Raw genomic sequence first — 72,089 nt, 5'->3', positions numbered from 1 at the left:
ACATGCAGGGCAAAGCCCATATTCCCTGTGTGGAAGGCAGCAATCCCACAGGCTGGAAACCTGTGGCCTCCCTCCCCAAGGAGGGGCAGTGACCGTACAGGCTTGGGACCTTTCTGTCTAATTTAAGTAAGGTGGGGAGCACCCAATTTTCATTGTTCATGCCCCCTCCCAATTCTTTAATCCGGCACTGACACAAATCACAAAACTATTTTTTGAGACTTCATTGCTAGGCATGCGTGTGTGTGACTTTCTGTTATGATTGTTTATAAGTGTAACCCAGAAAGAGGGGGGGAATACTTTCCATCACTGTTGAGTTTAGTATAGGCACCTAGTGAGTCAGAAGGCTACGTCCAAGCCTTCTTAGGCCCTGAACTCTAGAGTTTAGGTTCCTAAATTGCTTCATGAATTACACAGTAAATCCTTTGGTGCTCTATCCTTCACAGTGCTGGATCATGACTTGAACTGAGGGTCTTGGCATGACTCAGCCTGCCAGTTCTTAAAATTCTGCTACCATTTCTTTTCCCTATGAACCAGAGTAGCAGTGCCTCCTTATTTATTCCATGCATGATAAAGCCTTTGATTATAATAAGAAAGGGCAGAATCAGCTTTCACATTCAGTGCAGACTCATATGTTGTTCTCACTAATTCCCAATCTGCCCTATCATGCTGATTACAAGAGGTTTTTACGTGGTTGCTTGTGATAGCTAAACTTAAGACTCTAAACCAGCTGGCTGCTGCTTAAAATTTGAGCCTTCCTGCTGACTATGAAACTATAAGATCAAGTCACTGGAAATACCTTTGGTCTGGCGAGACTTTAGGAAGAAGTGAAGCTGGGCTTTCCCAGTGGCTTTGTTGAAATGAGTGCTGCAGTAGGTCAGTCAGTGCAATCACGTTCTGTGTTCAGCACTAGAACTGAAGTAGGCTGATGGTCTCCCTCAACAGAAACAATCACAAACTGCACTTCATCTCTGGCATTCTTCTGGCTTTGCCGATTAGAAATCTCTATTGGCCATGTCAGTTCCACCCATTTCTAGCTTCAAAAGACCACAGCAGATTCCTGTTGCATGTAGGGCACCATGGTCAAACTGTAGCCTTGAAAGCACTCTTGGTACCAAAAGCTGTTCATGCTTCTTATCTTCTCCAATCTCATTAAAATCCTCATGTACAATAACATGAGACTGGGAGACATGAGCAATCTTGAAAACTCTGGCTTTAAAATTAATATTTGGAGGCACATGGAGCACAAATAGTTAAAAAAGAAGACACGTTTCTTCCATCTTCCTTAGTTACCAGACTTGATAAATAAATCTGACAGGGAAGCTCTCATGAATTAGAACAACTCTACCACGTTTACAAGCAGACTCGTGAGCTAACTCAGCCCACCCAGTCACATTTTAATTGCATCAATGACAAACGCGTTTCCTGCATAGATTTCACTTGGACTGGAATCCTATTTAAGTACCTTCTTTTCCTCTGAAGGGAAAAATAACAACAAGTGACAAATGTTGAGCCATATTCTTGGCGTGTATCAGCAGAATTTTAGAGCACATCTGGGGGTGTGTTTGAGGAGTAGGCTTGCTTTCCTGGAGATGCTTTTGTGAAGTAATCTCTGGTCAGTGGTTCCTTCCTGTAGCTACAATTCTGAAATATCAGTGCAGATGCAACCCATATATCCTTAAGATAGGGATTTATTTAAAATTCCTCCCCTTCTGATAGCAATGATGAGGAAACCCAGATGAACAGTATTTGTGGTAAGGGCCTACTTCACAGCCCCTTAAAGTCAATAGGACTCTTTGTCATTAACTTAAGTTACTGTAAACTATGCCAAACCAGCTTCCAGTAGCAGGAGACACCACTGGCTCATGTGTGTCTCTCTGACATTTTCTGTGACCAAAGTTGATTGGGCCCCATATGCTCTTCTTCTCAGATCGCTGTCTGTGTGGTCTTGCTGTAGATATTGTGGTGAGAAGAGCTGCTAAAAGAGGTTAGTAATAGCACAACATAAGCAGACTTCCCCAGACTGCTTCTGTGAGAAACACCACCATTACCCATGCATTCCAGGATCTCCTTCATACTGTGAGAGAATCTGTGTCACAGTCTATAGTCCATTGGCGTGAAATACAGCTCTGATCGGAGGGACCATACAAAGCCCTGTTTGCTAGCTAAACCCTTATTAAGGGACTTATCTGGGACCTAGTAAGGCCTAACGGGTACATATTCTGCTGGCCCTTTGCACTGGGGGTGGGGAGGCACATTACTGTGGACCCTGTGCATTGACTTTCTATTATTCTTTCAAGTTGTACAAAAGACATTGCTCCAACTAGCAGCAGCCCATTCTGTGCCATAGGCAAGCTGACCAATTAAAATCAACCCTTTCAAATAATGTCACCCCTAAAACAAATAATAGACTGCAAAGTCCAGGGAAAGTAATTGACCCTCCCTGCCCACCTAATGCTTCAACAGTAAATAAAGCTCTTCCCTTACCCTGACTTTCCCTGCTCGACATTTGTGGGCAATGTGATTGTGCTCTATGACCAGCAGGGTAACAGAGCCAGACTCAAGCAACCCAAGTGGGAATCGGGCACCAAAGATAAGGGCTTTTATGAAGAGTCTCTTTCCAGCAGCTCCTACCATTATCAGTGAGGTCACTTCTGCACCAGCATCTCAACTGATCTCAGCAGCATAGCATGGCAGGTGGAGAGAGGCAGATAACTGGGTCCCAAACCACTAAGAGGTCTAAAGGTTAAGGACACCCCCTAGAATTCAGTCTGCAAATTCGCCAGGAGCCAGTGCAGATTGCTAAAATGGTGCTTCACTTAGCAAAGGTGCTGCCTTTTTCTGCAGCATCCTCAGGTTCCGAGTGTCACAAGATGCACGTCCTGGCTGTGCACATTGCAGCATCCAATCATGCAGTGAGATGAAGTGTGAATTTAATATACTGTCTGTTGAGGGATAGGTGTGCTCAGCCTGCTTATATAGATTCCTGAAGCTTTTTCAGCTGATTCAATGCATTTTCACTAGGGTGGTTGTCAAAGGAATGGTGAGCATATCTCAGCCTGCCTGGCAGAAGAGAACTCCACAAGGAGCCATGGAGGGAGGGTGTGCGTATAAGGGCAGGGCCAACAGGTGCCTGCACAGGCCTAGACCTCATTCCCTTTGGCTACGTCTAGACTGGCATGATTCTCCGGAAATGCTTTTAACTGAAAAGTTTTCCGTTAAAAGCATTTTCGGAAAAGAGCATCAATATTGGCACGGACGCTTTTCCGCAAAAGCACGGAAAAGCGTCCATGCCAATCTAGACAGGCTTTTCTGCAAAAAAGCCCCGATCGCCATTTTCGCAATCGGGGCTTTTTTGCGGAAAACAAATCTGAGCTGTCTACACTGGTCCTTTTGCGCAAAAGTTTTGTGCAAAAGGACTTTGCCCAAACGGGAGCAGCATAGTATTTCCGCAAGAAGCACTGAGGGTATGTCTAGACTGGCATGATTTTAAAGCCCCGCTAGTTCGGACTCCGTGCCCGCGGCTACACGAGGAGTACCGTTAGTTCGGATTAGAGAGCCTAATCTGAACTACCTACTCCATGCCATGTGTAGCCGTGGGCACGGAGTCCAAACTAGCGGGGCTTTAAAAATGGCGGTGCCCGGCAAGATGCAAATGAAGCCCGGGAAATTCAAATCCCAGGCTTCATTTGCAACTTCGGTTGCCTACATTAACCACCCTAGTTCGAAGTAGGGTGGTAGTGTAGACATACCCTGATTTCTTACAGTAGGAAGTCAGTGCTTTTGCGGAAATTCAAGCGGCCAGTGTAGATAGCTGGCACGTTTTTCCGGAAAAGCAGCTTGATTTTCTGGAAAAACTGGCCAGTCTAGACACAGCCTTTATGTTCTACCTCAGCAGAAGCTGTTGAAGACCCTGCAGCAGAGCCCAAGGTATTGCATAGTCCACTAGCAGAACAAGGTGCTTTCAACCTTCTCTCCACCTCTGGCTTTGCAATACACCCAAATGCAGCTATGCTGGCAGGAAGGGTGGGTGCTAATCTGCTAGAGGATGTGTACCTTGGATGTCTTCCCCTCAGGATCCTTCATCAGCAGAGCATCTTTCAAAGCCCTGGAATAGAACATCAAGCTGCTTGCATACCCCATGATGAGCCCTTGAAAAAGAGGGGGGTGAATTAAAAATTCCTGTCTTCCCAGAGACTGCAGCACTGGCTGGAATATGGAGGTACATCTGACACTTTCTTGTGCCAACAGGGGTGAATGTCTCAAAGCATTAGAATGAACATAGGAGAGAAGCAGTTGCAAATATTGCTCCCCACCCCCACTAGCCAGATTCATGATAGAGATGCAGCCATGTTAGTCTGGTGTAGCTGAAACAAAAGACAGGACCGTGCAGCACTTTAAAGACTAACAAGATGGTTTATTAGGTGATGAGCTTTCGTGGGCCAGACCCACTTCCTCAGATCAAATCAATTCCACATATTGATCTGAGGAAGTCGGTCTGGCCCCGAAAGCTCATCACCTAATAAACCATCTTGTTAGTCTTTAAAGTGCTGCACAGTCCTGTCTTTTGTTTTAGCCAGATTCAGTATCTCTGTGTAAGTGCCCTCGTTCTTGCTTCTCTTCTGGAAATAAGGAATCTGTCCCCCTGCTCCTTCAGTTTCACACATTTTAATCAGGTTTTGTTTACTTGTTCAAGATGGAGGCCTGCAAATATCACAGATTCAAATGAAATTCAACATAATTCAAAGCATATAAGAATCCAAGAAAACAGTAAAGATAATTATCTGTATCTGAATTTATACAAAGATGATGAGGGCAAGATAATTATATGGACAAGAAAGAAGCCAGTGGTACAAACAGCATCCTTTCTGTTGATACAGTCATATTTTTAAGTCTATGTCTACACTACAATGATCTATTGGGAAAAGGTACACAAACTGCGCTCCACAATTTGCGTACCTTTTTCCAATAGTTTTTTTTGGAAGAGGCTTTTCTGAAATTTGTCCCATCTACACTGGGCCAAATTTTGGAAAGGCCTCCTCTTTCAGAAGAGCACTTCTTCCTCATGGGAGGAGGAAGACGGGGCTTCCGAAATTGTGTGTCGGAAAAAAAGTGAAAGAGCAGCCATGTAGATGCACTGGCTCATCTTGCGCAAGAATGGAGTCTCATTAATTATGCAAATGAAGTGTGGCGATATTCCATACTTAGCCTCATTTGCATATGTTTTTCCTCAAGAAAGGGGCAGTGTAGACATAGCCCTGGTTACTGTCTGTGTTTCCACTTAGATTTTGCCCTGTATAGTTCCCTGAAAGCAATTCCCATACACTATAAGCCCAGATTGTCTATCTGGTCAGCTCCCTAAAGAGCCTTGTTTCTGAAAATAATATTGTTTGAAGAACAGTTATCTTTGAATGGAAAGACCAGGTTCTCAGTGATTCCTGAAGGATCATCAATATACACTTTCTTACAATGAAGCCATACATCTCTAGGCTGGGTTTTCTGTCAAGTTTTGTGTCACTGAGAAGTTAGCTTCTGACAGATAGCACCAAAGGCCTGGCGCACATTATGTCACATAAAATGTGTGCCTGAGAGGAATGTCACAAAATGCTGCAATTTTTTTCACAATTTAGATTTGTAGGTGCCATTCTGCTGTCTTATGTCAAAACATGGGAACATAGCCCAGCATTGCTTTTTCATGAAAAATGTCTACTGACTTCAATACGAGTGCTATGTATGGAGCAATGACAGAAGATAAGGCTTGATCCTATAAGGTTCTGAGCACTCTGGCCATTCCAGTAAGACAAGGCTTCACTTTCAGTTCATGAGAAAGTCCCATTGGGGATTTGAGTGCTTTGCTGGGTTGGGCCCCAGTGTTCTTCATCTTACAGAGCTGTGCTCATGCCATGGTATTATGAGACATACAGGTTACGCTTCTCTGATATTTGGACTAGTTAATAAGTGAGTAGGATGGAAGAAATTAAAAAAAAAAATTAGACATTTGCAAGGTTCAGCTTCCCTGTATTTGTAACAATAAAGCATTGACTCAGATGAATACACATGAATCCCATTGATAAAACATTGGAGAGGATGCAGAAGAGTACAAACCTGATTTGGGGGCTGGAGAAAATGTCTTCTACAGCAGAAGACTTAAAGAGTGCCACATGTGTACCTTATCTAAAAGAAGACTGAGAGGTGACCTGATTAAAACGTGTACCTTCGAAGGGAGAAACTACTGGGTATTAAAGGCTCTTCAGTCTAACAGAGAGGGACATAACAAGCATCAATGGCACTGGAATCTGAAGTAAGACTAATTCTAATTAGAAAATAAGACATACAGGTAAAATAACCATTGGAACAAAATATCAAAAGATGTTGTAGATTCTCCATCTCTTGATGGCTTCACATCAAGACTGGCTGTCTTTCTAGATGGCATGCTCTGGTTAATCACAAGCTATTAGGCTTACCCTGGGGGTAACCGGATAAAACGTAATGGTCTGTGACATTAGGAGGTCAATCTAGATCAGGGGTTCCCAACCTTTTTCGGGTTTCCTTTCATATTGAATAGGGGGTACAGGAAAGTTTACTAAAAGTCAAGGAAATAAACTCTAGACTCTAGAATCCACAACTTTTTTCACTAACACTACTACTTTTGGAATATTTCAATTAGGACAATCTAGTTATTTACCAAATATTCCCCATACCCCCTTGACAAGCTTCTTGTACCCTCTGGGGGTATGTGTACCCAGGTTGGGAACCCCTGATCTAGATGATCTAATGGTTCCTGCTGGCCTTAAACTATATGCAGCTAGTCAACTAAATGGCAGCTGTGTATATATAACTGAGGGTAGATTTTTGACCTAGCCTCCATGTTAGCTTTTATAAAGCTGAGAAGAATTGGTATGTAAATGTTCAGGAAGACAGGTGGATCAAGTGATGAATGAGAAGCTAGTCAGTAAGAAGAAATGTAACAAATTATGCCTTTCTTTTTGCACAGGTTCTATTGGAAGCCCTAATGCTTGTGGAAACTGGGACCATAAGGCAGAAATTTACAGTGAAGATGTTCACATGGAATTGAGAACTATAAATGTATGTTTGGAGACTGTCAGACTTCTGTGATAAAACTGCTTTTTTAATTAATAATCTTACTGAAAATAGAGCCATCATCTGCCACCATGTGTGTATTAGCAGATAAATCCAAAGTGAAAGATATCCTCTGTGGGACTGCTTGATGGCTTATATTAAATTTAATGGCAATGGAAAGAATACTGCAATGGTAAGTTGCTGGAGGAAAAGATACTGGGGGATGGAAAGAAAGAGATGCTGCTGATATGATAGACCCATTTATATAGAAATTGGCTCAGTACCTGCCATGCTACACAAAGGGAGCAAGGGAAGATTTATCTCTTCTCACGAGCAGCAAAAGTGCACTAGGTGAATTTAGCTAATATGGAACCCTGCTGGCAGCATCCCTTTTGGTCTGCAGCTTGGGCTGAGTCCAGATCCCCCAGCCAACTGGCACTTACAAAGCCACCAATGGCACACACTAGCCAGCAGTCAGAGACTATGCACAATACCCCTGCTCAAAGTGATCTTCTTGTGTCACAGGCAGCTCTTTGGGTGGGATGCTACCTTGGCTAGCAGAAGTCCTTTGACAGTGGCATCACCTCACTGTATCATTTACACATCATTGTACTGAGTAGGGTGGATTTGGTTCTATGTGTAAATTATTTAATATGGCCTGAAAGACAAATATTAGAAACATGCAGATCTCTGTAATCCACTTATAAATTTCAAAGAGCAAAAACTTCAAGTTCAATTAGGTTCTTGTAAGCTCAGGAGAGAAACTATGATTAACTATGGATATTGTTTAAATATCTGCAGAGGGAAGAGGGAATGCACTTTTTATTTATTTTGAGGATAATTTTCTCTCTTTAAGAATACACAAACACAACAGCGAGTATCCTCAAAGTTCACAGGCAAACCTGCAGTGAGCATCAAGGTACATACATACATACAAAACCCAGAACAAAGTAAAACAGAACCACATTTATAGTATCTGGAGACCAAAGGTATGCTAGAATATGAACTGAGCTTAACAGAACCGCCACATCCCACAACTTTCCAGCAGAATATCAAATGTTACCGTAGTCTGTCTGTGAAACATGACATTAGTATTGTTAGCAGTACACAGAGTTTGATCTTTCCCTGAATACCCAGTAGAGCTGCCAAAAGCCACCTTCTGCAGATTTAGCTTTTTCATAGTTATCATACACCTTAAAACTAAAAGGAAAGAGATGAATAAAACCCATCACATGTTGACCCAGAACCATAAAAATAACATCAAATCATATATAGAACATACAGTCCACAAAACAATAAGATACCTCTGGAAGGAATCCCAGTTTCTTCACTAGTTTTCTCTTTATTGCTAAGGCTTTATGCCATTTTTGATATTAAACATTCAATGTGATATTGGGGAAGGGGTCAGTTTCGCATTACTTGTATGATTAAGGTAATATATCATAGAGAATGACAGATCAAGCTCTTGTCTAATAAGTGACTAGCCCCAGTAACTGTTTGGCTGTGCCACAGGATATACCCACAGTAAATGTGGGATTACTGGTGTGGCAGTACTGAATGCTTTATTCAGATGAATTCTTATTTGCTTCCTAGAGAAGCCTGTTTGGGAGCAAGGCATCTTTCAAATAATATACAAGCAGCTGCTTAGCTCGAATAATCTGTCAATGTGGGTGAAACCATAGCCCATTTTCAAGGGCAGTATGAATGCCAGGGCAATGAAGCACAGAGCTGGGAGCCAAGTCCTCCCAAGTCTAAATCCTGATTCTATCGATGACTTGCTGTGAGAATTTGGACACAGAACTTCTGACTCACATCTCACAGGGCTGTTGTGAGGATTAATTATTTAATATTTGTATATAGCTTTGGTGCAACATGCATCCCTTCACATATACGTAAGCGCAAAGTAAGATTAGTAGATGGCTCTCTAATCACAATTTCACTAAATGTGTGTTCCTGGCTAGCATGGGGGCAAAGAACTTTTTTTCCCTCCCACAGGAAATTTTGAAAAAAAAAATTATAAAAAATTAATTTTGAGTCTGTCAAAATGCCGGGTGCCAGGTCTGACTCTGGCGCTATTGCCCAGTGGGGAGAATCTGTGTGGCCGACAGAAGGGAAATCTGGGCCCTCCCTACTCCACCAGGTTCCAACCCAGGTCTCTGAAGCTAGCAGGTTGGCTAGGTGGTCTAGGGGGTCAATACCACCAAGTCTGCTTCCTGGGTCACTTCCTACCACAGCCTCTGCCCCTCCAAGTCACAGCTGGGGCAGAGCTGTTAGTCTCTCAGAAGGAGCTAGCAGCGTAGGACTCCTCCCTTGCTCTGTCCATGCTGACTGAGCTGGGCCTTCCTTTTCAGCTCACCCTCTATTGTGCGCATGCCCAGCAAGTGTGGCTGGGTGGAGACTTCTGGGCTGCGAGATGCTCATTAGCCGTTGGTTCCCTGGTGGTGAGCTTACATACCCCTAGGCCAAGTCAAACTGAAAATGATTTGTTTTTCTAATTTTCAGTGAATCAAAAAGTTTTCTTTTGGGGTTGGAAAGAAGCATTTTGTTTGACTTGAAACAAAATATTTTCATTTTGACCATTTCTAATGTCTTTCCTTTCAATGTCAAAAATTCCTTTCCTTTATTTAAATGTCATGTTGAATAGAAACATTGAAATCTTTCACTTTCTCCAATTTTTTTTTTTTTTTTTTTGATGAACAATTGATGGTGTTTCAGTGTCATAGAATCTGGGTCACTGAATCTCCTTTTTTTGCTTAATATTATGGTTAAAATGTTGCACGCAGGACTCATTTAGGCCAGAGGTGTTGCCCAGTGGTGAGAGTTTATGTGGCCAGTAACAGAGGAACCTGGGCCCTCCCTGCTCCACAGGCTCCAACCCAAGACCCCGTGGCTAGCAGGTTGGCTATGTAGTCTAGGGGCGCCAATGCTACCAAGTCTGCTTCCTGGGTCTCTTCCTATCACAGCCTGTGACCCTCCTCCTCCAAGCCTTCCTGGCCTCATTTAGGTGTGTAAATATGGACTTGGGCACCCATGTTTGAAAATCTGGGTCTTGATTTGTAAACAATACAAAGACTATGATATAACAGAGCAAAGCAGAGGAATTCAACCTGTCCAGATTTAAAGCTTGATTAAATTTCAAAGGTGCCTATGGATGGGTCTTCACTGAAAAAAAATACCCTCCGGTGTTAGCTGACTCCATACCGCAAGGGGAAAGGGTTCCAGAGCTTGGACTGCCACCCAAGGCTGAACAACAGCACCACAATTAATCAGCCCTGAAGCCTGAGCATGACACAGAGCAGCTGGTGTTTAATTGCAATGTGGACACACCCTCACAGGTTTGCAGTGGCTCCTGCACATCTAAAGTGAGTGCAGGCCATGTTCCAGTGGATCTACAGGCTGATTCAGATGAACCCTGGCCAAGTTTCAAGCAAACCTCTTGCTCCCTCGTCCCATATATTCTAGGGAGGGATGGGAAACTTTTGCAAACTCCAACCTGTGGTTTCAGTTTTAGGCCTTGTCTGTACTATGGATATACACCGATTCCAGCCATCAGCGTCTAGGACTAACCCTTCGTATAGACAGGCTGGCACTACTACTTGCTGGGATCTGCATTTTTGTAGTCTACTTCTGCCTGAAACCAGGATAATCTCCATCAGTGCAAATATCAGATTTGTTTGCCTACCCTAGGGTTTGGTGCCAGTGCATCTGTACTGATGCCTGTCACCAGTGGGTATAATCCAGCCAAATCCCCTTTGTAGACCCAGCCTGAATTCCTTGTTAAGTTTCAGGTTCCTTTGAATCTAACCTTGCAAGTAAAATGGAGGGGTGAAAACCTATGGAGAGTAAAATCTTACAGAGGCTGATAAATCACAAATCTTCAGCAAGTAAATTGCTGAGTGCCTCACCAATGAGATTGTAGTGGTGTAAATGACAGTAGAGTTTGGTCCCATCTGTGCTGCAACACCATAAGAAAAGGGACTGAGTTAAGCTTGTTCTTATCTTGTGTTATAGTGCTAATGTTATCTGAGTGCACTCTTCATATGTTAATAGGTTTGTACATTGTTAAACAGAAACTGATTATGTTTTGTTTGCTAGGAGCAACAAATCATGCTCACAATCCTATTTTCATAAAAACCCTATTATTCTATGTAAAGATTTCATTAAGATGTTAATTGCTCTCTCTGAATTATATGCACATAAATAACAAACAAGACTATCTACCCATTATTAGAAAATAATTTCAACACATTCTGAGTCACTTACCTTATTTTGTTTTAGATTTCAATGGAAGGGGGTAAGCAAAGTTGAAAACTAATAGAAGCACTTTTGTTGTGAAAATGTGATTTTATTGATTCTATAAGGAATATGATTATATAGCTCATGTGAGGACAGCAGGTGATGTCATCTTTGCATAACTAAAAAGGCTGGCTTGTGCATGAAAATCTCTAATAATGAAGAATAATGCACAGATCACATCGAAGAAGTGTTGAAGGAAGCAACCTAATAAACAGCTATGGTGTGAAATATGATTCTGTCACTTTGTGTGAGCCAAACGCCCAAAGACAACATAAGTGTTGTCATCCATTACTCCACATGTTAACTATTTAAGGATTAAATTCTTGATCCTGCAGTAAGGTCTCTGTGGGCAAACCATGCTCCTGTGTGGAGCCCCATTGAAGTCAGAAGGGTTGCTTGTGGACACAGGCCTCCATTCACAAAACCCATTGTAAGATTGGGGCCAAACTCTTGTGCATAGGGAGGGAGGACCGTAAAAGTGAAGTCTTTGACATAGTAGGGGCTGAAAACTTGAGTCTTCAAAAGTAGTCTTGGCAGCACCGCAGCAAAAGGTTTGAGCTGAGTCTTGTGGGTCTGTGAAAAGGATGTTTTAATTGTTGCTTCTGTGCAGAGGAATTCTCTTCTCTGATGCCGGGTGTAATAGGCAGAGGAAACAGTGATGATCTTACTAGAGCTATGCTCATGTGTCCTGTTGAGGAAGTGGAGATCTTTAGTAGGATGGGAATAAGGAAGGGCATAGGGAAAAATACAGATTTTTGGGGGGCAACACTTCTCTGCTTTCAAACAAGTAGTGCAAGCTAGCTATATGTGTGGGAATTGAGACCTTTTGCAGAAATAAAAGTGAAGAAAGAACAATTGTAAATTCATAGTGTAAATAATCAGCGGACGTCGGTGAGTGAGAGACTGAATAGCAAGCAGTCTGGGATCCAAGAGGATACACATAACAGAAGCTTGTAAGTCAAAACAACAGGAACTTGGAAATAAGAAGAAGGAAATTAAATTTTTAAAGACACAATGTTTAGAGAATATTATCTCTGAGACACCAAACAGCAAGAGCCAGGATTTTCAAAATTAAAACTAACACTCTTCTTATTTCCTGATTTTTGTGAAGAATAACAAACATAGTCAGATTTATGAGTTGATGTTTAAGTATCAAGTTAACTTTATTTTTCCTGACAAGTCACTAGTTTGGCACCATTTTAACCTAGCTTTTTAGTTCACGTAAACTGTGACATTCCACCCCCTCCTTTCTGTGCGTATATGACATAGGTCTAATCTTGATCCTATTCAGGACAAAATTCCCATTGATGGAATGAGAGCATAGGCTCTATGGTAGTTTCTCTTTATTATAAGATCAGCATGAACTATTCGGCAAACACTTTCCTTATTACAGGCCAGATCCTATAGTTCTTAGTTCTTATTCACCCAAAACACCAAGGATCATGGAAATCCATTTGCCATGGAAAAATACATAGTATGAATTTTTACAATCTTTAGTTTTTACATTTTGTGAAAAAATAAAAACACACATTAACTACATTTTACTGAAAGTACCCATGTTATTCATTTATTAATGTGCACAACTTCACCTCTTGTGGTTGATTTTTGAATGCACTGCAAGTGTATATAGCTAAACATACTCCAATCAACTGCTCCCAATGTATACAGTGTTTAGGGCTTCAAGTTTTAATGCATCTCAAATTTCATGTTAGCCTCCAGACATGTGTAATTAAAGTTATAAAAAGATGCCAAAAACTAAAAATCACCCCTGAAAAAACCCATGTCACTGAATTTGGGAAGGACAAAATCCACATTGTTTTATACCTTTCGCAGCAAGGCTGTAGGTTATTTTTGAAAGCAGATAATTTTGGAACACATGGAAAGCACTAAACAGAAGCTGAATGGCCAGAAATTGAAACAAGAGACTGAAACAGCAGGGCCATTGATGACAACAAAGAAACAATGCACTGCGACTAGATCATTCTAGCATTTTACAACTGTAAATATATATCATTAAAGCATATGTGAGATCTGTTCTGCTGATACCTGTGTATTTTGTGGCTAATGAAACCAAAGTTCAGTGTTTCATTTTAATTGTTAAAAATGTGGATTTTATTTTTATAGGAGAATTTTGTTTTGTTTTTATCATGGAAAAGTAAGATCCCCTCCGGACAGCAATGAGACGGTACAGTGGTAATAACGAATAGCAAATGCATAAGGTGCACTCAGATAATATATTCTAACTGTTATATTTTTCCAGGCTCCCAAGTCACTCATGCACTTTTGTAAGGTTTATCCTAAATCTGCTTAAGCCTAATATCAGAATCTTTTATTCATGTGGCACGTTGTCCTTACAATATCGTTATCGCTGTCTCACAGACCATTCTTCTGTTGCTAACCAGTCTGAAGGCATTTTCCCTCTCCACTGGTGTAAAGCTGGCTTCTTCTGTCTGTTGGTTACACATATACTTCGATTATTAATTTGTTTATTCTTACAGCCTAAGCATTACAGTGAACATAGTGCAGCCTGTAGGATCTGTGGTCACTATATGTGTTTGTACATTTAAAAAACCAATTTGCTAAAAATATAAAAGGATTTGGTAGATATAAGAAATACATTCTGTAATTCTATTAAGTTTATTTTATCATAATGATTGATTAAACTAGTAGGCTTAGAAATTTGCTTTAAAATTGTAGATATATATCATCTGAACAAAATGTTTTATTGATATATCTATGGGAAATTAAAGTTCATTTTAATCACAGAAACATTTTTAATGTTTTTTATCAGAGAATTGGTGGGGGGGATATTATGGTGGTATTATGAAAGACTAGAATCCCTGCCGAACAACTACTGTGGCAGGAAAGTGGGGATTGATAGAAAGAGAGGGGGCACAAAGAGACATTCGCATGGGTGAGGAGGATGGGAGACAATCATCTAGGTGAGAAGGACATACATAGACACTGGCATGTGATGATGGGATTAGGGTATACAGAGCTCCTGCTCTAGGGAGACAGGGAGGAGTGCAAGGCATCCCTAAAATAAAGGGGGTGGGAGTGTGGCACACAGAGAGTTTGTGGGGAATCATGAAGGAGTCGCTGGTGTGGGCAGTGAGCTTGGCCTACCACAGCAACAAAGGATGTGACTCTCGAGTGTGTGTGCTATTATATAGGTACGCAACACACACTCAGACAGACAGCCTCAGCCCTTCCATGGCTGCAAAAGTGGAGGATTCCACTAGTAAGAGAAATGCCTGAGTGGCACAGAGCTGCTCTAATGTCCTCCAAGCCACTCTCACCCATTCCGGACCTCAGCATAAGGAACACAAACACAGCTGGGCCTTCTCTATGTCCTGGCAACACTCAACTGGGAGATTAGTGCTTTGGGGCCACAGACAGCTGGGGATAGGTTAGGTGGATTTTATTTGCATTTACAAGAGACAATTGAAAGGAAGCATTCTGCACCCCGTTCCAAGACGTGAACGTGGCATACCACCATAGTTGAAAATTCTGACAATACAACTTACATCCCAAGCACCCCTGATGAATCAGTCTTCCAGAGAAGGATGTGTCTTCTGGGAGGAGAGGAGGGATAGCTATAAGTCATTCTCCTGAAAACATTTTGACATTGTGGAAACACATTGATGAACCAATCTTGCAGAATATGAGGTGAAATTACAAGATGTTGCAAAGACCCATACCAGGTCCCTTCTAGGATTCCGTGGGACTGATTCTGCCTTGGTACCGTGATGTAAATCCACAGAAATTCCACTGAAAGGAATGGAGTTACATGAGTGTAAAGCAAATCCAAGTAAGATCAGAATAAGTCCCTATCACTAGACAGATCATGCTTAGAAAGAGGTACTAGCTTTTATCAAGGATAAAAATAACCCAAAATAGATATGCTGTAATCATAGAGTCTGTACCACCAATCACTGACAGATAATGACCTCCCATTCATAAAGTGGCTCTCAAACCAAAGACCCCCAAAGCATTTCCGAAACCCAAACACATTAAAACCCAGCAATTGCAGCTTCACCCTCCACTGAAATTCAGCAATCCCTAGCATGCAATGCAGCAATGTTTTTAACAGTTCCCAGCAATACTACATAGCAGCCTATGACATTTACATATATACAGAGCTATTGTTTGGATTTAGGAAGCAATCTGAGTAAATTAGAGAGGGCTCCAGTCTATTTAATATACAGATTTGTCAAAGCCATGAATATTCCTGCTTTGATTGAGTCCCTCTGGGCATTTCCCAAGTTGAAACATTGTTATCCCACCTGCCAATACTGCAGTTTTGTAAAGGGAGAAAAAATCCTCCCTGTCCTCCCAAAAGGATTCACTTACACCCTGAGTAGGGGATCTGATTACTCGGTTTGCATACTTCTACACATAAAGAAATTAGTGGACAAGGCCAGGGCAGTGGTAGCAGACATCCTAATGAAGGGTTCCCCACTCCCATTGCTTTTTAAAATATAAAGTACAGTCAAAAGAAAAGGCATCTCAGTGGTGTGTTGTCAATATTTAAAGTTCTTGATTGTAGCCACTTACTCACTATGAATATGAAGGCTACTGCAGGGACACCAAACTACTACTGTGCTTGTTCTCACAAACAGTAAAAGTCGCTGCTTGAGAGAGTTGGCTAAAATTTTGTGACTGAAAACTGTTCTTCCTAAAAAATGGGGTTTTGCTGAAAATGAATTGTTAAGGGAAATGTTATTTTAAATGTTATACTGACATTTTATTTTAATATGTTATTTTATATTTATTTTAAATGTTGCAATGTTTTTCTCTGTAGGGGGAAAAGGTATTTTGAAATCATGTTGTTTCATTTCAAAGTTTTTGAAAACTGAAACTTCTGAAGCTTCTGATTTTTGTTTTTTCCTCTTGCTTGCCCTTCTTTTTTTCCCCTGACTACATAAAATAAAGAACTATGCTCCTCCCCCACCACAACCTTTTTTCCACTGCAACTTTTCAAACCTTCCTCAACATTTGGAAAGATAGAGTGGCAAAAGGCAAAATGAAATGCTATACCTTTGCCATTCTAACCCTTGAAAAGTTTCAGACAAGTAGTGTTAGGCTGTGTCTAGACTACATGGCTCCATCGATGGAGCCATGTAGATTAGACAGATAGGCAAAGGCAAATGAAGCCATGATTTAAATGATCGCGGCTTCATTTAAATTTACTTGGCTGCCGCGCTGAGCCGACAAACAGCTGATCAGCTGTTTGTCCACTCAGCACGCTAGTCTGGACGCTCCCCTGCCGACATCAAAGCCCTTTGTCGGCAGCCCTGTTATTCCTCGTGGGATGAGGTTTACTGGGGCTGCCGACAAAGGGCTTTGATGTCGGCAGGGGAGCGTCCAGACTAGCGTGCTGAGCGGACAAACAGCTGATCAGCTGTTTGTCGGCTCAGCGCGGCAGCCATGTAAATTTAAATGAAGCTGCGATCATTTAAATTGCGGCTTCATTTGCCTTTGCCAAAAAAACAAATCTACATGGCTCCGTCGACAGAGCCATGTAGTTTAGACGTACCCTTACAGAGCTTCACTTTTCCTTTGCTACTCCATCCCTTTTCAAGAATTAGGAAAATTTTGAAAAGAACTGAGAAAAAATTGAGGAATAAGTGGGATGAGGAAGGAGGAAAGGAATGGAGCCACGCAGCCTGGTTGATTATTCATGTTACTGCAGTCATTGGAAGAAAAGAAAAGAAAAGAAAAGAAAAGAAAAGAAAAGAAAAGAAAAGAAAAGAAAAGAAAAGAAAAGAAAAGAAAAGAAAAGAAAAGAAAATGGGGAGAAATGACATTTCACAGGTTTAAACATTTGGAAATTCTGAAAAATATTTTTACAAAAAAGTGACAGGTTGTTGTATTTCAAACCTTCTGAAATGGAAATAAGGCTGACATTTTTTGTGAAATAGCTTTCTCTTTTTCAACCAGCTCTGTCCATTGGCAGGGGAGAGGGATTTCCCCATGATCTATATATCATAGAACCCCATACATATGCAAGTAAATAGTGGGACAGCAGACTACCCACACAGATAAACCTCATCAATCCTTATATTCCAAAGTTACTCTGCCAATGTCATGGCCTTTTGGACAAGAGGATTGAGTCAAGCTGGAGAAAGGAGTCTGAATCCCTACTCATGTTAATTCAGCGATTAGGGATGCCATCCATTGGAATAGTTTCCATGAAGAATTACAAATAAATTATCAGAATAAAGGAAAGTCTGAGATGAGAGTCAACACAAAGAATTAAAGGACAGAAATATATTGGTCAACAGGTTTTATGAAAAATACATCTGGTCAAATAAATATGATTTAATTCCTTGAGATTAAAAGTTTGGTTGGTAAAAGTAAATGCATAAATACAATATACTTACAATTTTGTAAGGTGTTTGGCTTAAGTTATTTTACACTGTGTACCAGTGAGTGACAGGTCCACATGTGAGTGACAACCTACTCAACCTAAAAAACTCAAATACGATGTAATGGAGAGAAAATGCACAAACACATTTACTGATAGACTTGTGTCTACCTCCTTGTAACTATTTATAAAACACCACATTTTTTAAGTTTTAAAACCTACAGACTCTTGCAATTACAAAAACTCAGGTAAGTCCCTTGTCTCATGAAATGTTCATTAGGTGAGCTATGTAGTTCTTTCAAAATGCCATCAGTGTTTCAGGTTTAAGTGACCCTCACAGCAGTTCCTCAGCCAGTGAAAGTCAAAATGTCAGCTTTCTTTCTTGTTTGAAAGGCAAGTCATATATAATTAAATATCTTGTTTTTATTTGTCCAGTGTTGAATTTTTTCAGTGGTTTTTATTAAGGCTGCCTATTTTTTGTACAGACAGCACTTACTAGTCTTAGTGGAAGAAATTTTTTATTTCAACAGAAAGCATGAAAAGTCAAAGTTCACGGCATGTAAGGCCCAAAGGGATTATTAGATAATCTAGTCTGACCTGCAGTAAACCATAGACTATTACATTCCATCTTGGTACCCTTCTCTGAGCCTATTAACCTGTTCTTGGCTAAGGCATATCTTCCAAAAAGGCATCCACTTAACTGGAAAATATCAAAGAAACAGAGAATGTACCACTTCTCTTGGTAGTTTGTTGCAATGATTAATCACTCTCATGGTTAAAAATGTGTGCCTAATTTCTAATTTGAATTTGTCTAGCTTCAGCTTACAACCATCCGTTCTTGTTTTGCTTTTCTCTGCTAGATCAAATAGCTTCTTAGTATCCAGTATTTTCTCCCATGAAAAAGCGGCGAGGAGTCCTGTGGCACCTTATACACTAACTGAAGTGTTGGAGCATAAGCTTTCGTGGGCAAAGACCCACTTCGTCAGATGCATGTAGTGGAAATTTCCAGAGGCAGGTATAAATATGCAGGCCAGAATCAGGCTGGAGATGATGAGGTGGATCCAATCAAGGAGGATGAGGCCCACTTCTAGTAACTGATCTGGAGGTATGAATTCCTAGAGAGGAGAAGCTGCTTTTGTAGTTAGCAAGCCATTCACAGTCTTTGTTTAATCCAGAGTTGATTGTGTCAAACTTGAAGATGAACTGTAGCTCAGCAGTTTCTTTTAGAAGTCTGGTCCTGAAGTTTTTTTGCTGCAGGATGGCTCCTTTAGATCTGCAATTGTGTGTCCAGGGAGATTGAAGTGTTCCCCTACAGGTTTTTGTATGTTGCCATTCCTAACATCTGATTTGTGTCCATTGATTCTTTTACGTAGGGACTGTCCAGTTTGGCCAATGTATATAGCAGTGGGGCATTGTTGGCACATGATGGCATATATTATGTTAGTGTAGGAGAATGAACCAATGACAGTATGGCTGATCTGGTTAGGTCCTGTGATGGTGTTGCTGGTGTGTATATGAGGGCAGAGTTGGCACCGAGGTTTGTTGCATGGATTGGTTCCTGAGTTAGAGTTATTATGGTGCGGTGTGTAGTTGCTGGTGAGAATATGCTTCAGGTTGGCAGGTTGTCTGTGGGCAAGAACTGGCCTGCCTCCCTGTGAAAGTGAGAGATCATTGTCCAGGATGGGTTGTAGATCACTCATGATGCGTTGGAGAGGTTTTAGCTGAGGACTGTATGTGATGGCCAGTGGTGTTCTGTTGGTTTCTTTCTTGGGCTTGTCCCGTAGCAGGAGGCTTCTGGGTACATGTCTGGCTCTGTCAATCTGTCTCCTCACTTCCTCATGTGGGTATCGTAGTTTACAGAATGCTTGTTGAAGATCTTGTAGGTGTAGGTCTCTGTCTGAGGGGTTGGAGCAAATGCGGTTGTACCTCAGTGCTAGGCTGTAAACAATGGATAGTGTGGTGTGTCCGGGATGGAAGCTGGAGGCATGCAGGTAAGCATTGCGGTCGGTAGGCTTTCGGTATAGGGTGGTGTTGATGTGACCGTCACTTATTTGCACCGTGAGAAATACCTTCTCCCATGAAGGTATTTATATACTGTAATCAAGTTCTCTCTCAATTTTCTTTATGAACCAAAGTGGCTGAGCTCTTCAGTTCTCTAACTGAACGGCATTTTCTCAGGCCCTTGAATTGTTTCTGTGGATCATTTTCTGCACCTTCACCAATTTATCAAAATCCCATTTAAAGTGTGAACACTAGAAATGTACGTGACATTCCAATCTCAAGCTCACCAATCTACTATATATTTTAGAAATTTTGTGTTTGTCCATCCATCCATCTGTGAGTCTGTTTGTTCAAGAACACCTCCTAAACAGTAAGAGTTAGGACCACCAAATGTGGTAGGCAGTTTCCTCTTAGCTGACCAGGGATTGGTTGTGCCAGGGCAATGGGATGTGCCTGGAATTTGATTGTTTTCATAACATGGAAAGGAAAGGGTCTGGTAGGAGGGACAGGTATATGATAGAATGACCACAAGGGGCAACAAGGGACCAGAGATAGGGACCAGGACAGCTATAACCTCATTGGGCCAACAGGAGGGAGAGGTGGAGAAAGGGACAGCTACCTACTATATATTTCAGAGAGCTTGTATGTCTGTTTGTGTGTCTGTTTCCCACCCTAAGGACATGCATCCCTCCATCTGTTGTGTTTGTTGGAGCTGCAGCAGCCACAGACATGCACTTCTCACCTGGCCTGAAGCTGCTGTGGTGAGAGCGGGCTGGGGTTGTCCTCTCTCCTTGGGGTAGCCTGTATACTGAACCCTCATCCCTAGCCCCACTACAGAGCAATGATTTAAATGAAGAACAAAACTTATTTGAATTAGGACCCAAGCAATGCTGGGTAAATCTTCTAGTGCCACATAGAGAGGAAAAATCTCCTCCTACTCTTTGACCCTGTTCGTATATCTAAGGGTTGCATTAGCCCTTTTAGCCACTGTATCACCCTGAGATCTCATGTTCAGTTGTATTTCCACCATGACTCTTAAATCCTTTTTAGAGTTACTGCTTTCCAGCACAGACCCCAGCATGGCAGCATCACTAAAAAGATGAGTGCCATTCCCTCAGTTCCAATGTCTGGCCCCATCCCAGGCCAGAGACTTCGACATTAATTTTTCTCAGCCCCAGAGCACTGGCTGGGAGCATACTCAGTTACAGTTGCAATGACAGTCGACTCAGATGGAAACTGTAAGAGGATGGTACAGTACATGCATTGTCTGGTCAGCAACATTTGGAAGAGTGAGGGGATAGAGCATGCTCACTTGTCCTGTAGGGATGGGACATACACACTCGGATCAGCACTAGGAATTGTGAGAGGTTTGAGCATATTCAGTGAAGTCAGAATATCCAGAGATTTCAGCTAAATTCTAGCAAATCTCTGTTGAGCATGTGTGAACTCTGATTTTATTGGGGTAAGATTTTCATGGGAATGGCAAAAGATATCTCCTTTGGCACAAAGGCCATACCCAACCTAATGTTAAGTTCCTGATCCAAAGCATGGTGGCACTGCAGCCATTCACCAAAAAAGAACGAGAGTTTTTTAATGTGGACAAATCAAGATATTTCCCTTCTATGTCACTCTCAGAAATGGCTGATCAATTTAGCTAACTTTTTTCGCAAAAATTCAGCCAAGGTAGACACCCAGCATGGAAAATTTCAGCTCCAACAAAGTTTAGCAAAGTGATAAGAATCTGAAAACAGGGTCTCATAATGGAAACCAACAGCCAATGCTACCAGCCCTGCATAGAATAAGACTACTAACTTTCCATGGATAATATTGTTTTAGCCCAGGGGCTTAATTGTTTCTTGTGGACAGTAAGTAGATATGAATATTTAATATTTAGATCCAGGGTTCTCAAAGTTCACAACACCGTGACCCTCTTCTGACAACAAAAATTACAACACGACCCCCAAGAGGGGGCACTAAAGCCTGAGCTGCACCAGCTCCAGGTGGGGGCATGGCAAAGCCAAAGTCTGAACTCTGCTGCCCAGGGCCAAAACCCCTCAGCTTCATCTTCAGCCCCAGGCAGTGAGGCTTAGGTTTGGACTTCAGCCCCTGACCTCAACAAGTCTAATACCAGCTTTTAAAATTGGGTCATGACCCACTTTGAGCCATTAAAATGACCCATAGTTTGAGAATTGCTCATTTAGACTGTGGTAACAGCCAGAAGCCCCAGTCTGGATTCAGGCCCCATTATGCAAATACATAATAAGAAAATGTCACTCCTGCAAAAAGCAATCTAAACATAAGAGTTCATTGGTTAAAGCCCAGTTCTCTTCAAAATGGTCATTAGATGGTCGAATTGGAGCTGTGGTCTCTTTTGTATCTTTAGGATAGATAGCACACAACTTTAGGGAAGATACAGTACAAAACACACATTGGTTAAGTAATTTCCAATAACCAGTTGCCCATACCAGCTTCTCATAAATGTGTTGAACTCTGATTCTGTCTGCTTCAGGCATGCATGTGCTTTGCCAGCACATAAACACAATCTCCTGTTAAAGCAGAGTTGTGATGAACTGCTATAAGGAATTTTCCATTCCTTGCACTCTGATACAGTTATTCACTCAAAAAGTAAATTATTGCTAAACAGCTAATGTGAAATTTTAGTATAGAAAATCAAGAGCACAGAATTGGTCTTTTGAAGAGATGCCCATAATCGTAGAATCAGAGAATTCAGTGAACCTCAAGAGGTCATCAAGTCCAGCACTCGCTGCAGGACCAAGCCTCATCTAGATCATCCTTGATGTCTAACCTGCTCTTAAAAATCCCCAGTGATGAAGATTCCACAACCTCCCTAGGCAATTCCAGTGCTTACCCCCTTGATAATACATTCCTCATGTCTAGCCTAAACATCCCTTGCTGCAATTTATGCCCATTGCCTCTCAGTGAGCAGAAGCTGAGAGCGTTAAAGTACCCCTGAAAAATAGTCTACATATTTTAAATAATTAAACAAGTAAACTGCCAAACTCAGGCTTTCTACTATTTCTAAAAATTTAATTGCCTAGCCAGCATAGCCTACTGTGTATTTGACTTAACATTTAGCTGATATACAAATCAATTTATTTGCCTCGTGTATCTTCAGCACACGGCTGAAAATATCACTGCTAATCATAGAGAACTAAATCTGTTTTCAACTCATGGTTTTTTAAATTTCATTTTATGGAGCATCTGGTTTAAAAATGACCTTTATTTATGCTGCTAAGTTATCTACTGTGCATAACACCAAAGAAAAATCTTTGAGTGTCTAGTATTTTGTTAAATACGTTCAACTAAATGAAGTGATAAAATACATTGAAAATCTTTGCGATTCAACATAAAAAATTCATTTCCAACTAGGATCAGTAAAGCTGTCAAAGAAAAACTGATTTCCATTATATATAGTATTAGAGCAGACATAAATGAAACATACATCGAGGCCTGAATAACCACATAAACGTATGCTAAATTCCTTGAGACAGATGGTGGATCACATACAGACAAGTTATGAATTCCAAAAGGATCATCAACGAAAAAGAAAAGAAAAGAAAAGAAAAGAAAAGAAAAGAAAAGAAAAGAAAAGAAAAGAAAAGAAAAGAAAAGAATTTAAATCCTTTTAGATTAAAACAAAAGTTGCACCGTGATTAATCGCATGTGGACAATGCAAGGTAAATGAGATGATGAGGATAAAATAGTCAATTTGGCTCCCATTCAGGAAATCACTCCCCAGAAGTTAAGTAGATGTTTAACTTTAAATGTAAGTGAGATTCTCACTCCTGTTCCTTTATCTTCATGGTGGGTAACAGCACTGTAAAGTAGCTCTAAAAGCCCTGAATCCAACAACAGGAGAATTCATCCACCACAGGAGATGAGGAAGACAGCTATGGCTGTCCTCTGAGGACCACCTAATGTGGCAGTGAAGCCATGAGGTTTTAGCCTGGGCTGGCCATCCCCAGACAAGCTTGCAGGGAGTGCTGGGGGCATACCTTAGTGGCTGGTCTATACTGGGATCCGTGCTACCGCATCTTCTCTGTTATTCTTACCTGAGCAAGCTCGAATAAAATAATGCTAGAGTGGGTGCAGCTGTCTGCTGTGGAATGACTCCTTCATTTACGGTGTAGACGTACCATGATACAGGCCCAGAATGGTCTAAACTACTCTAAGAGTTGCTCCGGCCCCCAGGAGTTCAGAATCAGGAAGAACTGAGTTCTCAGTACTTTCCCTGCTAGGGCATGTCTACTTTTTTTTTATCTGGGAGTGATTCCCAGCTCCAGGATTCATATTCAGCTACCTTTCATCAAGTCATCATGCTAAAAATATAGGATAGACACAGCACCATATGCGGTAGGAGGACCTAGCTGTGTTGAGTATATGCTCTTGGATGGTAATGTCCTTGATAGACCCTCAGAGTGCCCTTGAGAGACCCTCTGAGTGGCTACCCTCTATTTTTAGTGTATCCCTTAAAGCTGGGTTTCACACCCATAGCAGAGCCTGATATGCTTAAATCCTGTTGACTTCAGTGAAATTTACAAACATGCTTAAACTGTCCTGAATATAGGTGCTTTCCTGACTTGAGGCCATTGTGAATCAATGTTTTCATTACACATGGCTAACAGGAGGAAATGCAAATATTATGCATACATACTGCACCAAGCAAAACTTTGGTTTGGTGCTTTGAATTCAGCTAACTATCAAAAATATAGAGAGTTCTCAGCACAATTTAAATTACACAAACACAGCAGACATTGTAAGACATGTTTAGAGAGAAAATGCCTAGAGGTACTTCTACACTTCATGGCTATTTTACATAAGAACATAAGAATGGCCGTACTGGGACAGACCAAAGGTCCTTCTAGCCCAGTATCCTGTCTACCGACAGTGGCCAGCACCAGGTGTCCCAGAGAGGGTGGACCAAAGACAATGATCAAGCAATTTGTCTCCTGCCATCTCTCTCCAGCCTCTGACAAACAGAGGCCAAGGACACCATTTTATCCCCTGGCTAATAGCCTTTTATGGACCTAACCTCCATTAAATTATCTAGCTTCTCTTTAAACTCTATTATAGTCCTAGCCTTCACAGCCTCCTCTGGCAAGGAGTTCCACAGGTTGACTATACGCTGTGTGAAGAAGAACTTTCTTTTATTCATTTTAAACCTGCTACCCATTAATTTCATTTGGTGACCTCTAGTTCTTCTATTTAGGGAACTAATAAATAACTTTTCTTTATCGGCCCTTTCCACACCACTCATGATTTTATAGACCTCTATCATATCCCCCCTCAGTCTCCTTTTTTCTAAACTGAAAAGTCCCAGTTGCTTTAACCTCTCCTCATATGGGACCCGTTCCAAACCCCTAATCATTTTAGTTGCCCTTTTCTGAACCCTTTCCAAGGCCAAAATATCTTTTTTGAGGTGAGAAGACCACATCTGTACACAGTATTCAAGATGTGGGCGTACCATAGTTTTATACAGGGGCAGTAAGATATTCTGTGTCTTATTTTCTATCCCTTTCCTAATAATTCCTAGCATCCTATTTGCCTTTTTGACCGCCGCTGCACACTGTGTGGAAGTTTTCAGAGAACTGTCCACGATAACTCCAAGATCCCTTTCCTGATTTGTCGTAGCCAAATTAGCCCCCATCATACTGTACATATAGTCGGAGTTATTTTTCCCAATGTGCATTACTTTACACTTATCCACATTAAATTTCATTTGCCATTTTGCTGCCCAATCACTGAGTTTGATGAGATCATCTTGGAGTCCCTCACAGTCTGCTTCTGTCTTGACTATCCTAAACAGTTTTGTATCATCTGCAAACTTTACTACCTCACTGCTTACCCCTTTCTCCAGTTCATTTATGAATAAGTTGAAAAGGATTGGTCCCAGGACTGACCCTTGGGGGACACCACTAGTTACCCCTCTCCAATCTGAAAATGTACCATTTATTCCTATCCTTTGTTTCCTGTCTTTTAACCAGTTCTCAATCCAAGAAAGGACCTTTCCTCTTATCCCATGGCCATGTAATTTACACAAGAGCCTTTGGTGAGGGACCTTGTCAAAGGCTTTCTGAAAATCCAAGTATACTATATCTACTGGATCCCCCTTATCCGCATGCTTGTTAACCCCCAGGAATAGTTATTCCAAAATAGCACATCTACACTGCAGGAAAGCCTCACAATTAGTCCAAGGCAGGCTTCCTTAATGTAGACATGCTATCTTGATTTAGAGCCCCAGAAGGCACTGGGGAGGAACAACTTAGTATGGTCCTGGTGAGGGGCTATTTTGAAATAGCAGCAGTGGAACAGCTACGTTAAGGATCTTAAGGACTAGTCAACTAGTTGATTCTCCCACTCTTGCTGCCTCTATCAGATAGAGGCAGCAAAGGGGAGTGGATAAGTACTTCAAAGCGACAGCGCTGGATGGAGCCAGGGTCCCTGAGGGACTCCCCAGCTGATCCCGGGCTCCGCATGGCATTTCCACAGAACCCAGGATCAACTGGGGACTCCCCCGCTGACCCCAGCCTCCATACGGGTGCTTCCACTTTGAAATGCACAAGAGCCCCCACTGTAGCATCTTGTACATTTCAAAGCTGGCACATGGAGTTCCAATTTTTAAATGCACATTTCAAAGGAGGAATGTGGAAGTGCCTATCAACGAGTCAAATAGTTGGTGGAAATTCCATCGAATACTCAACTAGTAAATTAATTGTTCTTTACATCCTTAGTCTACACACACCTTATTACAAAAAATCTATTTCAGAATACGCTGTCTGTTTTTTTGAAATTATTTAGAAATAAGGAAATGGCTGTGTAGATGCACACATTATTTTGAAGTAACAGAATGGCTGTGTAGACGCTCACATTGTTATTTTGAAATAATGCTAGTTATCTCGAAATAATAGTGCAGTGTAGACGCACCCTAACTTAGAAATAAAAGTTTGATCAGATTTGTGACCTTTGAGCATTATTTTCTCCTCTATAAAAATAGAGACAAACCTTGACTTTGGGATATCTTTCAGCTTATCTGGCAGAAATAAAAAATATTAATGCAATGTTCACTTTGTGGGATCAAAAGTAAATTCAAAAAATTAAGGTTGTTATGGCTACATTTAAAAGGCTATGTTGCGCATCCTGTATATTTTATAAAGTGCACTAATGCAAAGAAAAAATACATTAAGGTTTATATTTAGCATGGGAAAAAACATGATAAAATAATATAGGCTGTCAGAATGCAAGAACTTTGCCAGAGCAATATCACTTTTGAAGTTTCCTGACTTTTGAGAAACTGAGCTGGAACTATAACTATGGAGCAGTTAGGTACTGTTTCATATTTAATGCTGGACTTTTGCATTTAATTTTCTGTAGACAGCAGGTGTTTGTGGGAAATTTTAGAGTGAGTAAGATTAAGAAAGAACAAAACCCAAAGATCACCATTTCCCCCTATATACAAGCTCTTCACTAATGGTTTAAGGTTCCTGGATCTGCACCTATGTGACTACCTAGCTTAGATGTGCAGATTTAGCTGATAGTTTGTAAATTCTGTGCTCTGTATATCCTTTGTGTGCTTTTTAAAATAATAATCTTTTTGTTAATTGAGAACCAATTTTGTCTATTCTTGAGTATCTGAAATGAATTTTTTTTAAAAGTCACAACGATGTAAAATGCCAAAACTGTTGTTTTGTATAGCCCCTTTTCAGAGATTTCACTTATCCAATGAATTTGATATTAAAATGTATTTTAATTTGTAATTATTTGGGGAAAAATTTTAAAGGGTCCCCAATATGACAAAGTAAGTTTTATCTGCAGATGACAGAATTTGTTTGTATGACAAATATTGCAATCCCATAGAGCAGGGGTGGGGAACCTTTCTTATGTCGGGGGCCACTGAGCCACAGAAAAATCAGTCAGGGCCTACACACATGTGAGAAGCAAAGTGACAAGCCCCTAACATAGATTAAATCTACACTGCACAGTTATTTCGGAATAAGATATTCCTGAATAGTTATTCCGAAATAGCTTATTTTGAAATAGCATGTCTACACTAAAGGGAAGCCTCAAAATTAGTTTGGGCCAGGTTTCCCTAACGTAGCCATGCTATCTCGATTCACAGCCCCAGGAGGCACTTGGGAGGAATAACTTAGAATGGCCCTGGTGAGGGGCTATTTCAAAATAGCAGAAGTGGAACATCTACATGTGCCTTATAAATAGCTATTTTGGAATAGGCATTATTCTTTGTAGAATGAGGTTTACAGATGTTGGAATAAGACATGTTATTTCAAAATCATTAACACCTGAAAACGGCTATCATGTCCCCCGTCAATCTTCTCTTTTCTATACTAAACAAACCCAATTCCTTCAGCCTTCCCTCATAGGTCATGTTCTTTAGACCTTTAATCATTCTCGTTGCTCTTCTCTGGACCCTCTCCAATTTCTCCACGTCTTTCTTGAAATGCGGTGCCCAGAACTGGAGATAATACTCCAATTGAGGCCTAACCAGCGCAGAGTAGAGTAGAAGAATGACTTCTCGTGTCTTGCTCACAACACACCTGTTAATACATCCCAGAATCATGTTTGCTTTCTTTGCAACAGCATCACATTTCTGACTCATAATTAACTTGTGGTCCACTGTAACCCCTAGATCCCTTTCTGCCGTACTCCTTCCCAGACTGTCGCTTCCTATTCTGTATGTATGAAACTGATTGTTCCTTCCTAAGTGGAGCACTTTGCATTTGTCTTTATTAAACTTCATCCTATTTATCTCAGACCATTTCTCCAATTTGTCCAGGTCATTTTGAATTATGACCCTATCTTCCAGATTAGTCGCAATCCCTCCCAGCTTGGTATCATCTGCAAACTTAATAAGCGTATTTTCTATACCAATATCTAAATCATTGATGAAGATATTGAACAGAGCCAGTCCCAAAACAGACCCCTGCAGAACCCCACTTGTTATGCCTTTCCAGCAGGATTATTAAACTACTCTCTGAGTACGGTTATCCAGCCAGTTATGCACCCACCTTATAGTAGCCCCATCTAAATTGTATTTACCTAGTTTATTGATAAGAATATCATGCAAGACTGTACCAAATGCCTTACTACTACTGTATTGATGAACTCAAGGACTGTGTTGAGCTATACCTGGTAAACCAAAGAAGTGGGAGACTGGAAGTTAACCAAATCTGATGCATTCAAATTTAGGCCTAAATGGTGAACAAAATAATGAGATGTTGGACCATTCCACCCATTGCCCCTCTTTCAGGACCTTTTAAAAAAAGGACTTTAGAGGCAGGGATGCACAGATTGACTGGGGGATTCTGGAAGAAGTGTACTGTGTTCCAGGGACTTCATCCTTCATGTGTGGTCTGAACAGTTGTCATTATTGTAAAGCTCAGATCTCAGCAGGGACACCTAGTCATTACTGCTGCACCAGCAGATACTTCAACTTGACAGACTTGAGATCCTATTCTGTCTCCCCTTTCCTTATGTTCCTTTCAGCCCCTAATATTTTTCTTCTTGTCCTATCTTCCCCCACTACTAGTCTCTCTTTCGGATTTCCATTTGATTCTGAGGCCACAAGGCAAAAGTACCATCAGACAAGACAACCCATCCAGTTCCATCCAGCTTGAGAGAGACTGGTAAATAAGAGGGACAGCTCAGCAGATGACATACCAGATCTCAGACCAGGAGATGAGCCAGAGACCAGAGTAGCTGCTGTTGTGACCCACTTGCCAACCTAGAGCTTCTGTCTGGGACTCCCCTGCTAACTGAAATCCTGAGAACATCAACAAAAGCCTTATTTCCCCACTTTTCCTATCTTTGCCTCTTTGTGTCTGTCAACAACAAGAAAAATGACCATCTTTCACATCTTCATAGATTTCAAGGCCATAAAGGACCATTGTGATGATCTTGTCTGATATCCTTTATAACAGAGGCCATAGAACTTCCCCAAATTTCTAGAGCATGCCTTTTGAAAAACATCCAATCTTGATTTAAAATTGTCATGAATGGAGAAGCCACCATGACCCTTATTTAATTGTTCCGACAGTTAATTACTATCACTGTATCAATATATGTTTTATTTCAGTCTGAACGTAGTTAGTTTCAATTTCCAGACACTGGATCGTTTTATACCTTTCTCTGGAAGACAGGAAAACCCATTGCTACATATTTGTTCCTCATGTAGGTACTTAAAAACTGTAAACAAGTCATCGCTTGCATCTGATGAAGTGGATCTTTGCCCACGAAAGCTTATGCTCCAATAAATCTGTTAGTCTATAAGATGCCACAGGACTCCTCATCACTTTTGCAAATTCAGACTAACACGGCTACCCCTCTGATACAAGTCATCCCTTAACCTTCTCTTTGTGAAGAAAAGTAGATTGAGCTCCTTGAGTCTATCACTATCAGGAATGTCTTCTAAGCCTTTCTGATCACTCTTGTCGGCATCCAGTTTTTCAACATCCTTCTTGGATTGTGGGCACCAGAACAGGACATAGCGTGCCAGCAGCAGTTACATCAGTACCAAATATAGAGGTAAAATAACCTCTCTATTTCTACTTGAGGTTCCCGTTTGTGCAGCCAAGGATCATAGTAACTCTTTGGACTATTGCAACGTATTAGGAGTTCATATCCACCATTACCTCCAAAACTTTTTCAGAGTTACTGCTTTCCAGGGGAGAATCATTCTTCACCCATACCCACCCTCGTTGTGTTCAGATGGCCTATATTCTTTGTTCCTAGATGTATATATTTGTATTTAGCCATAGGCATAGGGGTTGCTTGAGCCCAGTTCACCAAGTGAGCTGGATTTCTCTGAATCAGTGACCTGTCCTCTTAATTATTTAGCACTCTCCAATGTTTGCTTCATCTGCAAACTTTCTCACTGATGATTTTATGTTTTCTTCTAGGTCAGTGATAAAAATTTTAAATGGGATAGGGCCAAGAACCAATCCACGTGGGACCTCACTAGAAACAGATCCACTGGATGATAATTCCCCACTTACAACTAAATTTTGATTTCTTTCAGCCACCTTTTAATCCATTTAATGTCTGCTGTGTTAATTTCAACTTTGTGAAACTAGCCCTTTTAAAGCACAAAGTGCATATCACTGGTTTAGACTTTATTCTGTTTGCACATTACAAATATGATCAAGTCTTGATCACTTATTCCTAAGCTACCATTATTTTTTAGTTCTGTGATTAATTAAATTGACTTTATCTGTTAGGATAAGGTAGAATTTTTCCTTGTTTGTTGCAATACTTTTTAAATTAGGAAATTGCTGTCTATAATACTTAGAAATTCTAAGGATTTTTTAATAGTGGCATCATGAGGCTTCCAGCTACTCCTATTAAAGTCCTCATGATTACACAGTTCCCCCCCCCCCCTACATTATAGACAGTCATGTAAGGATCCATTCATCCTGTTCCCTAGAATGATTTAGTGGTGTGTAGCAGACACCGACTAATACCCCATCTTGTGCTTTTAGCTGTTAAGGCAGTGATCCATAAGCATTCAAGATCATTTTCTTTTGAGTTATCAGTGACTCAGAAACAGGTAATGCCATTTTTGACACAGTACCACTCCTCTCCTTTCACCCACTTGATCCTTCCTCAATAATTTATGGCCATTGATTTTAACATTCCAATAGTCTGAATCATCCCACCAGGTGTTAGTAATACCAATTAGATCAAATTTATGCTCTTAACTAAGCAATTCAATTTCTCTTCTTCAGGCACCTAAAATTGGTGTATAGGCAATTAAATAATTTCTTCTCTTTATGACCTTTAGTTCTTTGTTTAATGTTGTTCTCAACATCATGATGCAGTGCTAAAAGAGGGATCATATCTTTGCTCTTTTTTATCCTTCCCCTTTTATGAAATTATGTAGGGGACACTTTACAAAGGATGTGCTTCATATGGACTATTTGATATTAACACATTTAAAATGTTAAATACATTATTTACAAGTTCCTTGTGAAAATTTTGCTTTTGGCTCTCTGGACCTGAAAGGCTCTGATTATTAAAATCACTGAACTACATACATGTTAACACTGATTTTCAATCTATCTAATGTATTTTTACAACACCAACTTTAAAATTCAACTCTATATATCTAATATTTGTAATAAAAATTAAAACTTGCAATGTATGTATTTTAAACATACTTTATTATCATCTTTTTTAGATAATCTTTTTATATATTCCAGCCTCATTTTTCTAATTCTCTTCTTCATTGTTCCATTCTGGGAAATGCTCCTCCTCTTGTCCAGTAGTATCTATCTGTGACGGTGATGGTGTTGGTGTTGGTGCTGATGCTAATGCAGATCCTGATGCTATTCTTGATCCTGATGCTAATCTTGATCCTGATGCTAATCTTGATCCTGATGCTAACACAGATGCTGACGCTATTCTTGATCCTGATGCCACTACAGATCCTAATGGCAATACAGAGCCTGGTCCTGATGAGTCTTCTATGGTTCTCATTGAACCTTGAGAGCTTGATTGTTCTTCTCTGGAGCCCTTACCAATTTTTGAGGCCCAGAATGCTTTTACAGCTCCCCTGAAATGGACATAATAATTGAACAATAATGTACATTTAAGTAGATTTAAATTCCCATTTCCTTATACAGAGTATACTATATTAAAGTCTCTTCCTGTCAAAAATCTATAATACTTCTTTTTAAGCAGACTACTTCTTTTTAAGCTACTCTAGTAAAAAGAACAGCTGTCATTGTCAGATATATTGACCGCTAGCAACATAAATGTACCAGTGTAGAAAAATTAAATTATCTCATCTGAGTGTCAGGTTTGCAGTTAGTAGTACTATAATCTAAACAAAGAGCACAAAAATCACATTTGTATGCTGTCCACCTACCAGTGAAGAATTATGAAGATTAACGCAAAGATCACTCCAACACAAACAATAACTCCAGTTATCAGAACAAACACCAGAACTATATCAGTGTCTGGTCTTCTTAATCGTCTTGTTTCCAGTTCTAAAGAGAAGAAATACCTTGATCATTATTGCTCAGACATCTTGTTCAACAGGCTGTTAACTGGAAGGGAAACAACTGAAAGGGAATAGGGCCTGATTCTTCATTGCCATAAAACTTGTGTAACCATTTAGTCCTATGAAAAATGAGTCCAAATAAGGATACATTTTACACTCACTTTGCATAGGTGAGAGTATAGAAGATGCAAAGCAAGGGATAACCAGATACATAATGCATTTAAAAAGCCTAAGAGTAGTAAGGGACAGCAAATTAAATTAGAACATGCAATGCAATATGCTGGAAGGAAATAAGAACCTAATCTAATTATGAGCGGCAGCTAAAGTGGGGGGTCCCATCACAAGCAGATTAGATATTGGGACTGTATAGAGGACTTCCCATTAAGGCTGCAAATAGTCCAGCACAATACTAGACAAATGGCAACAAACGGGAGGGAATTAGGATAAGTACAAATTATTAAAATTATTAAAAGACGGTGATTAGGAAAAGTCACAGCAAATTGATGCATATAAACACCTGGGTGTTGTTATGAAAAGAAATTATTAAAATATTATTTTGCTTTTTAGAATTTTTTTATAACATTTGAATAGACTAAGGTAAAGGTAGGTGTGCTGTATACATTAAAAAATTTAAAAAGTACATTAAATCATTTTGGTTAGATTGCAAATTAGGTCTACACTACAGAGCTTTTTCAAAAAAACAGTGGTTTTTCCAAAAAAATTTCAATTATGTCCACACTGCAATTGCGTTCTTTCAAAAGAAAATCGAAAGAACAGAGGAGTTTTTCCAACATTGGTAAACCTCTTTCTAAGGAAGAAGCCTTTTTCTGAAAGAGCTCTTTCGGAAAAAGGTGTGTGTGGACGGGGAAGAGAGAATTCTTTCTCAAGAAGAGGAGGAAAAAGCACAGGTGCCCTGGTGGCCATTCTGCCCATAGTAATCACAGCTTACATGCGAGATAGCATCCATTCAGTCTGGATGTTACCTTTTGAAAAAGCAGATTGCTTTTTCAAAGTGCTTTGGCAATGTGGACACTCATTTCAGAAGAAGTTTTTTCGGAAGATCTCTTTCAGAAAAGCTTCTTCTGAAAGAAGCCTGCTGTCTAGACATAGCCTCAGTTAGACCAGTGCAACCATCATTCCAATGAAGAAAAATCACACCCACATGTTTGATAGGAATCTGGTATCTAGAGAGAGACTGCAACTTGACCCTACACAGATGTGTCAGGGAAAGGAAGGACAGGAACTACCCTTCTATTTTTCTAGAAGGTGCAAGCCACTGTAAAAGACAAGGGGGTCAAGGCAGGACATGGCCCATTCTCCCTTCATACAATTATCAGAGCTAGACAGCCACAAAGGGGCTGTTGAAAGGAGCATATACTCTGTGCCACACACGGTGCACTGAGGAGCTCTGGGAGGTATTAAACAATGCCTCTCTGAGCTCCTAGTGGGACAATGCTTCTATGAACTGTCCACCATATGGATTTGAGCCTAGACAGCACAATCTGCCCCTTATTCATTCAGAATTAAAGAGATTACACCCAAGACTAAGTTGTCACTGTTAGTTTTTACCTCCAGAAAATATCAGTGATATAAAGTTCTATCCACACATTTTTAAATGACGTAATTTATTTGATCACTTCTTTTTTAAAAAATAGATTCCTAATTACGTAAATTACATTCATCAACCCTGGAGCACTTGCTCTTCCAACCCAATTTCCAGACAAAGGAAACCCATCAAATGAGAATGTTACTTAGGTTCAAGAGATGTTTCCCAACAAGGACTTCACTGGTATGTATGGTAGCACCCTCTGTGCATACAATCCACAAATTCAATTCACATGCTAATGGACTCAATTGTGATATAGGCTGGTGGGGATCTTCCTACTTAATAACCACTGAAGGTGCTAACCGCTCTCTGAGTGGTATCCTTCCTGTCTTGGGAATCTATCTATTGACTTTGATTTTTATCTTCTTAGGTTTAAGTACCTATTCTCCAGATACTTAACGATGCTCTGTCTCCCATCCCACTCCCTTTTTCTTTCTCTCTCCTCTCCCCTTCCCCTCTCCTATTTATTTTGAGTTTTCATATCTCATAACTCTGGTCATCTGAAGAAGTGGCCTGTGCCCATGAAAGCTCATGATACCATCTACATGTTTTGTTAGTCTATAAAGTGCTACCAGACCATTTGTTGTTTTTCATCAGAACACAGACGTGCATGCACGCACCCCTTCACACCAGGAGCAGGGAATATATATATAGTGTTGAGTGGACTAACCACTCCCAATTCTTTCTCTGCCCACAGCAGGGGGGGAAGGTTGGCTCAAAAGAAGAGAGGAAAGGGCAAGTAATGGAAAACCTATGGGGACACACATCTTGAATAATCTCAGTTACTGCACAAGACAACTAACCTCTTTTTCTTCAAGTGATGTCCCTGTAGACGCTCCACTTATAACAGACTAGAAAGCAGGATCCCTAATTAGAAGGCTGGGCCTTCAGACCAATGTTTACTGTCCATGACAGGATTTCATGTCCTAGGAGAGTGTCTGCTGTGGCATTGTGTATAATAGTGTAGTGATGGGAAAAGTGTCTGTTGATGACCACGTGATGGCTTTGCAAATTTCAGCAAAGAAACATTATTGAGAAAGTCTGTTGAGGTGGATAATGAATGTGCTCTGAATGTGGCAGGATGTCGTGTTTGTGGAGTTTGTAAAATAAATGTATATACTACAACGACCACTTTGAAAGATGTTGTTTAGATACTATTGGACTTCTAGCTCTTTTGGTGGTGGAGAGGCATAATCACGATGATTTTTCAGAAGGGTTTAATGCTGTACAAGTAAAATGCTAATGCTTGTCTCATATCGGGTGAGTATGACCCTTTTGGTTACTGTAAGAGTTTGGGAAGGCAGTTGTGTAGGCTAGTTGATATGAACAGATGTTAGAATCTTAGGTGGAAATGTCAGATGTGGATGTAGTGAAACTTTGTCCTTGTAGAACAGTGTATGGGGTGGACATGCCATAAGGGCCATAATTTCGCCAACTCATGGGTAGAAGTGATGGGGACGAGGAAGGCTGTTTTCATTGATGGATGCAGAGAAGAATAGGTTGCATTTGGTTCAAATGGGGCCTACTCAGAAAATATAGGACATGAAGAAGACCCAGGAAAGGGTTGAATCTCATATGTGGATATAAAGGTTATAGAGTCCCTTCAGAAAGTGCTTGGTTATCAGATGTGTGAAAACAGAATGACCAACTATGTGGCAGTGAAAACTAGTGATTGCTGCCACATGTTGCTGAATGGATCTGGTGGATAGATCTGATTGTTTAAGTCAGGAGTGGGCAAACTATAGCCTGTGGCTCAACACACCTTTTCATCTGGCCCTCAAGCTCCCATGGCAGAGCAGGGTCAGGGGCTTGCCCTGCTCCACATGTGCGATGGCTTTGTGCAGCTCCCGAAAGCAGTGGCATATCCCCCCCCCCCCCAGATTCTACATGTCGGAGCCGCAAGAGGCTCCACACTCTGTCCTTACTCCAAGCACTAGCTTTGTCACTCCCATTGGCCAGGAACAAAGGCCAATGGGAGCTGCAGGGATGGCATCTGTGGACAGGGCAGCATACAGAGCAACCTGGCTGCATTTCTGCATAGGAGATGGAAGGGGGACCTGCTGTTTACAGGAGCTACTAGAGGCAAATATTGCTCAAGCCTGCACCCCGACCTCTTCCTATACCCCAATCTCTGCCCCAAATCCCCTACCACCCTGTGAACCCCTCAATTCCAGCCTGGAGCATTCTCCTATACTTCAAATCCCTCATTCCCAGACTAAACCCAGAGCTTGCACCCCCCAGCCAGAACCCTCACTCCCCACGCACACCCCAACTCTCTGTCACAGCCCTGATCCTCCTTCCGCCCTCTGAACACCTCGGTCCCAGCCCAGAGACACTCCTGCACCCCAACCCCTTCATCCCTCACCCCTTCCAGCTTTCCAAACCCCTAGCCTAGTCCAAAGCCCCTTTTGTGGTCTTCAGGCCAAGAAGTTTGCCCACTCCTGGTTTAAGGTGTAGCATGTAGTCCAGAATAAGTGGCAGGGGAGTGTGTGCTGCACCAACTTGGTGGGAGGCTCACCAGCATAACAATCTAGTCCACTTATGTGCGTCTAGCTGTGTTGTGCCTTATATTCAAAAGTATCTGTGGGTATGTCTACACTACCCCGCTAGTTCGAACTAGGGGGGTAATGTAGGCATACCGCAATTGCAAATGAAGCCCGGGATTTGAATTTCCCGGGCTTCATTTGCATAAACGGGGCGCTGCCATTTTTAAATCCCCGCTCGCTCGAACCCCGTGCCGCGCGGCTACACGCGGCACGAACTAGGTAGTTCGAACTAGGCATTGGATGGAGAGAGATCAATTGGTATATCATTGTGTGGAAGAGATAAATATACTAGTCTTGTTGTGGCCCTGTTGGAGCTAAGTATGACATGACCTCTGTACTCCTGAATCTTGGAATGTACTCTGAATAGGAGGGGGAAAGGGAAAGAAGGCCTAATGGAGACATGTATCCCATGTTATGAGGAACGTGTCTCCCTGAGATCTGTGTCCCAGTCTCACTCTGGAACAAAACTGTCTTTGCGCTGCGTGAAAAGAGATCAATGGTGGGGCATTTCCAATGGTTGAAGAGGGGCTAAAATGTTTGCATATCCAATTCCCACTCGTAATTGTGGGAGAATTTCCTGTTCAATGCGTCCATGGGAGTGTTCTGGGGTGCAGGGAAATACATTCCTAACATGGTGACATTTTGTTGGACACACCAATTCTCTGATTTGCGTGCATCAAAACAAAGAATGGGACCTTGTTCTGTCCTGCTTACTGATGTAGTACATGAAGGTGAAGCTGTCTGTGATTCAGATGACACGCTGTTTGAATAGAGGGAGGAAATGTTGGAAGCCTTGCAGACTGCTCGTAGTTCAAGAGATTGATGTGTAGGGTGGATCTGATTAATGAACATCTGCCTTACACTGTGGGCACATCTAGATTACATGCCTCTGCCAACAGAGGCATGTAAAATAGGCTACCCGACATAGTCAATGAAGCGGGGATTTAAATATCGCCAGCTTCATTAAAATAAAAATGGTCACCGCGCTGTGCCGGCTCAGCTGATCGTCGGCACAGTGCGCAAGTCAAGACGTGGATCAGTTGACAGAGAACGCCTTTGTCGACCGCTCCTGTAAACCTCATTACACGAGGCATAAGGGAGCGGTCGACAAAGGCGTTCTGTGTTGGGTAGCCTATTTTACATGCCTCTGTCAGCAGAGGCATGTAATCTAGACATACCCTGTATGATCATGGAGATATGCCTCCCAAATTGGTTGGGGAGCACCAGTTGTTAGGATTATGATTGGTGGTGGTTGGAGGAAAATAACTCTGACAAGGATGTTGTTGGGTTGTTTTCACAAAAGTAGCAAGTCCTTGATTCTTATCGTCATGCATAAGAGCTGGCAGAGGTGGTGTTTGTGCGGGAGATATACTGTATAAAGGCATGCCTGAGGAGATCACACATGGGCTACGTCTACACTGGCCCCTTTTCCGGAGGGGCATGTAAATTTCACCAGTCGTCGTAGGGAAATCCGCGGGGGATTTAAATATCCCCCGCGGCATTTAAATAAAAATGTCCGCCGCTTTTTTCCGGCTTTTAAAAAAGCCGGAAAAGAGCGTCTACACTGGCCCCGATCCTCCGGAAAAAGTGCCCTTTTCCGGAGGGTCTTATTCCTACTTCAAAGTAGGCACTTTTTCCGGAGGATCGGGGCCAGTGTAGACGCTCTTTTCCGGCTTTTTTAAAAGCCGGGAAAAAGCGGCGGACATTTTTATTTAAATGCCGCGGGGGATATTTAAATCCCCCGCGGATTTCCCTACGACGACTGGTGAAATTTACAGGCCCCTTCCGGAAAAGGGGCCAGTGTAGACGAGCCCACAGTGTCTTGTGTGCCTGACCATGAAAGGCTGTGGACCAGATGTGGACAGTGGATGTCAATATGGAGTGAGGAAGAGCAGCAGTGATTTGCCTGGTAGATGAAGAAGTGATTGAACTCTCTTTTCCCTCTTCCTCATTGCTGAGGAAAGGAGGTGCCATTCTTGATAGAGAAAGGTAGTAATGTCATGAGTTCGGAGAAGAGAGTGGAAATTGGGGCAGATTGGAGAAGCGGAGACTCAGGACTATTAGGTACAAGCAGGTCTTTAGACTACATAAAGCATTGTGGAAAGGGGAAAACTATCATTGTTACCAGTAAACTAAAAAACCAACAAATAATCTGGTAGCACTTTATAGACTAACAAAACATGTAGATGATATCATGAGCTTTCGTGGGCACAGCCCACTTCTTCAGATGACTGGAGTGTTGGATGTCTAGGACCAAAACAAACACAGGAGAGGGGAGGGAGAGTAGAAGGAGGGAAAACTGGAAGGGGGGGAACAAGAAAAGGCATTGTGTAAAAAATATATCAAGGGAAAGATATAGGTGAGAAGATTATTCTGAGAGGGGTGGGTGAGATTCTGTGGCCTGCACTGTGCAGGGGGTCAGACTAGATGATCATAATGGTCCCTTCTGACCTTAAAGTCTATGGGTATGTCTACACTACAAAGTTAGTTCGAACTATCGGACATTAGTTCAAACTAACTTTCATAGGTGCTACACTAGCGCTCCGTTAGTTCGAATTTAATTCGAACTAACGGAGCGCTTAGTTCGAACTAGGTAATCCTCATTCCACGAGGATTAAGCCTAGTTCGAACTAGCTAGTTCGAATTAAGGGGTGTGTAGCCCCTTAATTCGAACTAGTGGGAGGCTAGCCCTCCCCAGCTTTCCCTGGTGGCCACTCTGGCCAACACCAGGGAAACTCTATTTCCCCCCTCCCGGCCCTGGACCCCTTAAAGGGGCACGAGCTGGCTACGGTGCCCGTGCCAGGTGCAAGCCTGTCAGCACCCAACCAGCAGACCCTGCACCTGGCACGGATCGAGCCACCCACCCGATGCCCCCCAGCCCTCCCCCTCTTCCCAGGACCAGGCTGGCAGCTCCTGGGAGCTTGCCCGGGACCGCAAGAGGCGGGCACCCGCCTGGGCTAGTGCGGACATCGTGGACCTTGTCCACGATCTCCACACTAGGCACAGGAAAGTGGCCGTCTAGGGCAGGAGAGCTGCCAGCCTGGCCACCCAGGAGCAGGTGTGCAAGAGAATCAAGGGGGTCCACTGAGACCCCCGACCCTGAGCCCTGAGCTTACAATGGCCGTACTGGGTCAGACCAAAGGTCCATCTAGCCCAGTAGCCTGTCTGCCGACAGCGGCCAACCCTAGGGACCCTGGAGGGGATGGACCGAAGACAGTGACCAAGCCATTTGTCTCGTGCCATCCCTCTCCAGCCTTCCATAAACCTTGGGCAGGGACACCACTCCTACCCCCTGGCTAATACCACTCCATGGACCCAACCTCCATGACTTGATCTCACTTCCCTTTAAACTCTGTTCCAGTTCTAGCCTTCACAGCCTCCTGCAGCAAGGAGTTCCACAGGTTGACTCTTTGCTTTGTGAAGAACTTTCTGTTACTAGTTTGAAGCCTGCTACCCATTCCTTTCCTTTGGTGTCCTCTAGTCCTTCTTTATGGGAACTAATGAAAAACTTTTCTGTATGCACCGTCTCCACCCCACTCCTGCTTTTAGAGACCTCTATCCTGTCCCCCCTCCGTCTCCTCTTTTCTAAGCTGAAAAGTCCCAGTCTCTTTAGCCTCTCTTCATATGGGACCTGTTCCCAACCCCTGATCATTTTAGTTGCCCTCCCCTCTCCCAGCCTCTCTCTTCCCCTCTCCCACCTCCTTTTCCCAGTCTCCCCCAGTTTTGTTCAATAAAGACAGATTCTATTTTGGAAGACACGTTATCTTTATTTTGTACATCAAGAAGAAGGGCTAGGGAAGGGTAAGTGGAAGGAGGTGAGGGAGGAATGGGGCACGAGCCCCCGATGGGGAGGACTGGGCTGGCTCTGTGGGCTTCTGGGGGGGGAAGCTCTCCTGCAACCACCCAATTGCCCCCTCTCCCCAGATGGCAGCCTGCGGCAAGTGCAGCCGGGCTGATGGCTGAGTGGTGTGATGTGCCCAGTGTGGGTAGTCCAGGCAATCCAAGCCAGGTCTGCTTTGCAAGCGGGACACCCCTGAGAACTGTCTGTCCGGGGTGGGGGTCGGGACCCTTTAAGCACAGCCCTCAGCTAGCCTGAGACAGCATCTCCATGCTCTAAGTCCTCCTCTGATGCCCGGCCGGCACTGCTTCTGGCCATCCTTAAGCCCGGTTCAGGGTCCACTTAATGTGGACATGCTAGTTCGAATTAGCAAAATGCTAATTCGAACTAGTTTTTTAGTCTGGATCCGTTAGTTCGAATTAGCTAATTAACTAATTAACTAATTCGAACTAAGTTAGTTCGAATTAACGTTGTAGTGTAGACATACCCTATGAGTCTATGAAAGTCTAGTCTATAAGCACCTAAAGACTAGATAGTCAAAGGGGGCAGAAAAGAACCATTAAGTAGCAAACAACATAGAGTCAGGAAATACTTAAAGACTGATGAAACGTCTAGATGGTATCATGAGATTCTTCAAAGACAAAGAATTATTGTCCCCCTCATTGTTTGATAGGTAGGTAATGACCTAACCATCCAGTATCTTTGTTTAATCCAGAGGTGTGAGAATTGAACTTGCGAATGAGCTGAAGCTCCAGTCCTTCCTGTGTATTTGGCTCCTATAATTGGTTTGTAACAAAACAGCCATTTGAAGATCTGTTAATGCATGCCCAAGGAGAGTAAAGTGTGTTCCCACAGACTTTTGTATGTTCCCTTTACAGATATCTGATTTGTGTCCATTAATTCTTTCACGTAGGGACTGTTCAGTCTGTCCAATATATATTGCAGTGGGGCATTGCTGGCTTTTGATGGTATAGATTAAATGACTGGCTATGCAGTTGAATGAGCCTCTGATTTGGTGGCGTATGTGGTTGGCTCCAGTAATGAGTTTGTGTGTATAAATATGTGGGCAGAGTTGGTACCATGGTTGATTGCAGAGATGGGTTCCTGGATGTTTATGATGTAGCTGTGTAGCATGGTTATCGGAAAGAATACGTTTCAGGTTGAGGGGTTGTCTGTAAGAGAGAATAGGCCTTTCCCCCAACGCCTCTGACAGTGAGGGATCATTTTCCAAGATAGGTTGTAGATTGTGGATAAACAGAATCCATTGGAGAGGTTTGAGTTGTGGAACGTGGGCGATGACAAGTGGAATTCTGTTATTTTCTCTTTTGGGTCTGTCTTGGAGTAGTTCATGTCTGGGTCCTTTTTTGCCTCTGTCAATTTGTTTTTTCACTTCTCCAGGTCGGTATTTCAGTTTTAGGAATGCTCTATAAAGATCCTGTAGGTGTTTGTCTCTTGTCTGTGGGATCTGAGCAAATCCGGTTGTATTTTAGGGCTTGGCTGTATACAATAGATTGAAAAATGTGTCTGGGATGAGAGCTAGAGGCATGAAGGTAAGTGTAGTGGTCAGTGGGTTTCCAGTAGATGTTACCAGTGTACAACTCAGTGTTGAAGAGTATATTCCCCTGAAGTGTCCATAGATGGTGCTAATGATTTGGTCCATGCTGATAACTTGGCTGGTGCTTTGGCCTGTAACCATGATTTTGAAAGTGCCAAGGGATTGCTCGGTATTGACACTCTTGTTGTTGTCATAAAGAGTGCCAATGCCAGTATTTTTTTCAATGCTGTACCTACTGAAGTTGGCCTGTCTCATTACCCAGAGCTAGGAAACAGCACCAACTGCTATAGGTCTACTTGGTTAGGGTCTTTAAACTGCTTCTTCACATTAGTACTACAAGTACTTATAAGGTTCATGCAGTTATGTCCCGTCCAGATAATGCTGAGGCAACAAATCTTGCCAGGGAGTATATGCCTCAAACTTTGAGGAGGGAGCTCATTTTCATCTGAGAGAGAAACAGAGAATGGGACATGAGAATCAGCAAATGATCTGATAGAACAAGCAGGCCTCTCTGGGGAAAAGTCCAGGCTTGGGTCTGATGCCAATTGCAGTGATTTCTCCATGAGCAGAAATTTTAATATAATGACCCAGTCTTTTCTTGCTCTGAGTTTCAGGCCAACACAGTGGGAACACTAATGTGGGAAATGTCTCACTTTCAGAGAGCAAATTCACTATGAATAGCCATCCATTACTGGAGAGGTGGCCTCACAAGAAAAGCACCTGTTAAACCCAGGAGATCTGGGCTAAAGGGTGAATGAAAAAGGTTTCCCAGTTGGGAAGGACAGAAAGCAGGGAAATGGAAACCTAAACTATGAAAACACGGTGAAGGTAAACTTTAAAAAACAGTATTTTTTAAATAAAGAAAAAAGGAGAAAAGGAAGATACTAAGTACACTACACTAACTCATGAGGCACTATCTAGTGAGGGAAACAGGGAAGCTGGCTCTGATATGGATTCCGTCCCAGACCAAGGGCAACAGAGGTGGAACTGGGGGGTGGACAGACTGCACTGCTCTATATATACATCCCACCCACAGCATGGGAGGGAGGTGCATGTGCAGTTCAATGGGCACTGCTGATGAAGATCTCCAAATCCAGGTGCGAGGGATTCTACCATGCCTGCAAGTGGAGCACCAATAGGGACATCGCTCTAAGAACTGGAACTGCACTTTTCCCCCCAAAATTCTTTTCAATGAGTTGCACTGTTCCTAGGGCATGATGTTGTAGATGAAGATCAGGATGGGGAACCTTTTTTGGGATGGGGGCTGCTGACCCCCAGGCTAGTAGATTATGTGCTCTAGACTCACAGTGGTATAGTGGGGGTGGGAAAGGGCTGGAGCACCAATGCAGGCTCCCCAATGCTGCGGGGGGGAGGGGGGAGCCCCGAGCCTCAGGGACCAGATCCAGGAAGTCAGGCACTGCAGGTTCTCCCCCACCCTTCCAACAATGAAAATGATAAAACATATTCTCTCTATTAACACAGTGCTTGTTTACACACTTCAGCAGAATATATGTATTATTTCCACTGAATTTCAGACCTAGCTTTCTAGCTAGGGGGGGAGGAGGTTGGTGAAAGTTACATTAGATAGGAATGAGCTTCTTACTCCAATGTTTTTGTACTTATGAACTCTTGGTGCACACATCTTAATTCCTCCTGTGGATCATCTGCAAGATTTTCACATATTAAAATTCACGTGCATGTCCAGATATGGAAGCAGATTCTCTTTCTCTTACACATACATACAAAAGACCAGGATTTCCAAATACAGTCATAGGGATTCCCTATTTCAATACTATACAATGCAACAGAAAACAATAATATGTAATATGTGTAGTCTGTTAGAAATAAGCACACTCTGTCTGAATAGGAAGTGAACTGAACTCAAGAGAAATGGTCCAAAGAAACACCACGGCACAACCTACTGTCCATGTGGGTGAGGCTGCCATTTCTGATGGCTGGCAAGCTGCTGCCTCCACCTCCTCCACTGCTGGTGCCAATAAACACACTCACCAGGGTGATGGAACAAGGGGCACAGTCTGGATCTTGGCAGACTGATTCCCTTCACATGGCACCACGAGGAGAATCATTCTCTATCTTCACCCCTTCCCCCGCAAAATCCTCCCTCCCTACAGAACTATAATTAGAAAATATGAATAAACTGCCTTATGGCACTGGAATCTTCAAAAGCAACTTAACAACATAACAGGAAGGCGTATGAATAAAATGCTTTACTGTATCTCATGGCAGTGATTTTGTAGGGACAATTCCAGCTACTAATGGGTGGTTTTTCCTTGCAATGGCCATAATGATGTTTATTTAAGGAAAAATAAGTGAAGGTTTTTTGTCCCCAGGATGCTACACAAGAAGAACAGAACCAATCAGTCAGGAACTGCTGAAAATAAAGTAGAAAACCCCATTTGCAATGACAGCTCATTGTGAAAAAGCATTGTTATTGTTCAATAGAAGGTCAGTGAGAATTATGGTAATCTGCTGAGTACAAACTAAAGCTTTCTATAGGCAGCGTTACATTACACCAAGTTTTTCCACATAGCCACTTGGGAATACGTGACATATGTTCCTAGTGAGTAACTCCTCCAGGTCTCTTCCTGCCCTTCTCCAAAATAGATACTTCTCCCACCTTCCTAAGGCAGATCCTAAAATTTGAAGTGGAAGAGATTGTGCTGCATGTTTTAAACAAGAAAATTCTTATACCTGTATGGGACCAAATTCTCAGCTGGTGTGAATCAGTGTTCTCTCTATTGCTTCCACCAGAGCCATGCTTATTTACACTGGTTGAAAAGCTGGCTTGTAATATTCAAATTACACAAGCATACAAGACAAAAAAGGGGAAAAGGGAGTGAAGCCAGACAAATAAGTTTTCCTCTTACCTGCTCATTTTGTTTTTTGTAACTTTTGACCAGCACACGGGTTTCCTTTCCCTGGCAGCAACAAGCAGGAAACCCAACCAGCCAAGCTGAAGCATTTCCACTCCCCTTCCCCAGCCTTGCAGCTTATTCTCCGTTTCTCTAGAGGAAGTGGAAGGAAAGGGAAAATGCCCTTTATGATCCTATTCACTTCTCTCCAAGATCATATTTGGATCCTCTGAGGGAAAAGCTGAACAAAGTTGTGTCAGCCAAAACAAGACCCTTTAGTTGGCAGTGCTTCTGATAAGTGTGCACACATCACCAGAAAGCCACCTGACACAGATCATGTACTGTAGTTAGGCTTTGCCTCTTTCTACCTAAAAATGGAATGACCTGGGTAGGATGTGCTCTGATCCTGAGCACACAAAGCACTTCTGATATTCTGGATGATTCCTGGTCTACTTAGCAATAACAATCCCTGCTTGAGGCCCTTGAAAACTACAAAGGGCTCAATCCAATGCCCTCTAAAATGTATGGGAATCAAGGATACCCACTGATTTTAATGGAAATTGGCTCAGGCCCAAAGAAAATCATATTTCTAAAGAGTTCTATACTCCACACAAGCCTAAAGAGTGCCCTATAGATCCTGGATATGCCAAATGTTCCCTTTCCTAGTTTTACATTGCTGAGAAAAAACAGGCAAGAAAATATTCTGATTGATGTGAAACGGTGAAAGCACTGACGGAAGAAAACTAGGGCAGGTGCAAAGAACCCTACATCTGTGGACCAGCATATAAGGTAGCAGTCTAGAAGATGTTAAAATGACCTTATCAGTGGTCATTACCACATCAAGGAAGAAAACACAGAAACTTATTTTCTATGGATTCAAATGCCTCAAAGGAAAGGTGAGAAATCATCTTAGTTGGAGGAATCTGAAAAAGTAACTCTAGGAAATACTGGATAAAGCCAACTGTTATCCCAGGTAAAACTGATCCACTGGGACAAAGTCAACCTGAGACCCTCCCCCTAGTGACAATTCCATTCTGGTCTGAAATCCTTAATAGTTACATATGGATATTGAAAAGAAGAGTCTGTAATTGGCTTTGCAAAATTAACAATTCTATCTCCTATATCTCCTCATTCTCCATCCCCTCCAAAAAATTGCTTTTAGGTCTCTACCTCACTGAAGATTAACAAATGCCCAAGGAAAAGATCCACTCTAAGGAGAAAGTTTTCGATTTTCTGGAATAGGAAGAGGTACTTTCTTCTCCAAGAGGTCTTATAAAGTAATGCCTAAAGTCTCCCCAAAATTCATTTTCAAGTTTGGAGTGGGTGGGATAGGCATTCTAAGATGTGAAGTTAATGTTCCCCACCTCCAGAGTCTGAGGAACAGAGCTCTGCAAACTATCAGAAAAAAGCTAAGAATGTATGCATCCAAATACAGGGAATCCTGTGGCATATTTCTACAGCTTTTAACAACAAAAGGGGCCTTTCAAAAATTCTGATCTTCGTGGAAAGGTACAGGCAGAAATCCTGATCTTGCTGGATCTCAGAAAGCCACCAGGCAGCAGATTTGGACACACAAGAAAAAGGTCTCTGGAGAACTGTGTAATTCCTAACGATTTATTTTGCTGATGATCTCTTTCACCTTCAGTTTTTAGGTCATACCAGCAGCATCCATATTGCGGGGAGTAAGACACTCACTAGCACACTGTATATCTTTAAAGAAGATCTAGAGGAAAACACTAAGCATGACATGGGATTTGTCCATTGTTCTCTGAAGAGTGAAACTTGATTATTTTTTTCCAAGGAAAAGAGGTAGTAAATCTTTGAGTCAGCCTTTGCTGGAAGTCTTCTAATTCCATACCTAAACTAACCATTTCTGAATAGATATTCTTAATCCTTGGAGACATTCTGCTGCACAGACCTCAGTATACCCCACATTCAGTAAGCAACTTAATCATGTATTTAAGTTCAAGCATGATGTGGGGCTACTTGGGTGCCTAAATCTAAACACAAGATTAAGTGCTGTGTTGATCCAGGGTCAAAGGAAACCACTCCTTTCTGTAAACAGAATTCAGAATTTGGATACTTGCAGGTAGAATATAACCTGAAAAAGCCAGAGCTGTGCAAGTTTTGCAGGAACCAGATGGGTTTAAGAATGAAAAAAAATCCTGGACACTTTGCAGAAGAAAAAAGAAAAGACCTTAACTTATGTAAGCAAAGTTCCTTCCTGGATTAAATATCAATTTAGATGAACATGAAACCATGGGGGAGTAGGTTTTGAATCCCATGTCCAGTGGTTATTTGGATAATTCAGTCTTGCTAACTGCGCATTTTTAAACTAGACTCTTCACTCTCAATAAAATAGCCCTTTCTGGCTCTTGATCCATCTGAATCCAATTTTTTTTTCCAGAAAGAGACTTTATTCATGTGGATAAGGTCCTTCCCTTTTCTACTGATTGAGTGGGCTGGACTTTCCAGCAGGCCTTTCAAAATTTGAAAGGCAAAAGGAACCACCACTGTCTCTCCTGACAATGTAAGCAAAAATTACCTGCAGCAGAGGAAGAAAGAAAGCTGTTGCACATAAACATTTTATGAAATCTTCTTTTTAATTTTAAACTTTTCTAAATCCAGCATACATAGTAAAAATCAAGATGGTAGTTAAGCATGTTAAAATTCAAATGACTGCCTTCCTACTTCTGCACTGCATCAGGGAATTTAACAGGGAATCTGAGAAGCAGAGAACAAAATGTAACCTACTGGAGTAAAGGGGCTTCCATTTAACTGGTTGCCTGTCCTGCTTTTTCTCTCTGTGAGAAAAAATTCCTGTGATCTGTGCAGATTGAGTGAGCCAAAGTAACAAATTAACAGAATGAAGAGAAATGATTTATTTTAGCCTATAACTTTTTGCCACTATTAAAACTTCATATTTTCCATAACCATGTTTTCTTTTGTATTCTTCTTTTATTGATAAGTATTTCTATGGCATCTGCTCTGATACTGTGCTGAGGTACAGTCTCGCAAAGGCTTATAGCTATTCATTAAACAAAAGCAAAATCTTATAACAGGTTTAGAAGCTACTCTGGACTTACCAGCAGTTGTATATACTGTATATTTTACAGAGGCAATTAACTCATTATTTTCTCTTGTATCACACTGGAAAGCTACTGGATGGGTATCCCTGTGCACCTCCAGAATAGCCGAATCATTAGGAAGAATGAGTGATTGCTATCCATATTAAAAAGAAAAGACAAAATGGATTTTTTCAAATTGCTTTGTATGGGGGAAATGCTCTATATCAAAGTCATATAGAAAACCGGTTATTCTACTCAAGCAGTTCCATACCCAGATTCCTCCCCCACTGGCAAAATCCATCACATCTAATGAAACCCCTCTCCTATTCACCAAAGGAGAATGGCAGTGTGGTTATGACCCATTGACACTTGTTCATACCCTCCAGGTTGAGAACCCAAGTTCTAAGAACACAAGAACAGCTATGGGTCAGACCCATAGTCCATCTGGCTCAGTATCCTGTCTTCTGACCGCGACCAATGCCAACAAACAGAGCAGGGCAATTATCAAGTGATCCGTCCAGTCCTCCACTCCTAGCTTCTGGCAATCAGAGACTAGAGACACTCAGAGTATGGGCCTGACCATCATGGTTATTAGCTTTACCTATCCCTCATGATTATATCTAATTCTTTTTTGACCACCATTATGTTTCTAATCTTTACAACACCCAAAGGAGTTCCACGAGGTTGACTGTGGGCTATGTGAAGAGATCTTTACTTGCATTTCATTTAAATCTGCTGCCTGTTAATTTCATTGTGACACTCCTGGTTCTCGTGTTATGTGTAGGAGTAAATAACACTTCCCTATCCACTTTCTCCACACCAGTCATGGTTATATTGACCTATAGGATATCACCTCATAGCTTCTCTTCCAAGCTGAGAAATCTCAGTCTTTTTAATCTTTGCTCATATGAAAGCTGTTCCATATCTTTAATAATCTCTATTGATTGCCCTTCTGTGTACCTTCTATGATTCTAATGTATCTTTTCTGAGATAGGGATCCAGAACTGTATGTAGTATTCAAGGTGTGGGCATGTGATACGATTTCTATAGTTGCATTATGATATTTTCTGTTTTATTGTCTATTGTCTATCCCTTTCCTAATTGTTCCTAACATTCTGGTAGCTTTTTAGACTGTTGCTGCACATTGAGCAGATGTTTTCAGAGCACTTTACACAATGACTCCCAGATCTTTTTGTTGAGTGGTAACATAACTTAGACCCTATCATTTTTATGTAATAGTTGGGTTGATGTTTTCCAATGTGTGTTACTTTGCATTTATTTATTCAAGAAAGAACAACAAAGATTACTTTCTAAAATACATTACAGAACTTATTTCTTACTTTAAATAAATGAAGGGAAATGGGAGCTCTGCAAAGTAATGGGGCACAAAAGCTCTTGTGCCATCAGACTGACAAAAAGAAAGATTTCATTTGTATTATGATAGCAAACAAACAAAAAATTAAACCAGAAGTTGGCACGAGATGACTGAAGCAGGTGGTAAACATATTGAATATATCATTCTCTTGCCCAAGGTGAAGTTCAATTGCTCACCTGGTCTGGAATTAACATTTTCCAAACATATGTAAATCGATTCTCTGGAGGTATAAAAATACATGGGATCTTCACACTAGCAAGGCTTTCAGAAATTGGTCTACCCCCTGTGGAAGAAAAATTTAATATATACATCAACACCTGTCTGAAACACATCTGTAAATACCATATATAATTTATCTAATCAAATAATGTTGATTTGAAATTGTTCTTCCAATTAAAACTATTTAAAATATCTGCACTTTGGCTTAATATTTACAACTACATATATATCGACAAAATAGAAAATAAGTGCAGAAAAATGGTACTTTAAAAGATTTAAAATCAAACACACATCAGTACTAAAGTGAGTTGTGAAATGTTACTAGATTGCTCAATAGGGTAACTGGAAAATAGAATGCAATCATTTCACTCCACTTCCACCACACTTATAAAGAATAAAGATATTTCCCTTGAATAAACACATTCACTCTACAGATCTCTATCATAGGATTCTACTTACACCCACAATCTACTGGTCCTCTGCACTCCTCTACACGTACAATGCATTTTGTTTCACTTCCAGGGCACCCATTGGTTAATATAACTTCTCGAATGCCAATACCTTTGCAAAAAAAAAAAAAAAAAAAAAAGTTTGTTTCCATTTCTTCCATCATTCTTTATTTTCTCCCTCTTTATATTAGATATTAAACTAATTTATCTACCATACATCAGGAGAAAGATATCCTCAGAACTTCTGCCAAGTCTATCCCATATTTGTGTTTAAGATTTGGTTGACAAAACTTACTTCTGCCCACTTTCAACTCCTGAAGTCCTGTAAAGCATACAGCTCCTAAGAGTCACCATGTCACAATGTATCATTCTTAATCTCCTTTTAGAATAATTCAAAATGAAATTAAATTTTATACTGTATATTCCAGATTATCCAAATAGCATGTGGGACACAGATTTTGTTTGGATAATCAAAAGGGAAGGAGCCATTCAGGCAACAGTAGTGGGGTGGTCCCCCTGGATTCAGAGGGCTCATCTAACTTCTTCTCTTTGCAGGCTTGGCTGGGGTCTCTGCTCTTTCCCACCAGGACTACTGCCTCCCCACCACACCCATTTAACACCTTGCACCTGCACGGACTGAGTATCACTGGGCCTGCAACAGCATAGGGACCCCTTTCTGCAGTATTGCTGTCAGAGCCCTACTCCCTCCCTCCCACTGGTTTCAGTGGATGCTCTGTGCTGCCTCAGGAGTCATTCAGCAACAGAGTGGCCTTCCCTGTAGAAAGGCGTTAGTCCTACTAAACCTCTTAATAGTCCTGGCTTAGGCTTCTGCTCTATGGGTATGTCTACACTACCCCGCTAGTTCGAACTAGCGGGGTAATGTATGCATACCGCACTTGCTAATGAAGCCCGGGATTTGAATTTCCCGGGCTTCATTAGCATAAGCGGGGAGCCGCCATTTTTAAATCCCCGCTGCTTCGAACCCCGTGTAGCGCGGCTACACGGGGCTCGAACTAGGTAGTTCGGACTAGGGTTCCTATTCCGAACTACCGGTACACCTCGTTTCACGAGGAGTACCGGTAGTTCGGAATAGGACCCTAGTCCGAACTACCTAGTTCGAGCCCCGTGTAGCCGCGCTACACGGGGTTCGAAGCAGCGGGGATTTAAAAATGGCGGCTCCCCGCTTATGCTAATGAAGCCCGGGAAATTCAAATCCCGGGCTTCATTAGCAAGTGCGGTATGCATACATTACCCCGCTAGTTCGAACTAGCGGGGTAGTGTAGACATACCCTATTATATGAACCTCCACATCACTGAACCTTTTTGTTGTCCCTCACATAAGATACACACTACAGAGGGCATGTATTTCCTGTATCTCATGCTGGGAAAAGGATGGGATTCAGATAATGCTGAGGTTTGGGCAATAGGGTTTTGGATAAACAGAAGTATATTGTATATTGCTAAGAAAACAAAAACAGTGAATCAAACATCAAAGCTGACATGAACATGGCCTTTCAGTGCCCAATTTAGCTAATACTGGGAGCATGGCAGACATAGCCTGTCCACTCTGACCCTGACCCTCACTGTACTATGCACCCTCACTCCCACTGTTCGCAACAGAGACTGAATGTGCTGTGCTCCTCACAGGACAGGATCCTCCCAGAGGAAGGAGAGCCTTGAATCGCTTAACAGTAACCAGTATTGGGTGACTATTGACAGGCTCTGAAGTGAATCCCATTCAGACCTCCTCATGGTGACCCTCAGAACTCCACCTAAGACACGAAGGATTCTACTGAAGATAGGGAGGGGAAGTGGGTAATTATAAATATTGAAGGCTGAGAGAAATGTCTGTATAAAATTCAATTAAATCAAACATCAGTATTTCAATGGGAACACTGCCTCATTTTAACCATTGCAAATTCAAAATAAATGGTATATTTACTTTTGCCAAACAATGTGTACACAGTTCCCTGAAATGACATAGGGAGTGGGGGTGGAGGGAATAGTATGTTTAGGCCCAGTAAACACTGAAAAAATTACCATTATTCTAGCAGCATGTTGTTTTCTAAACTGCAGAGGTATGGGGAAAGAGGAGTTAAAACCCTCCCACAGTTTGATAAATGGGAAATTGATTTGAATGCTGAATTAACCCCACTGATGTGAATAGTAATTTGTTGTGATGTATCTGCCTCCTTTAAATGTGTATGATACACACTGATAGAATTTAGAATATTTCACAGATGACATATAGATCATGAAACAATACTTCAGTTGACAGAGAGAGACAACAATACTTACTGAAACTGTCACAAAACAGGGATCATTCTCCACTGCTGAGAACATCTCATCTCAAGGATGCAGAGATAGAGGTATAAATGACAATGAACTGACACTTTTATTAAAGACATTCCTCTAACTTTAGAGCTGTATGTCTGGGGGTGGAGGGGAAACGGGGGTGAGCCGAAAACCTATGAACATCAAATTGGCTTGTTTGAAAAAATCTGGATGCTAACACATTTAGTAAGAAAGAACATGCCTGTTTTAACTACCTGAATATTAAAACTGTGGCACCCTATCAAACACAAAAAGTTGACAAAAGAACCCCATCCTGATACCTGCAAGTAGTTTCAGTACTCCGTGGCCCCTCCTCTTTAGCCAAAAACTAATTTTCCCAAAAAATAATTTCCCTTTTCCCCTCCCTATTAGCAGCTGCCAACTCTGCAGAAGTTAATCTACTTCAGTGGTGGGAAACTTGCAGCCTGTGAGTCACAAGTGGCTCACAGAGGTTCCTCCTTCAGCCCACAGACCCCTTGCTACCCTCTTCCCCCATACATCTGTCACACGCTTGGGTGCTCGGAAACCCATACTTTCTGCACCTCTTCCCATCTTCCCAACACTTTCAGAGAAGCAGCAAATCACCTGATTTATACTCCATCCCTGCTCCTTCCCGTCCACCTTAGAGCTGGAATGCTGTGATTCAGCTGTTTGCAGGGTTCCAACTCTGGAAGGGAGGGGGAGGAGTAGGGATGTAGCAGGAATCAGATGAGCCACATGGTCCAAAAATGCTGGGAAGGAGAGGGAGAAGCAGGTAAGTATGGGGCTTCCATGCCCCAGTGCACAAGAGGCATGTGGGGGTGGGGGAGCAGACATGGGGACCACGGGGCCTCAAGTGGAAACCCAGTTCATGGTTGCTCATCCCTGATCTGCTGCAATACTCATCAGATTAAATCTTATTTTAAAAAGTTATTCAAATTAACTCAGACAGAAATATGGTCATGTTGAATTAGAAAGATTTACCAAGATCCATATTTCTAAATGCAAGTTAATAAGATATCTGGGGGAAAAATACAAAAAGTAAATATTAGTGGGAAGGAAAAAAAGAAAGAGTGGTAATAGTAGACAAAATAAATCAGACACACTTATTGAGACATAGCAGCAAACAAGACTAATGCAAAATTGAGCAAAATATTAACGAGCATCATTATCATGAGGAAATAAGTTTTTATGATTAGAGTTGTTGAATTCTGGGCACAACATTACTAGAAAGATATTAAGAAACTGGAGGCAGTTAAAACAACAACAAAAATTACGGAGGGATGCAGGGATTAATTTATAAGTAAAGATTAAGAGAGTTAAAACTGTATAATTTGGCTGTATGGTCTGAAGAGTACAGGCAGTCCCCGGGTTATGTACAAGATAGGGACTATAGGTTTGTTCTTAAGTTGAATTTGTATGTAAGTCGGAACTGGCTCCAGATTCAGCCGCTGCTGAAACTGATCAGTGGCTGACTACAGGAAGCCATAGGCAGAGTTGCTCTGCCCCCGGCTTCCTGGAATCAGCCGCTGATCAGTTTCAACAGCGGCTGAATCTGGACTCCTTGGACAGAACAGCTGGGGCACTGCCGGGTAGGTCCCCGCAGGACCAACCTGGCAGCACCCCAGCTGCTCTATCCCAGGCGTCCCGCAACAAAAACCTGGTCTGCTGGGGGGGGGGGGCGCACTAGCTGCGCCCCCTCCCCCTCCAGCAGACCAGGGAGACCCGAGTAAAGCCACGGAGGCGCAAAGGTCCCGCCGCCTCTGCGGCTTTGCTCCTGTCTCCCTGCTGTGCTGGGGGAGTCCCCCCCAGTACAGCAGGGAGACCCGAGCAAAGCCACACAAGCGGCGGGGTCCCCCGCCTCTGCGTCTTTGCTCCGGGGCAAAGGAGCAAAGCCGCACGGGCAGCGGGGTCCTGCCGCCTGTGCGGCTTTGCTCGGGTCTCCCTGATGTGCTGGGGGGGACTTCCCCCCAGCACAGCAGGGAGACAGGAGCAAAGCCGCAGAGGCGGGGGACCCCGCCACCTGTGCGGCTTTGCTGTGGGGCAAAGGAGCAAAGCCACACGGGCAGCGGGGTCCCACCGCCTGTGCAGCTTTGCTCGGGTGTTCCTGCTGTGCTGGGGAGTCCCCCCCAGCACACCAGGGAGACCTGGAGCAGCTTTTCTCGCCCCGGAGGACGCGGTGTCGGGACCGCTGCGCTCTGGGCGGTCCCGCTGCCCGTGAGCTCTGGGGCGAGAAAAGCCCCGTTCGTAAGTGCGGATCTGACATAAGTCGGATCTGCGTAAGTCGGGGACTGCCTGTATACCTTTCAACATGCCAACACTCAACTATTGAATATAATGTGTGTCCAAGACCCAAAACAAGGGAAACAAAATAATATCCAAATTCAAAATGATGAGATTTGGTTTCCAGTGTAAATAATACTTAAGTGCAACCTTTAACTGATGATTATTTATTTAAGATGTAAATAACTGACATCAACAAAAGTGAAGGGATATCACATTTGTTGGGAACACAGATAACTCTGGGACTAAATTGAGTTAAGTTTCTCAAAAGAAAGGACATTTGGGAGGTCCACTGAAAAGGCTGGCCATGATAACAGTCTCTAAATAATGTAAGACTGCAAGCATGAAAGAAAATGAGGTTATTTAAGGTGATTTATAATGGGAGGAAGTGAGGTGTATAACCAGCAGTAAATGATGGAATTGAGAAAACGAAAAATTAAACTGAATAGCAGAAAAAAGGCTTTTTGATAGCAAGATGTATTATCTTATGGAATAGTTTCCCAAGGAGAACTGTGGAAGCCCCATCATTTGTGACATTCACAACTAGTCAGGAAAAAAATACTACAGATATGCTGGAGAACAGTTAATAGATTAGAAAGTTAGTGGTTCCCCTCCTCCTTTCTTCTTTCCAGGTAGTATGATACTATACGAAACAGATTCTGTTCAGCAGAAATTCAATGATATTTTTGAGTCTTCTGCTAAATGTTTTTTTTTTCTAAAAGCCATACCATCCCTGCTCCGATCACCACCGTAAAACCACACATGTCTTCTTTGCAATATGTCCAGACTGGTGAAACAAAAATTCTGAGAGTCTCTATTGAATTTTTATCTTATCTTTCTCCAGGATACCTCTTTCCATTACATAGTTTATAAATTATATAAATGTGGAATACAGAATAGACTACTGCAGATGAGCAATTTTTTGATAGAGCTGGCAATACTACATGTGGGAAGACATCTGTGAGATGCATCAGAAGATCTTTCATCTTCTGATGCATCTCACAGATGTTCACAAATAGAGAAAATTGTTACTTTGGTGAAGGCAGCTCATGTGCCAATAAATGTAGGGAACTAGTTTTAAAATAGGAGCTTGCAGGCTGTGAAATTAATAAAACAACAGATCTGACCTAAACTTCTAATGACAATCAGCTTGATTGTTTTTGTTAATTATAGTTATTGGAAATTGAAATCAATGAGAGGTGAGGGAGAGCAACAAAATTACACCTGCTAAATTGCTACAGTTAGCACTTTTTCCCCCAAAACAAATTAGAATCTGCTTTATTCATCTGCTTTGCTACTTACCACATGTAACTGTGCATACTCCAAATTCTACTTCCTTGGATACTGTAGCATTCAAACCTAAACACAAAGTCTGAAGTTACATTTCTAATACAATGAATGAAACCTGCTTGCAGGTCATCTAGATAGCATGGGAGGAAGGAATAATGCCCAGTTACCAAGAAATTCACTTACTGAAGTCTTCTCTGGTCTTTTTCAGAAAACCAAGTGTAAATAACTAATATTTAAATCTTAATCGGATTTTTGAGAAAAGATTATGAATTTTCCTTATAAGTCAACCCATTACGTTAAATTGGCCTACTGAATACCCTGAGAGATACAAAAGTATCTGTGCACAATATAGGTCTTCCCTTAAAAGAGGTAAGCAAAATTCTCTATAAAGAATATTTCAATCAGCCCATTTCCTATTTCTTTCTGGCAAATGTAAGCCTTCCCACATGATTTTTTCCCGTTACATGTTAAGGTCAGCTTTAGACAGCTATCACAAGCCATGAATCAACCAGGTACAGTCTTTTAATTAACTATTGTGGTTTTAACCACTGATTTGGCTTTCCATTTTTCTAGTACTTCTGAGGCTAGGAAATGAGTTTTGCAAAATATGTAGAAAGAAAAGGTTTGTATCGCCATCTGGGATTAAAAAATGAATGGTATATTTTATTAATATTAGCATGCAAGTTGAATGTTTATAAGGATGCTAAGATAAAGTTACTGCTCGATAGAGGACTTAAACAACTTTATGCAGTGCCTTTGAAAACAATTCATTAAATAAGCAATAATTCTTTAATCTTTTAAAATATAAAGAAACAAACAAAGAAGATTTATTATGGTTGTTTTTATAAGTCTACATAATCAATCTGTCCTACTCCCAATATGTTGTAATGATAATAAATACCTATAAATACAAAGTTTACTTTTTTCTATTCCACATTTTTTTGTTTTGGAATCTCTTCTACACCAAATGCTATGTTAATTCATCAATGCAAGTTTATATTTCTCTTCTTTTAAGCTTTACATAAAATTTCTGTGGTTGAAAAATGCATGGGTCTTTCACACTAGCAGTCAGTGATGCACAAAAATTAAACAGCCTTCCTTAAGGGATTAATCCTACAGTGGTAACAGACACATTCATATAGAGATGAATTGATATAAAACCCTTGTAACCTCTTTTCCAACATTATTCATAAAACTTCATAATTCCTATGATATTCCTAACAAGATTTTTTATTTATTTCAATATATAAACTGTGTTCATCAGAACACTCTTAGCACATGTACAATATTTAAAGAATACTTTCACAATTGAGTTTGTTATTATTAACTCTCTTAAATCAGAAAGAGAGGTATTAAAAAAAGATTCTATCAGTATCATCTCATGCAAAATCATGTGAAAAAGGAAAGATCATAGAGCTGGAAGAGACCTCAGGAGGTCATCAAGTCCAACCCCCTACCCAAAGCAGGACCAATCCCAACTACATCACCCCAACCAGGGCTTTGTCAAGCCAAGACTTAATATAACTTAATACATCATGCTATCAGTTCCCCTCCCCCCATTTAAATCTGTGGGATGTTAGCTAAAGAGTTTTAGCTAATCTCAACCAGCACAACATAACAAAGACAAAGGAGATTTGCAAGGTCCCATCTATAATACAAATATAAAGGTGTTTAAATGTGGCTATAATATATAATAACTCATATTATAATATGGCTTATTCTCGTTTATAGGGACAGAAAAAAAACATGTTAGAAAACTGAAAGGCAGATCCTCAGCTAATGTAGATTGTCATAGTTCTATTGATTTCAATGGAGCCATGATAATAAACACTAGTTGAAGATCTGCTACAAGGGGTACGTCTACACAGAGATAAAAGAATCATGGAACGTCATGGCTGACTAGGTCAACTAACTCAGGATTACAGGGTTCAGACTGCAGGACTAAAAATTGCTGTGTAGATGTTTCTGCTCATACTGGAGTCCAAGCTTTGGGCCCCTCCACCCTCACCCAGAATGTAAGCCTGAATCAGCTAACGGGGACTATCTGTGAAGTTTTTTTACCCCAGATATCTACCTCAGAGGCTACCTATTATAGTAATCCAGTCTAGAGGTGACCAGATCTGTCAACTGTGGCAAGGTGTGGTCACATCTAAAAGGAGAGATTGCACTCTCCCACCCAAATACAAATGAAAAAATTGATTTTTTTTCATTGCGACTGTAACCCACACACCTAGAGTGGTTCACTGACCCATGTAGTGGCACTTAGTGAGAGATTAGAACAAGAGATGAGAGCCAGCTGGCTTTATAGCTCAAGCTGTAGAGGCTCCTACACTAAGCTCCAGAGAGCCCAGACTCAAATCTGCTTAGTGGCAGTTACACTACTACATGCTTTAAGAGCAGCCAGGCACCCCAGAGATTACTAGCCAAAGGTGAGCAGCCTAACTACACAAAGCAAACAAACTTCTGCTAATTATGGGGCAGATATCAATTATGCTATACTCTCAGGAGACTTCCCATGAGCCAGTAACATTACAAAACATATTATGACTCACAAACTTAACCAAACTAAGCAGTCATGACATAAGAGGGAAGGTCCTCTCATGAATCAGTGACAGATTCAATGATAGGAAACAAAAGGTAGGAATAAATTGTCACTTTTCACAATGGAAAAAGGTAAACAGTGGGTTCCCTCAAGGATCTGTTCTGAGACCAATACTATTCAGTATAATTACAAAAGATCTGGAAAAGACAGTGAACAGAAACATGGCAAAATTAGCAATTTACTCAATTTACAAAATTGATCAAGATAGTTAAGTCCAAAGCTGATTGCAAAGAGTTACAACGGAATCTCACTAAAGTGGGGGACTGCAAGAAAATGGCAGATGAAATTCAATGCTAATAAAACCAAAGTAATGCGCATTGGGAAAAAAAATCACAACTAGTGATGCAAAATGATGGTATTGAAATTAACTGTTACCACTTAGGAAAGATCTTGGGAGTCATTGTGGACAGTTTTCTGAAAACATCTGCTGAATGTGCAGAAACAGTCAAACAAGCTAACAGAATGTTAGGAACCATTAGAAAATGAATAGATAATAAACCAGAAAGTGCCATAATGCCACTACAGAAATCCATGATACACCCACATATTGAATATTGCGTGCAGTTCTGGTCACCCAATCTTAAAAAAGATAAGTCAAAATTAAAAAAGGTACACAGAGGGGCAACAAAAAGGATTAGGGGGACTGTTTAGTTCAGAAAAGAGATGGCTATGGAAGGACAGGATAGAGCTCTATAAAATCATGAATGGCATGGAGAAAGTGAATAGGAAAGAGTTATTTACACTTTCAAATAATACAGGAACTAGGGGGTATTCAATGGAATAAGCAGAAGGTTTAAATAAAAATAGGAAGTACATCTTCATACAACAACAACACACAGTCAACCTGTGGAACTTGTTGCTATGGGGCATCGTGAAGGCCAAAACTATAACTGCATTCAAAAAAGAATAAGATATGTTCATTAAGGATATGGTCATCAACAGCTATTAGTGAAGATGGTCAGAGATATAATCCTATGCACCTGGCATCCCTAAACCTTCAACAGCCAGAAGTTTAGACAGGATGATTGGAGATGGATTACTCATAATTGTCCTGTTCTGTTCATTCCCTCTGCAGCAACTGGCACTGGCCACTGTCTCAAGACAGGATACTGAGCTAAATGGGTCATTGGTCTGATTTGATATGGTCACTCTTATATTTTTAAGCTTACAATAGAGATGAATAACCCTAACTCAAAAAAGGGATTTTTTAAAAAAAATTCAAATACTATTCCATCTAAACTTTTAAATATATTTAAACACTGAAAATTGATTGACTGTAAATTACCATGCCAATCAAAAATAATTGACAATGGACTCAATCCTGTTGTCAGTGAGGTCAATTTTAAAAAAGTAAAGAAAAACAACAACAACAACAAAAACCTTTAAAGGGAACAGGGTGAAACCTAATGATATAATACTGAATCTATCACTGTAATGATACATTTTCACCTTTTCTTTACTTGCATTTCCTCCCTAGATTTTTTTTAAACTAATCTACAAATTGAGAAATCTCCCCAGAAAAAAATATATAATTACAGTCCTAAGGCTGCAATTAGTAGAAGCAAAACAAAGATATCTCGGGTTCTTCTCTACATTTGGAATCCTTGTAAAATTATGCAGAGCAGAAATCTTTTCCTTTATTCTTTCTTTTCATTACAAGTCACATCGCTGGATGCACACAGTACATTTTGATAAACACTTAAAAATCCTATTTGAGAATGTCAATAGGAGTTGTTGCAAGTCATGCCTGTGAAGTGAACTAATAGAGAAAGTCACTCACTCATGTTTTAAATGTTTTACTCTTATTGTGGCTTATTAGCAATATTTTCCACAATGCTACATGAAGCCTGAGTGTCCAGAGGATAAACTTAACACTTTCATTCCTAGTTCCAGCACTGCTGAAACTCAGGTTTTGTAGTCAAAGCAGCTGGCTTCATTGATCCCTCCCTCATAGGCAATTTCTGTAATGACACTGATAGCGGTCACATCAGAGCAGAGAAATGTGATAAACACAGCATGAAAAATGATGCTGTAGGGAAAAAATAAGATAAACCTATCTGGACAAGGAGACAGATAAAATTATGGAAAAGGGAAAGATCATTTTCAGATGGCAGAGGAAAGGAATATAATTCATTATGTAGCTGGCCTTGTGCCTAACCAGGCATTAGGTGTGAACTTGAGTAGCTCATTGCTCAGTGAACTAACAGAGAAGGGAGTTTACATGTAATCAACAAATTCCTTTAGCCCCCAATGTTCAGCTACATGAATCACAAGTAAATCTGGAATTTTTATAATTTCCTTTATTCCCCCTTTAGAAGGGCCCCTTAAAACCTGTGTGACTTGATAAACTATGAATGAACAAGGGTGTCTTCCCACTGTTGGCATAGAATATGAACTACTCTCCTATTGTCCATGCACCAAGGGAGTCAGGCTTCTTTCTGGTGAAGGTAAAAAGGACCAGGGACCTTTCTGCACTTCCCCACTATTTGCATACTCAAGGAAATCCTGCTTGCCCTCAGCACCCAGGGAGTATCCCTGCTGCATGGCACGCAGTAGACACCCCCTCACCCTCTCTAGCACCCCTGCCAAAGTCCCTCATCCTGCCCAGCACCCCAGAGCCACCCCCTTAGCTGGCACTCCCTGACCATCCTGGCACCTCACACAGATACCCCCTCACTTGGCCAGGCACCCCACAGACACCCTCTTCATGCTGCTTGGCATCCCTGACCCAACTTAGCAGCCCATCAACACCCTTGAGATCCTCTCAACCTGCCTGGCACCCCCCACACTCTGCCTGACACCCCCTGACCCATCCTGGCATCCCCCCCCAAACACCCTCTCACCTGCCTGCCACACCACAGACAAGCCCGGACCATGCTGGCACCCCACAGACACCCTCTCACCCTGCCTGGCAGCCCTCAGACGCCCTCTCACCCTGCAGGGACCCCTCGGCCCGGCCCCTTCCCTCACCCGGCTCTAAGAGCTGCACCAGCGGCTCCACCACGACTTGCTCCAGGGCAACGCCGCTGTCGTTCTTGGCGCTCACGGGCTGCTGGGCCAGCAGGCTCAGGAGCAGCGCCAGGCGCAGGGCGAGGCAACCCGCGTCCCCGGCCGCCCGCCGCCCCATCCTCCGCCGCACCCCGAGTGGCCGAATCCTGAGCAGAGCGCCGAGCCGCCCCGCTGGAACCCGCCGCCGCAGCCCGGCAACCCCTGAGGCGTCACAAAGGGGCGGCCCAGCAGCGTTCGGAGCGGCCGCCAACCCCTGCCGGGCGGGCGGGGGCGGGGGGGGGGAGAGAGGGGGCTGCTTCTGCATGGTAGCGCCTGGACATCCCCTCACTGCGTGCCCCCCCCCGCCCTCTTTTCACCTTCATGTCCTCAGCCCCCTTCCTCCCGTCCGCTCACAAACTCCCCTCCCCCCTTCTCAACCTGGCATCCTAAAAACACCCCCACTCTGTCCCGCTCCCTCCCCCAGCCTCCTTCTCTGCCTCCTTTCCATTGCCTCTGCCCACAGACATCCCCCTTTCCTGCTTCCCAGGAAGCTGATAGGCACTTCTACTTTCTGCCTTTGAAATGTACAAGAGCCCCGGCAAGTGCTCTTGTGCATTTCAAAGTAGAAAGGACACTTTGAAATGCCAGGTGGAGCCTGGAATCAGCTGAGGACTCCCCAGCTGACCCCAGGCTCCATGCAGGCACTTTCCACTTTGCAATGCACATGAGCCCCCACTGAGCACTCTTGTACATTTCAAAGCTAGTATGTCTCAGGGAGCCTGCTCCACCCAGCAGTTCAAAGCTGCTTCCCAGCTGACCCAGGCTCCATATGGCACTGCCCTGTGGCAGCATTTCAAAGGGCGGGTGCCACAAGGATCCCAGGATCAGCTGTGCAGGACTGCCCATTTGAAACATCACCCTGGTGTTTCAAAGTGGCAGCACTGCAAGGAGCCTGAGACTCTGGGTTCTGTTTGGGGTTCTGCCACTTTGAAGTACCCCCCTTAACATCGACTAGTCTTCTTGTCCTTAACATCGACTCGTCTTCTTGTCCTTAACATCCCTACTCATGACACATTGTAACAGGGCATGGCTCACTACGTGGGCGCCTCCTGCTGGACACTCTGGGAATTAGGTATTTATTGTTGGAATGCCCCCTTCTGGCTGCTGTCTCACCCACTGTTATTTGTTCTTCTCCTTCATTCTATGTCAGGGCTCATGTCCCCTCGGGCTACGTCTAGACTATCATGATTTTCCGGAAATGCTTTTAACGAAAAAGATTTCCGTTAAAAGCATTTTTGGAAAAGAGCGTCTAGATTGGCATGGACGCTTTTCTGCAAAAGCACTTTTTGCGGAAAAGCATCCATGGCCAATCTAGACGTGCTTTTGCGCAAAAAAGCCCCGATCACCATTTTCGCGATTGGGGCTTTTTTGCGCAAAACAAATCTGAGCTGTCTACACTGGCCCTTTTGCGCAAAAGGGACTTTTGCCCGAACGGGAGCAGCATAGTATTTCCGCAAAAAGCACTGATTTTTTACAGTAGGAAGTCAGTGCTTTTGTGGAAATTCAAGCAGCCAGTGTAGATAGCTGGCAAGTTTTTCCGGAAAAGCGGCTGATTTTCCGGAAAAACTAGCCAGTCTAGACACAGCCTCAGACTGCAGTGCCTTCCTACGTGGGTACTGTCCTACTGTAGTGCATCCATAACCTGGAATCCTTCGCCTCTGGGAACCCCCAATCTCCTATATCCACCTTGCCCCAGGGACCCTCTGCCAGTCTTCATCTAGCCCCTTACCTGAGGGGCAAATTGAAGTCTGAAATGGCCACTCATCACTGGCAAGGGATGTGGATCAGCTTCCTTTGCCTCCCCTGGCTGCCTCCCCACAGCCCTAGTAACCTCCGGCCTTGCTTCAGGCCCTGCAGCCTGGGAGCTTGCCTTGCCAGAGCTTCCCTAGCTCTGCTCTAAATTAGGAAGCCTCTCACTTCCCTGGCAGCTAGGTCCCTCCTGCTCCACAGCAAGAGTAAGAGGGTATCTGTCTTCTCTCTGCCAGGAGCCTTTATTTATAGTGCCTTCAGCTGAGCCCTAATTGGCTGCTATCAGCTGCAGCTCCCCCTCTCCAGCCCTCTGCAAGGGCTGGGTTTTAACTTTTGAAGGGCCTGTGTGGGGCAGACACTTCATCACACACATGCTCAAACATCAACAATCAAACAAACAAAATTCCTGAGAACTGATTAAGCTATTTACAATAGACTGTGAGGGAGGACATGAAGGAAGGAAGCCAGAATGGTTATTACTTTTAAAAAATATATGATTTAATTTACTGTAGTGATGGGCATAGTGGGAATTTCCAATTATATTGGAATTGAAAACGTTTCAGAAAAGGCAACAAAAATTATTAGGGGTATGGAATGGCTGCCATATGAGAAGAGTTAAATAAGACTGAGGCTCTGTGTAGACTGCAGGCTTCTTTCAGAAGAAGCTTTTCCAGAAGAGATCTTCTGGAAAAACTTCTTTTGAAAGAGAGCTTCCACGTGAAAAACGTGCATCAAAAAAGCAATCTGCTTTTCCAAAAGATAGCATTCACATTGATTGGATGCTCTCTCGCATTTAAGTTGTAATTACTATGGATGGAGTGGCCACCTAGGCACTTGTGCTTTTTCCTCGTGGCCTCTTCTTTCAAAGAAAACCCCTCTTCCCCGTCTATACTCCTTTTTCCGAAAGAGCTCTTTCATAAAACGGTCTCTTCCTTATAGGAAGAGGTTTACCGCTGTTGGAAAAACTCCTCTGTTCTTTTGACTTCCTGTTGAAAGAATGCAATTGTAGTGTGGACATAAGTGTAGTTTTTCCGGAAATATGGCCGTTTTTCTGGAAAAACTCTGCAGTGTAGACATACCTTGGGACTTTTCATCTTGGAAAAGAGACAACTAAGGCAGGATATGATAGCAGTCTATTAAATCATAACTGGTGTAGAGAAAGTGAATAAAAATAAGTACTTACTCCTTCCCAGAACACAAGAATTAGGGGTCGCCAGATGAAATAAGTAGGCAGCAGGTTTAAAACAAACCAAAGGAAGTATTTCTTTACATAATGCAAAGTCAACCTGTGGAACTCTTTGCCAAAGGATGTTGTAAAGGCCAAGACTATAACAGGGTTCAAAAAAGAACTAGAGAAATCCATGGAGGATAAGTGGCGAGGAGTCCTGTGGCACCTTATAGACTAACCAAAGTGTTGGAGCATTAGCTTTCATGGGCAAAGACCCACTTTGCATGCATCTGACGAAGTGGGTCTTTGCCCACGAAAGCTTATACTCCAACACTTCGGTTAGTCTATAAGGTGCCACAGGACTCCTCCCCGCTTTTGCAAATTCAGACTAACACGGCTACCCCTCTGATACTTGACACCATGGAGGATAATTCCATCAATGGCTATTAGCCAGGATGGGTAGAGATCGTGTGACACTATTGCAAAAAAAGGGGGGGGGGGGCAAACATGATACATTAACAGGAGTGTTGTGAGCAAGACACTAGAAGTCATTCTTCCCTTCTACTCTGCACTGATTAGGCATCAGTTGGAGTATTGTGTCCAGTTCTGGGCACCGCATTTCAAGAAAGATGTGGAAAAATTGGAAAAGGTTCAAAGAAGAGCAACAAAAATTATTAAAGATTTAGAAAACATGAGCTATGAGGGAAGGCTGAATGAAATGGGCTTGTTTAGTTTGGAAAGGAGAAGACTGAGAGGGGACATGATAGCAGTTTTAAAGTACCTAAATGAGAGTTACAAAGAGGAAGGAGAAAAATTGTTCTCCTTGACCTCTGATGCTAGAACAAGAAGGAATGGGCTTAAATTGCTGCAAGGGAGGTTTAGATTGGACATTAGGAAAAACTTCCTAACTGTCAGGGTGGTTAAAAACTGGAATTGCCTAAGGAGGTTGTGGAATCTTTATCACTGAAGATATTTAAGAGCAAGATAGATAGGCACCTATCCGGGATGTTCCAGATGGTGTTTGGTGCTACCGTGAGGGCAGGGACTAGACTTTATGACCTTTCGATGTCCCTTCCAGTTTTAGGATTATATGATTGTAAGATTCTATGAAGCTGCCCTTCTCACACACACTCCTTGCTTGCTCTGCTAGTGGTTCCATGGAGGAGCACCATGGATTCCCAAGTAGTGTTTGCCATACCTACCTGTATTGCTATTGTGCCTGGTTGCACCCTGGGCTGCTGCTCCAATAGGAAAGGGTTTGGCAAATGAGTATCTTTGAAAGAGATTGCAATGCTGCCTCAACTCTCCAGCATCAGAACAGCAACAAAAGGATTTCTGCCGTGGAATAGGTGTGTGGAAGCTTTCTTCCAGGCTCTGCTTTTCTCACTGGCATTGAACTTCATCTAATACTTTCTCTTTTCCCAGTCAGTAATAGGTAGGGAGAAGTAGTCTTCTTGGACCCATGACAGCCACCACCACCCCAGGATCATAAAAGCAGAAGATGCAGCTCAGCCCACTGGTGTATTTTCCTTACAGTTGCCCACATGGGAGTTGAGAGGGGAGAGATGCAACCCAGGTAATATTGACACCTTCAGAATCTCGGAGGCTTATCAAGTGTTATAAATATCCCTGTTTTCATTAGTGCTCTTGGTTAGTGCTCAAGCTGTATCTGACAGACCTATTTAGCCATATAATGCAAAGCAGTTTCTTACTTTTTTTATTTGACTTATTGCCACTATTAAAGTAGGAAACAATAAACATTTGTATTTTTAACATAAATCCTCACTCGTTCCCATAAGAGCACAACAAAAATGGATGTTCCATAGAGTTCCACTAGTTATAATTGGTGTTTTCATAGGTTTGTAGCTACACATAATCAAATACACACACATGTACACCACTAAAATGGCCCTGTGCAACTATGTCTGTTTTATTCCCAGTGTTAAATTTGGTGGCTTTGAATGCAAGAAAGATGTTTGATCCTTTCAGAAAATGTGAATTCACTGCCACATCTTCTATGACAGGGTGCTTGAGATCAATAGTATTTCTTGATTCACTGGGTATGAGTCAATGAATAATTCCCTAAGTTTTAATAGAAACTTCCTGAAGTGAGAGCTGATGTCACGAGGTCAACACATCTGTAGTGGATGGCTAAGGGTAGGTACATTGAAAAACACCTCTACCTATTTTATTCCTATGCACAGATAATGCCATGCTTCTTTCATGAAGTAGGAATTGTTGCCATAGTAATGATTTCAGCATTTGTTTGGTTCAATAGCAGGCATGGATTTGTTTATGTTGGCTGGAAAAAACTTTCCTGAGATAACTCTACTAGAACATACTACAGTACATCTAAACAGTTGACTGTGCCTATCAAATCCATTTTTCCTGGTATTTGGTATTTCTAACATAGTAGCATCAAGCAATGGGACACACTTTAGTGGGCAAGAGTTTTAGCAGTTTGTTGTGAAGTACAGATTTAGACATATAATCACTAGTCTTTGTGGTTAAATGTTGATAGATGTTTGGGGGCATGTGTTCTCTCTATGTGCAGTCCCAGGCCTGTGCAAACAGCTGCCACAGAAGACCTTCATCAGAAGTGGGTCTTTGCCCACAAAAGCTTATACTCCAACACTTCAGTTAGTCTATAAGGTGCCACAGGACTCCTCGCCGCTTTTGAAGATTTAGACTAACACGGCTACCCCTCTGATACTAGATATCTAATGTTGATATTGTCAACCGAGCACCAACAAAAAATTGACTTTGCCACCACCACCTGAAATGCAACTCCTACCTTTTCCATTATTTTTAACAAAAAAATTGACCCTGCATAGCATATTTTCGCTTAGCACATTTTCAGAAACGCATCTATAGTGTTAAATGAGGAATTACTGTAGTTACTGCTCGCTGGTGTGACTAGTTACCATTGATCCCCTTATACAAATTGGTTCAATTTAAGCATTTTTATTACATACTGTCAAGTATCAGAGGGATAGCTGTGTTAGTCTGAATCTGCAAAAGCGACGAGGAGTCCTGTGGCACCTTATAGACTAACAGATTTATTGGAGCATAAGCTTTCGTGGGCAAAGACCCACTTCGTCAGATGCATCTTGCATCTGACGAAGTGGGTCTTTGCCCATGAAAGCTTATGCTCCAATAAATCTGTTAGTCTACAAGGTGCCACAGGACTCCTCGTCGCTTTTATTACATACTGTTATTCTCACCTTATTTTTAGGAGTAGCCAGTTTGTTTCTGTTATTCTTAAAGAATGTTTTTGTACCATTCTTGATATTGGAATACTCTGGTACCACTTAACATCAGGATGTGTTTGCGTAAGTACTTTGTGAAGTACTTATATATGGTCTTATGTATGTTCTTATATGACTAGCACTTCTTTAAAATGTGTATTTTTACAAAGCAGCCCTGTTCTTCCCAAATTGTGTAAGCAGATCTTGCCTCATACCTGGCCTCTCATACAAGGGCTTATATTTTAGGCTTTCTTCCTACTACAGTCTCCTTTACCCCAATCCAATGAGTTGGTGAGAAACAATGTCAATAACAAAGCACCTACTGAAGACATGCTCTGATCCATATTAAGCATTGTAAATTACAGAACAACATCATCAGCGAAGCAAGGATTGTTACCTGCTAAAATTTCATGGACAGAAAACTGAAAACAAGAACACCAGCATTGTTAGAAACTGATGTCAGTTTCTGGAGACTTATAGCTACATACAGGCAACTGCCACCACTTCATGAAAATGATACACGTCTTTATGATGCGAAACAATGGTCATAATCAGCAGCGGGGTCACAAGAAGTAGGTTTCCCTACAGTCCTGTGAGATTTTCACTTTAGGTGAATGCGTACTATGGTGACATCTTCTCCAAATCCTCAAAAGGAGGAAAATAACGGGGCACTGAACCTGCCTTTTTGCCTGAAAGGTCTCAGACTGGCAACAATGACAGCAGATTGAGATAACAGAGTCCCAGGACATAAAACAGCTGAAACAAATGGGCTTGCCATCTCCTGACAGCAATAATTCTGAGGTTTCAGTGGCATCTGAAATTGAGTATTGAGTATACATGGCATTTCAATGACTGAATGGTTCTTTCAGTGTTATTGTTAATAACTTTTGGCTAGGAAAGAAAGATAAAGTGGTGGGAACGGTGTTTTTAAGGACTGGGCTTTCCAGACTGAATAAACCAGAGATTTTATAAGCTCTGTAAGCACTGAGGGTATGCCTACATTACCCCGCTAGTTCGAACTAGCGGGGTAGCGTAGACATACCCTGAGTGATCACAGAACACCAAGTGCCTGAGTCAATGGGAATTTTTCAGTTGACTTCAGTGGGAGCAACAATTGGCCGATGGTCCTTGGACTTTCTCTGCATGCACTCTACATATGTTACCACATCTGAGACAGTAGGCAGCAGCTTCAGCGGGAGAGCCAAATGGAAATCTTCCTGAAGTCGCTAAAAACCTGGGCTAAGCTTTTCTCAGATAGAAATTGCTCTACTTATATTACAGATTCACAGGTAGTTAATGAATATACTGTTGGCAGCATTTCAGGGAAAAGTATCTGAGATTCTGCTCAGATTCCCTCCCAGGGGAGAACAGTTCTGTTCTTTCTGCAGTTTACATTCAAATCCTAACATACTGAGTCCTACAGTGGTTTTTTTATTTATTTTTTATTTTTTTTTATTTTTGTTGTTGTTCTATATGTGGTGGTTGTCATTTACAAAAATCAGCAGTCGCTACTCTGTGGTATATGAGATACTACAGTTATTTCCTTAAAGTGAGAATAGAAGAAAATATGTATCTCCTGCTGTCATACAATTACTACTGGTAAACAGTGATTCTTTAATAGTGACCTATCATAGCCTGTCCAAAACATCACAAAACCAAAAATACAGATTTGTTATTATTGAACAGCAATAATCAGCACCGCAGATAATTCAGGAAAACTTTTCAAATAGTAGAGCCTTATTCACACAACTAAAATCAGAATGTAACTCCTCTTCTGATGTGCAAACATGAGACACAGTCTTCTCACCTGCTCTAGTCTGATGGCTGCCTGCTTCACCTTCCACCGATGGATAGAGTTTTTCTTAGCTGCTGCTTTCTCCCATCTCTGCTTTCAACTATCATTATCAGGAGCAGCCACAGCCATTTTTCTGGCCAGGGAAGAAATGTTTTTGGTTTCCCCACTCATTCCCAGTAGATAAACAAACAAAAAACAAGAGCCAGCCAATCAGTGGAGAGAGAAAATAGCCAAACACCACAGTAGTATAGTGCCCCATGGAAGTTAGCACCCTGTTTGCAAATTTCTCTGATTTCAGTGGAACTGTGGGTACTTGGCACCTATGAAAATCAGGCCTTATGTATGAAGGAAATTCCAGGTTTTGTGGGATGTGCAGGGAAAGACACAGATTTTCAATCATTTCATGACTGCCATGGCCTTAAAATAGATTTTTTGCTGGCTTGTATAGCTGTGTATCAGATACACATACTAGGTAGTTCAAAATGGCTGTGTTAACATCCTGTTACCTTTAAATCATGTTTGCAGCAGTGCAAGAAGTGCATTCCTGGACTAGATTTTGCTTTCTAGTCATTTTGTCATACTAGAACCACATCACAGTAACAATTCTTGACAAGTGGGCTCTTAAGACTCTATTGGCAAGCTTTGCCTGAATTTTTTTTCAAGAACACGAATCTGTTGACTGCATATCTCTAAAAATGATCTATTAAGCAGCTGAGTGATGCGTAATAGAGCAGGCCCATTCAATTAAAATATTGTTAAAGAGGAAATCCTGTAGCAGAATAACATCTGGAGTATCTTGAAAAACAGATGAGACCAAGAAATGTGCATGTGTTGGGTGTCCCCTTGGATATAAGAGACTCCGACCTTTTGACTTTGATAATGTTACCATCAATACTGGTAAACTGAACACGGAAGAAGACTCCATTTACACAGAACACTACCATACCTTCAGAATTCCACCGTGAAAAGGCAGTGAAGAAATTAATTCCAGAGGACCCTGCATCACCAAGCTAAAACAGAATGATCACGTACATCCTGCAAACAGATCACACACTAAGCCTTTGAATGTAAGTGGAATAAATTATTTTCCCTCTGAATTAAGCCCAGCCCATTATTTTGAAAGAAGCTGCTAGAATCCCTATATAATGGACAAGTATGGAATAATCCAACTATGGGAAAAACTTTTTCCTAACTCTGTCAGTTAGTGCTTGGCAATAATAAATAATAATAACAATAATAATAATAAATAATGGCAGTAGTTGCCTGACGGCCCAAATCAAGAGCACACTCACTTTATGCTAGGTACTGTGCACACACATAATGACAGATGGTCTGTACCCCAAATAGGATTTATATGCCCTATTAAACTATAAACTATTCAACTATGTCTACTCTACAATGCTATTTTGGGATACTGATGTATCCCAAAATAGCTATCTTAACAACAAGCCCGTTATTTTGGGCTCACTATTCCAATGTCCTTGTAAACCTCATTCCACAAGGAGTAAGTGGGTTATTTCGAAGCACCAAATAATGACATTAGCTATTTTGAAATAAGAAATGCAATTTGAATAGCTCAAATTGTGTCTCATTTCAAACTACAGCGCAGTGTAGACATAGCCTTCGAAAGCTTGTTAGATAGGCATCTGTCAGGGATGATCTAGTAGGTGCTTGATCCTGCTGTGAGGGCAGGGGACTGGACTTGATGACCTCTTGAGGTCCCTTCCAGTTCTAATGTTCTATGATTCTATCTGTCTTTATTAATGTAATGGGTGTTTTCATTATCTATATAAAATTCTTATTTCCCTGATCACCTTCACAAAGAAATAGAGATGTAGCCGTGTTAGTCTGGTGTAGCTGAAACAAAATACAGGACTATGTAGCACTTTAAAGACTAACAAGATGGTTTATTAGATGATGAGCTTTCGTGGGCCAGACCCACTTCCTCAGATCAAATAATGGAAGAAAATAGTCACAACCATATATACCAAAGGATGTGTGTTCATTTTTTTAAATTGTATCCTTTGGTATATATGGTTGTGACTATTTTCTTCCATTATTTGATCTGAGGAAGTGGGTCTGGCCCACGAAAGCTCATCATCTAATAAACCATCTTGTTAGTCTTTAAAGTGCTACATAGTCCTTTATTTTCTTCACAAAGAAAGTAACTGAAACTGTATTGTCTTTGTCTCTGGTAAGTGGGCAAACTGTCAACTGTTTTCTACCCTTCTGTGGAAAGCTGTCAAGTGAACAGACAGCCCTGGAAACTCTGTATCACCTTGCA

General features: G+C 41.8%; 1 protein-coding gene across 1 annotated transcript; it reads right to left on the bottom strand.

Moving 5' to 3' along the window:
- Nucleotides 1-31,919: 31,919 nt before the first annotated feature.
- SPACA1 (sperm acrosome associated 1) lies at nucleotides 31,920-62,002 on the bottom strand. The gene is made up of 7 exons (XM_025189773.3): nucleotides 61,768-62,002; nucleotides 56,208-56,264; nucleotides 50,320-50,421; nucleotides 49,818-49,924; nucleotides 48,285-48,420; nucleotides 32,646-32,766; nucleotides 31,920-32,330 (listed from the first exon to the last, which is right to left on the bottom strand). The coding sequence occupies exons 1-7, from the start codon at nucleotides 61,922-61,924 to the stop codon at nucleotides 31,988-31,990; spliced, it is 1,023 nt and encodes a 340-aa protein (XP_025045558.3). The 5' UTR covers nucleotides 61,925-62,002; the 3' UTR covers nucleotides 31,920-31,987.
- Nucleotides 62,003-72,089: the final 10,087 nt, after the last annotated feature.

Source organism: Pelodiscus sinensis, chromosome 3 (genome assembly GCF_052426305.1).
Source record: "Pelodiscus sinensis isolate ZL-2025 chromosome 3, ASM5242630v1, whole genome shotgun sequence".
Classification (NCBI taxonomy): domain Eukaryota; kingdom Metazoa; phylum Chordata; order Testudines; family Trionychidae; genus Pelodiscus; species Pelodiscus sinensis.
This window is presented reverse-complemented; position numbering and strand designations above follow the sequence as displayed.

Coding starts and splice junctions, on each gene's coding strand:
- SPACA1 (XM_025189773.3), bottom strand. CDS start 61,924: ATGGGGCGGCGGGCGGCCGGGGACGCGGGTTGCCTCGCCCTGCGCCTG. Junction 50,422..56,207: donor AGTATGCACAGTTACATGTG/GTAAGTAGCAAA, acceptor TTTTTTGCAAAG/GTATTGGCATTCGAGAAGTT. Junction 32,767..48,284: donor TACAGTATATACAACTGCTG/GTAAGTCCAGAG, acceptor TCTTCTCTTTAG/AACTGGAAACAAGACGATTA.